General features: G+C 39.1%; 2 protein-coding genes and 1 pseudogene across 3 annotated transcripts in view; 2 read left to right on the top strand and 1 right to left on the bottom strand.

Moving 5' to 3' along the window:
- The window catches only part of LOC121984791 (WD repeat-containing protein 44-like), a 5,744-nt gene extending 3,622 nt beyond the window's left edge, over positions 1 to 2,122 (top strand). Inside the window, exons 6-8 of one of the 2 annotated variants that reach the window (XM_042537921.1) lie at positions 1 to 37; positions 1,042 to 1,560; positions 1,641 to 2,122. The exon at positions 1 to 37 is cut by the window's left edge and continues 57 nt beyond it. In XM_042537921.1, coding sequence (XP_042393855.1) covers positions 1 to 37; positions 1,042 to 1,560; positions 1,641 to 1,855 — 771 coding nt within the window. In that variant the 3' untranslated portion in view covers positions 1,856 to 2,122. Of the gene's footprint in view, positions 38 to 1,041 lie in introns of both variants that reach the window. The other variant, XM_042537922.1, reaches the window with a different exon arrangement.
- An 11,228-nt stretch (positions 2,123 to 13,350) lies between these two features.
- LOC121984789 (zinc finger protein GIS2-like) lies at positions 13,351 to 17,615 on the top strand. The gene is made up of 4 exons (XM_042537920.1): positions 13,351 to 13,505; positions 14,497 to 14,699; positions 15,546 to 15,635; positions 16,831 to 17,615. The coding sequence occupies exons 2-4, from the start codon at positions 14,596 to 14,598 to the stop codon at positions 17,387 to 17,389; spliced, it is 753 nt and encodes a 250-aa protein (XP_042393854.1). The 5' UTR covers positions 13,351 to 13,505; positions 14,497 to 14,595; the 3' UTR covers positions 17,390 to 17,615.
- A 271-nt stretch (positions 17,616 to 17,886) lies between these two features.
- Positions 17,887 to 51,688, bottom strand: LOC121984788 (annotated as a pseudogene).
- Positions 51,689 to 69,236: the final 17,548 nt, after the last annotated feature.

Genomic DNA, 69,236 nt, shown 5'->3' with positions numbered 1-69,236 from the left:
GTAGTTGATGGCAATGACCTAATCCACAAGTTTAGAGGTAGAAATCTTCCCTTTTGTAAAAGTCAACAACTTTGATATTATGGAGTAGTAAAAAGAGCCCAACAAGTACTGGAATAAAAGCTTCTGAGCATGCTTCAAATGCGAAATCAATTTTCCTTTTAGATTTTAGATTGGCTCGAAACTATAGCATGATAGGTTTCCCTGGTTACCTATTGGCTTCATGTTATATATTTTGCATTAATCTCAATTAATTTAGTAACTAACTAATTTGGCTTTAAGTTTCCTGGTACAACTTGAAAAATATAAAAGAAAATGCCTTTAGCAACCTGAAATAAGACCAAATCTAGTTCCTCAGCTGCCTATCGGTCAGAGAATATTTTTCATAGTATAAGCACCTGGCTGGGCTCTACTTTTAAAATGAATTTCATGAAAGCTCATTGCTACTATCTTTCTCGGAAGGCACACATCACTTTCTTCTTCAGTCTCTCATCTAGATAGAGGCTCAATTCCTCACCATGGCATGACAGTTTCTTCTTTTTTATGGGCAGCAATCAATAGAGAGTCAGGAAAATGCCATAAAAGGATCTTTTGCTCAGTCTGCTAACTGAGAGAAACTCTGTTATGATCCTGATAAGAATATTCATTGTTAGGAGGTCTCAACTGCCTATTTGAAGATCTAATTTGAAAACCGCCAGGGTAACAAACTCAAGGCCAAGCTGAAGGCGGCCAATTCATGTGATTTTATATTGAAATGCCTGAGGCAGTTCAGTATCATTCCGTGTCAATTTCCTTTGTTGTTGAGAATTGAAGGCTACTAATGGGATTATGATTTATAAGATCAGTCAAGATGATCTGTGAACCAATTTTCCATCTTTCACAGCCCTATTTAATAAAAAGTTAGTATAATTCTCATACCAATGAACACCCTCAGTATGTTATAGAATTCTGGAACTCATTTTCACCAATCATCCTCGCAAGTTGTGACATTCCTATGTCATGAACTCACTATCGTATTGGAAAATGACTTTTGCTCTGTCTCAGGTTTTCGCAATAGAAGCAGTCAAATCTCAGCATACTGGACTGCTGGTGGCAAGTATGTGATCTGTGCCAGCGAGGACTCTCAAGTTTATGTATGGCGATATGATGAAGATTCTCAACCTAACCGGACTAGAACCACTGCAACTGTCACACAATCTTATGAGCATTTCCACTGTCAAGGAGTTACCATGGCTATTCCATGGCCAAGCTCAGGAATGGGAGGGATGGCAAGGGCCCCCTCAAACAAACAGAATTCTCTCAGCGGAGAATCTCAGGCAAATTCACCACTAAAAGGTGAAACTGATGGGGTCCATCTTTCACCTTCTCCTCAATCCCAGAACACCAGTCGTCTAAGCCCAAGATCAAATCACTTTTGTGATAGGGGTTCAGCAACTTGGCCCGAAGAGCTCGTGGCTTACAAACAGAGCCTTCGAGACAATGGCGATCCATTCAGCAGTGGGTACATGCCAGTGCAAAGTTCGTCAACCTGGGGGTTGGCGATCATCACTGCAAGCAGATGCGGTGAAATCAGAACTTTTCAGAATTTTGGCTTTCAGTACCAAATATAACTTCTTACTTTTTTCAAATGATGCAAGATGTAGAATTGCTGGCCGGCCTTGCTGCCACAACCTCCACTTCCCAGGTTGAGGCTGTAGTTCCTATACAGTTAGATGGATACGCGGTGAGACTTGTAATATCTATGCATGTCTATTCGCAAGAGAACCAAACCCACATGCTCGGTGGATATTGGTATTGCAAGAATGTTGTTCAAATGTACATTAAAGCGGAAGAAGCTGAACACGGCGGCGATACTTAGAGCTGCTTTGGGTTTGGTTATCTGCTCTCTCTCTCTCTTTCTCTCTTGGCCAAAACAATCATGTTTTGGGATAGTGTGTTCTAGCAGTCCCCTTCTCCCTCATTATTTCATTCTGCTATATGTTGATGTAACCAGAGAAATTAAATTCAAATGTTGCAAGAAAGTTACACGTAGTTTATGGGCCTGTTTACAGTTGACACGGTTAATTAGTTTATTAACTGACTGATGAAATTTAATTGTAATCATTTATTGGATCTGGACCGTTGATTTGCTGATTATCAATTTATTTATCAATAATTATGATTTAAAATTACCCAAGTCAAATAATTATAAAAACTATTAAAATAATTTCGATCGAGAACACGCCCAGATCAATTTTAGTTGGGGGTTGTGTCAAGATTAGGGAAGTCCATAATTAAACGGTGTTCACTCAAAATAGGATATTGATTAAGATAAATTTTCTTATAAATATTAAAAATATCAAAATTATTCTAAATACCTTAAAAATAAAAATTATTAAAAATAATAAAAATACTCTGAAAATAGTTTAAAGGGTGGAATTTGGAATCAAAATTTGATGATTACAGTTTCACTATAAACAAACATATGTCTTTGAATTCTATATGTGTAGCCACCGATATAATCTCATTCCGTGCCCCAAGTTAAAAGTCACGGCCTTTCAAAATTTAAAAAGTCATTTCATAAGTTGGACCTGCATCATGGATGCTTATGCTTTATATAAAATGGTATGAAATTTTCATCAGCTAATCAAAACTTTCTAATCAATTAAGTTCTATGCAGACAGCTATAAATATTTACAACTAACACCGCTTGATTGTCACGATCTGTAATATGTGGTTATTGTCCATATTGAATATGTTTACATTTGCTTTTCTAACAGGATTACTGCAAGGAGGCTATTTTGGATGTTAGATTAGATGATTCTCCAAGTACGACTGCAGTTGCTGCTCTTTCTGTGTTGGCTAGTGATGTGAGTTTCTGTTTTAACATTCACTTCCTTTGTCCAAAAAAAAAAAAAAAGGGAAAAATAGAAACAAGTGAACACACTTAGTTATTATCTATGTATGTTCATTATTGTCATCATATATTTGGTTTTTGTTTTTGGCGTATTACATGTTGTTGGACCTTGATGTCCTAAGGATTTAACCAAAAAAAAAGCATTTCAGTTAGTTCTTTAGTAACTGGTGGTTAGATTGCAAACCTGTAACTTTTCTGTCTCGTAAAGTTGGCCATCAATCAAAGATACAAAGTACAGATCACTCTTTATAGAACAAGTTCATGGGAGAGAACCTCAAATCAAGTGTGGATATATTGTTAGTTTATGCTAATTCATTCATTTGAGATATATGTGCATTTACGTCACTACTTCTAACATTAATCTTATGTTAAAAATAATGTGCGGTGATGCGGTGATAAAGGAGGTCCACCAACTACGGATTAAAAGAAGATAGCAGTCGACGTGATGATCAACGTCAAGGGCATCAACGCCAGAGGACCAACAGGCTCACTAAATGGTAGCCGAGCGGAGCCCCATATTAAGGGCTGATCGGGCATGAGTCGCCCGACCAGCAATGGGATGAGCCAAGCGAAGGCTCGTGTAGATGACGAGATCGCTATTTCGGTCGGGTGTGAACATACTATTTAGACTTGTCGTCGCAGGAAAGAGTAGTCGAACAAAGGAATACTCGGTCGAGCAGAAGAGTACTTGGCCGAGTGGCTATCCCGCTCGGCCGATCGGCGGGAACGCTGACGTGTATTTGAATATACTTTTGGGAGATGACGTCGCCGACACGTGGCATGGTCTACAGGTGGATCGTACGACGAACAAATCAGGAGGACGTGCCCACAACCAATTGGAGAACGTGTCCATGATCATGTGTCTAGAACCAATTGGGGAATACGTCCACAACCAATGGGAAAACGTGCCCATGTCTCGAAAAACACACACGTCGCCCACTGGGGCATTATATAAAGGGGGGGGGGGTCCGTACATCGTCGTAGGTATGCATAATTCACTTTTTGTGCTTGCATTCTTGTTGTTCCATCTTCTTCTTCGTGCCGATGATTAACTTGAGCGTTGGAGGGCCAATGCCGAAGACCCCTTCCATGGCCCAGTACTGACGTTTCTCGTGCTTACAGATCGGAGCGTGGTCTACATCCAGTCAACGTAGCAGCCACATCCCTAGCTTTCCGTCTCCATGATTTTCGGACAGGATTATGTTGGCGCCGTCTGTGGGAACGTAGCCTGAATTCGAAACACGAAGATGGAGGATGCTGGATGACTCGCCACAATTACTTTAACAAAGGAGGAGCTGGATGCGCTGATACAAGCCCTAGCGACAAAAATAGTGGAGTAGCAACAACAACAGGCATTGGCCGATCGCCATGTGTAGGAGCCCACGGTCTCAGCAGCAAGTCATCCAATCAAATATGGAGACCGAACGGATCATGTATCCATTCGGGGACATGTAAGAAGCCAACCGACACATACGAAGACGCGTCGCATGCGTCGATCCCCTTCCGTCGAGCCCTATACCACACTCCAGCAGAGGAGCTAGGCCGAGTGAATAAGAGGATCCTCCTCGGACGAAGTGCTAGTTCGGGATGCACGTAAAGGGAAAGCACCGAGAAATGATGATTCGCGTGAGCGGATCAATCAATAGTTTTCTCAGGGAATCTTGGATGTCCCTTTGCCAAAGCAATACACCCCGTTGACGATCGTCGAGTATAATGGAATGACCGATCCGGATGACCACTAGCCTAATTTGATAACGCGACCACGCTTCATCAGTATATCGATGGTGTGAAGTGTCGGGTCTTCCTCACTACACTTTCCAGGTTAGTGTAGCGCTAGTTCAGATGAATGTTGATCAGTTCAATTCATAGTTTCAAAGACTTTTGAGCAGCATTCTTACACCACTTCGCCAGCAGTTGTCGCTATCAGAAGACGAGAGTCAACATATTTTCCTTGAAACAAGGGACTAAAGAGACACTGAGGGCATACATCTAGACCTGACCACGGTTCGGAACCGACGGTTCGACGGTTCGGAACCGCCGGTTCGACGGTTCCAGGCAGGTCGACCCTTAACCTTAACCGCCCAAGACGGTTACGGTTCACGGTTCAGAACCGCCGGTTCACGGTTCGGTTCACGGTTCGTCACGGTTCGTCACGGTTCAAGATTAATATGTTAATAAAAATTAAAAATTAAACATTAAACATTAAAAATTAGAAATTAAAATTTATTAAAAAAAGGGCTTGCACTTATTTAAGTTGCCTACGTATCCCTTTAGGGGAATCAAAGCCCACGTAGTTCTTTTACATTTTTATCCTTTTACATTTTCATTCACTTCCATTTCCTGTTCCTGTCGTATTTGTTCCTTCAGTATCAAAATCTTCAACTTCGTCATTTGAAAGTTGCATTCCTTGGATTCTTTTCTCCGCTCTGGTCCAATCGTCCAGTAATGCTTGGGCTTCCAATGAGTCAGGAGACAAAGTTGATCGTCGTTCATCTAATATGTTGCCGCCGGCACTGAACGTCTGCTCCACAGCAACAGTTGACACTGGACAAGCTAAAATTTCTTTTGCGATCACGGAGAGAACGGGAAAGCTTTGAGCCTTCTGTGACCACCACTTTAAGATATCGAAGTTTTCGCTATCTGCTTCATTAAAATCAAAAGAAGTCGTAAAATAATTCTCAAGTTCCTGTGTGGAACTTGAGGATCCTCGTGGACATTTTGTCCATTCTTTTAATAAGAGTTGTGCTTTTGTAAGTTTTAAATTACTACTAGTAGTTTGTTGAATTTCAGAAATATTAATTTGTGTTCTATATTTTGCATAATATTGATTATAAATATCATATAAATAAATTCTAACATTATATATAATATTAACTGGATCAGGGGAAGAAGATCTTTAATTGGAATTAAAGCGTCATAATATAAAGTTAACATTTCTTGTAAAACTTCTAATTTAAATCTAGGATCTAAAGCAAATGCAATTAAATAAATTTCAGGATTAAATAAAAATATTTTTCCCATTTAGTTTTCATAGCTAAGATGCAAGGAGATAAAGATTCATTATTAATATGTTCATTTAAAACTAATACTATATTAGAAAATTTTTCTAAAACTAATTGAGCAGTGGGATAATAAACACCGGAAAGTTGTTCGGTTGCATCATTAAATACTTTTAAAATTTCACAAATACTACTACAAATATTCCATTGTTGTGAAAATAAATATATATTAGTATTAGTGTTTTGTGCAAAAAATGAACATAATAATTCTTTATATTGAAATGAATCTTGTAATAATTGGTATGTTGAATTCCAACGTGTTGGTACATCACGTGGAAATTTTTTAGGTCTCATTCCATTAATTTTACAAAACCTACCCCATTGTTTCATTATAGATGGATGAGACCATAAATAAGAAATTGCAATTCTAATTAGTTTAATATAACTTTCTAAAATTTTTAAACCATCTTGAACACATAAATTTAAAACATGGCATACACAACGAATATGAAAAAATAAACCTCCAATAATAGGTTGACAAACAAATTTTAGATCATCTATACAAGTGGTATTAGAACTAGCATTATCTAATGATATTGAAAGTATTTTATGAGTTAAACCATATTCTTCTAAAATTAAACATAATAATTGTGCGATATTATGAGCATTATGTGATTCATCAAAAACTCTATAAGCTAATAATCTTTTTTGGAGATTCCAAGAGTTATCGATCCAATGGCAAGTCACACCCATATACGAATGTGTTTGCCAATGATCACTCCAAATATCGGAACATAAAGAAACTTTATTATCTAATTTACTAAATTCATCAATTAAATTCTTTTTCCTTGTTTTACTAATTTTTAATTGTACGAGTAAGTGTAGTCCTAGGAACACGTTTAGCACATGGATTAAGAGATTCTTTACAAAATCTTCAAATGTGCATTTAGATCCAAAACTAAAAGAAAGATGTTCTACTGAAACAAATTTAGCTAATGATTCTCTTAATTTATTATCCGAATATAAAATAAACCGGAATCGGTACTACCGCTAGTTGAAGAAAATCTTGATAATTGTGTTTGAGAACGGTCGAGTCCATATTCCGTCGGGTGCTTCGTTTCTACATGTCGTTTCAACGACCCATAGCCGCCGCCGGCTTGGAATTTGTAGGAAGCATTGCAGTGCTTACATTTTGCACGCATTTCTCCCGACGGAAGAGTGACCTTCTCAAAATGTTTAGTAAAAATAGAAGACTTTAGAGGAGGAAGTTTCCGAACCTTAGAAGTAATTGCATCGGTACTTCCTTGTGTTTCGGGTGTCGGATTCGGAAGATGCTCGATCTCATCATCGGTGGATTGAATGTTGGGGTCCTCCTCCCGCGGATTCATTATTTGCTTTCCTTCCGAGCTCGAGATGATGCACCTCGCGGCCTCCTTCCATTGTAATTGAAAACGAAGCGTGTAGAGATTAGAGAATACGAAATGAGATTAAGAGTAGAGAAGATGTGTGAAAATGATGAAATAAGCTCTCTATTTATAGAGTTTTGATAATTGGACACTAAATCATAGCCATTGATCAAAAACGGTCAAATGATCCTAACCGTTGAAAAAATACCTAAAAACCCTCCCAACGGCTACGAACCGGCGGTTCCAACGGCTATGAAGGTTAACCGCGGTTCAAGCCGTTAAAAAAAAAATTACGGCTGAACCGCCGGTTCAACCCGCCGGTTCGCCGGTTTTACATCCAATGAACCGACCCGGCGAACCGGGTCAACGGGCAACCGGCCCGTTGACCCGGTTACGGGCCCGGGCCGGGTCCGGGCCAGACCCGACCCGGGGTCGGGTCTACATACATCAAGTACTTCAACCAGGTGACTTGGATATTCCATCAGTCTCCTCGGAAATATTGGTGAACGCCTTCACCCAAAGGCTCACCGAAGGAGAGTTCTTCGGCTCACTCATCCAGAGGCCACTGAAGGACTTCGACCACCTGCTCTGGAGGGTCATGGAGTACATAAATGTGGAAGAGGCCAAGCAGCAAGAAGAAAGGAGGCGCCAGCCGAACCCGCAGGAGCCCTGAACGACGATTACCTAGTAGCCATCAGCCACTCAAGGGGTCTCGAGCGGGAGGTGCACAGCAACACCAGGAGCCCAAAACGTAGGCCATACAGCATGTGATAGTCAGTCGCCGAAAGGCGGCGAAGGGAAAGGTATGGACGCTAATGTTTTTCTCATTCCATCAGTCGGTAACAGACAACACGTGCGATTGCTATGATCTGACACCAATTTTGAGCCGACCGACTCCTCGAGGATATCGTCATCAATCATCATCAACCGATCGACATAAGAGTCGTCGATCAGCGGAGCGGTGAGATGGTGATCGAGGGGCATCTGAGAGGCGTCATTATCAGCCTCAAACGAGAAATAATGCAAGTCCCGCCTGAGCTTCTGCTGAGGGGACTAGGACCTCAGCTCGGGAGGAGGAGAACCAAAATAATGCCGCTCAGGGAGAGATTGGAATGATCGTTGGTGGGATGACTTGCGGTGACTCAAACCGACTGAGGAAATCGCATGCCCGACACCTAGGAATACATGTTGTCGGATGCAGCAAGGAAAACGCCGAGGGCCTGAGATCAATTTTGACCTTGGAGACCTAAAGAGAGTGAAGATCCCTCACGACGATGCCCTGATCATCCGAGCGGTAATAGATAATTATACTATTCACTGAATATTTGTTAATACAGGAAGCTCAGTGAATATTATATTCAAGAAGGCGTTCGACTAGCTACAGATTGACCGAAGCGAATTGCAGTCAATGATGACCTCACTCTACGGATCCACAGGCAATGAAGTATTTTCGATTGGCCAGATTCAGCTGGCCATTTCGCTCGGAGAGGAGCCGCTCAAGAGTACAAGAACCACAAACTTCATTATGGTAGACGTGTCACTCGCCTACAATGTTATATTAGGCCAACCTACCCTTAACGCGTCACTCGCCTACAATGTTATATTAAGTTTGCATGGGCTTTGCTCGGTCGAGCGCACACAGGAAACCTTATGTTTGATCGGCCTTCTCCCGACTGATTGTATGTTAAGAGTTTTATAAGGCTTAGTACCCTTAAGCTTGCCCTGGCTTTGCCCGGTCAAGCGTACACAGGAAATCTTATGTTCGATCGGGTTTATAACCTGTCAGTCCCATCTGAGCATCCCACTCAAGGCATGCTTCCAGGACTTTGATGCGGGGCGATCAACAGAACCAGGTAACAAACATCACCCTATCCTAACCTTGACCGCCACTTCACCTTAACTTCAATATCCATATCATCTCCTGAACCCGCTCACCATAACCCATATCACTAGCCTCCCCTTCAAATCTAGTCGAAAGAAGTGTAGCCGATTGATTGGACTCTAGTTCTAGTCTTGTTTACTCCTCCTTTGGGACTATAAATGCTGCTTCTTTTCCAAGACCATCAGAAGTGTAGTCGATTCATTCATCATTTACTCTATCAACCTCGGAAAAAGGGGCGGCTTAATTTTTTACAAGAGTTAACTTTCCAATTCTCCCTTTAAAAGAGGATGATCCAACACCCGCAGCTGTATATCTTCATCCCCTTTATTCAACTAAAATCTGTTGCATGAACGTCAAATTCTGAGGTTGATGAGCTACAATAACTTCATCAACGGTTGGATCATATGGCCCCGACTGCTTGCTCAGAAGGACATAGCCCTCGCAGAGGCGCTGCAGGAGAAGGACTTTCAATGTTCTCTTTAAAGGAAAATTGAAGAACGTTGGCTGGTCGTTAAGTCTTGGGTCCACGCTGAGATAGCGTTGAAAATAAAATCCTATTCGGATCTAGAGAGTCAAACCCAAGCCATGATCTTTTTAAAAGGAAAATATGAATCTTCCCTGTCCCTTGCAATCGAAGAAGCAAATGCTAAGGATTAGTAGATCGCGCAACAACAACGAAATCTAAAGTTAAGCCAAGATGAAGTGACACAAGCTCGGATCACGATTTCGAAAGAAAAGGAGAAAATGAAGCATACAGAACATTTTTACCCTGGGTGCCGAGCTCATGGCGAGAATTAAAAAAGTTCACCTATCCTCGAAATTCTTATATTTCTACTAATCATGAATGAAGGGAAATTTTGAATGGTGATCAACTGTACTTCAACGAGTTAATCTTATCATGTGTCAATGAAATTCAAATTTAAGCACCTCCTAATTTTATTCCCGCTCACTTATTAGAAAAGATGAAGACAAAGAAAAGATGAAGATGGAGAAAGCTCATCCGATATAAGAAGCGAGAGCATCAATGAAGGTGGAGCATCAAACTACGAGTTTGACATGATAAATGAGGTACGGCTCTTACTTCCTGATCAATTGTATAACGCAATACAAATATTATCTAGATCTTTATACAAATTACGAACCAAATATATTAATTTGAAAAAGGATAACATTGAATTGAAAGTAAACTTAGCTAATGCATGCCCGTTAGAACATTTTCACAGAATTCAAATTGAACATGTCAAATTAAAAGAAAAAGTAGAATGTTTAGAAAAGAATTATGCATATGGAAAGTCGAACTTTACTTATAGTTTAAACTTTAGAAATTATAAAAGACTTAATTGGTATTTAAAAATTCATAGGTGTCAAATTGTAAAAATTGATAAAAATTCGATTCTAAAAAAATACTTGATAAATTCAGTAGGTAGAAACTTATTCTGGCTTCCAAAATCTACCTTAACATGTTAGATTTTTTAAATTAGAAATTTGAATTGTTTTAATTGATGGACAATTTTTTGATAAAAATTAATTATTTCATACACCTTCTATTCAAATTTTCTATTATTTTTTTTTAAAAAATAAAAATATTATCTACAAAGAGAAATTTTTTTAAATTTTTTTAAAAGTTGTATTATTTTTTATAAATATTTTAACAAAAATATAATTTTTAAAATTAAAATTATTTAAAAAATTTATTTATTTATTATTTTTTAATGTGATCAAAAGGGGAGAATAATGAGATATTAAGTTTAGGGGAGGTTTTATTTCAAATTGCTATATTTAAATCTATTTTCTGCAATTAAAATAAATATGTTTATTGTAATTGTTTTCTATTATTTGTTTTATCCTAACTTAATTTGAATTGATGCATATCAAAAAGGGAGAGATTGTAAGTACTCAGGTTAGTTTGATGTGGTCAACCAAGTTAAACTAGGTCCTGTGATTTTGATGTCTTATGTCAGAGTGTGCAGGGACTTAGGAATATAAGAAGTTGAACGGAAGATGCAGTGGGAGAGAAAGATGATACGAGAATCGAGTTGATGGACTTGGTGCATTCGATGAGCAAGAAGTTATGGAAGAGTATACTGGTGGAAGAGAAGGACGCGAGCAGCGCTTCTGAGGGAAGAGAGGCTAAGGAGAAAACCTGCTCGAGGAGAAGATTGGAGTTGAGTTCGGATGAACTTAACTCTTAATGGCGAGAGCTTCACCCAAAGAAGTGCGAGGAAGAGTTAACTGATTGGAGGTTAACTGGACACCATAAAGGAGTCTGGAGGCGCCCTGAAAGAGCTTGGAGGCGCCTTGAAGGAGCTTGGAGGCACCCTCGTGCCTCTTGATGTAGGTGCCCTCGCACCTCCCTTAGAGACACCCTTATAGAGTTTGGAGGCACCCTCACACCTCCCTTGGAGGCGCCCTTATGCCTCCCATAGAGGTGCCCTCATGTAGCTTGCAGGCGCCTCTAATGAACATTAGTCATAGGAGTGTCAAGAATGAACCTGACCTGATGACCCAACTAAAAAAAAATTAGGTTCGGGTTAAAAATTTTATGTTTGGATCGGGTTCGAATTGGAGGGTTTCGAGTTAAAAATTTTTTGGTCGGGTTCGAGTTGAATTCGAGTTGGCCCAAATTTAGGGGTTGTGGATTTTTTGGGATTAAATCAAATTTTATTTTAAAAATTAAGATATTTTTATATATATTAATATTAATGTTAGTATGATAATGATGGAGTATTGAGATAAAAGTAAAGGATTATAAGGAAAATAACAAAAAAAACTTTAAATTGAGTTTTGTTTTTTAGATTCTTCGGGTTATATGGATCAAGTTTGGATTGGTCGGGTTCAGGTTCGAGTTTAGGGGTTCGGGTTGAAATTGGGTTCGGGTCGGGCTCGGGTTGAGATTTAAAAAATAAAATTTGACCCGACTCGAATCCGACCCGACCCACCCGAATTGACACCCTTAATTAGTCGTTAGGCTACCGTTGAGAAGAGGATAAATTCTATCCTCTTAGGAGGCGCCCTGTATCCCTTTGGAGGCGCCTCTAAGCAACAGTAACTATTTTCAGAGGCTATAAATAGACCCCTAGAGTTAGGAATTATTCATTAATCATTCTAAGCTTTTAAAGACTGTAAGAGGATACTCTGCCTTCACGAAGGAGATTTTTAATAGAGTTTTTAATTATCTTGAATTAACAACCATCGAGACCGTAACCAAATAAAATTCTTTTATCGTTTATATTTTTTGTGTATCTAATTAATATTGTGCCTTGCTTTATTTAAAAGTGAGAGATTATTCTATTTTTTTTTTTTTAGGATTATTTATCTCCTTTTACTCTATCTAAGTGGAACTACAGATAGTTTACCTATATATATAGTATTTAATTTTTTTTAGTTGCACTATGTACCTGATCTATGTCGATTAATTTGGGGTGACTGATCCTTATGAAACTTTTTAATTGATCATTAGAGTAAATCGAAAAATGCTTATAATAAGTAATCTATCTGTCCAGTATTCTTAGATCAATCGCCCATTAAAAAAAATTTATTGATGAATTTGCTGAAGTTAGAACTTGATCCGTAGATGTCTAAGAAACTGACAAAATGTTTGTTGTTGCATTATTACCTTGAGGGTATTATGTAATTTTTAATTAACACTACGTAACTAATTGACAATAACTAATTCTAAGATGACTAACTCTATCTTATGATAATTTTCTATCGACCATTAGGATAAATCAAAAAAATTTATCCGTTAATTTATTGAAATCGAGACTCTATTCTTAAATGTCTTGAAAACTAAGAGGCGCATGTACCATTGGCCGGGACATTATATATTTAAATAAAAAAATGATGAATAATGAAATATTGAACCTAAGGTGATTGATCTGATCATATGAAAGTTTATCATCGAGGCTAAGATAAATCAAGAAGTGTTCACGATGAATATCTTAAAAATATAACATCTCATGATTATACATTCTATTTTAATTTTTTTTTTTACAAATATATATTATAATTAAGGATTAAATCATGAATATCTGAATCATAATTCAACGTACTCATGCATCGTAGTTACGAGAGCATTATATATTTAGATAATATTACGTAAGGTGGAATAAAAGTCTGGCCGATTTAGGTTCAATCCGCGAGTGAACTTGACCCATTGGGCATGTTAAGAATTAAAATCCACAACTACTGTAACGAAAAAGAAACGAAGAGATTTCCTCTCCTTCTCTGGCTCTCTCTGATAAGGGTGGAAAAGCGAGCCCGTGGGGTGTCGCGGAGTCGGGGGTGGAGAAAACCCTAGATCGTGAAGGTCGAGGTGACAAGAGGTTGGTTTCTTCGCAATTCCTTCCTTTTCGATGGGGAGCTGGGAGGAAGTTCGTTTTCAGGCGATTTGGTTCGTTTTTGTGGTTAGCCGTGCATGGATTGGTGCTTGGTTCTAGAATGCTGTACAGAGAAATTTCCCTTTTGTTAGATCTGTCAAGGAGTAATGTAGGCTGGAAGGGTTGTTTTTTTTTGGGTGATTTTGTTCGTTGTTATGGTTAGTGGTAGAAGGGTCGGTGCTTGGTTCTAATATTCTGCGCAGATTTCTCTTATTTCCCTTCATTCGATCCCTCCAGAAGTAGTTTTACTGAGTTCTGGTTGATTTTCTTACTGGTCCATCTCGATCCCCATCGACTTCAGATCTTTGAAATCTATGGAACCTCGCTTATTTGTAGCCATGTTAGATTCCAGGTATATTGAAGGTCTAGGTTTTCTCTCGTTGTTATAAAAACGCCGGGGATGAACAGCTGATAATGGTTATATTTATTTTATTTTTTATTGGATTGAATATTATTTTAGAGGAAATATCGTGCTTGAAAAAGAGTGAGAGAGACATGTGATTTAATATTAAAAAAGATATGTGTTTTAATATAATCATTTACATTCTTCAAAAAAAAAAATTCCTTTGGTCAACTTCTTGGTAGTTTTTGGATTTCTTATTAGAGTGTCCTTGACCATACTGGTTTTCACCATTTCCAAATGTTGGATATAAAAGATACGGTTGTAGTAGGGGATGATCAGAAGTGTAGATAATCTTCATTAGATGCGATTGTTATGAAGTTTTGAAACTGGAAAAAAGTTGAAAACTTGAAATGGTGTTTAAAGTTGGCGGGATCATGGGGAGGGTTGCGGTTGTGCCTCCGAGAATGTGTTCTGCTTGTTAGGGAAGATTTCTGTTGGTGTTCAAAATTGGTTTCATTTATCTATTCCACAAGTTTGGTGGTTCTTTTCAGACTTATGGAGGAGGCTTTGGATGCCTCGTTTTGTTGTGGACAGGGAGGATTGTTTCAGTGGTGGTGTTGGCGGTGGTTAAGGTGGTAGTGGTGGTGGTGATTGTGCATATCAACAAGAGCCATTTAATTTGAAGGTCTGAAGATGAGCAAAGGCAGCCGTAGCCCACCTAGAGATCGCAGAATCCGCACAGAACGTACCTCATATCGTGATGCTCCATATAGGAGGGATTTCCCTCGTGCTTCAAGGTTTCTTATTGCTTAGAATCTTTCATTTTTGATCCTTGTATAATGTACTCTGGAACTTAGAGCATTTGATAATCATAATTAACCTTTCATTGTTTTTGTTTTTTCATATTGTGTTGTCAGTACTTCATATACATCATTCAGTTTTACATCTGATCTGCTTTATCTTATGCTTTTCTTGATAGTTATAATACTAAAGTGATAGTAAGTTGGTTATTATTATACTTAATATGTGCCTGCATTGGAGATGTACACTCACACACCAACATTCTGAGTGGATACACCATAACCCATTGATATGTGGAAAAACTTGTTAGAAATAGCAGTGTCCAACACTTGGATCCACACCTGTGTTGGTTTTTATACTCATACCTGTATCCAAGTAACATAGGTGTGTAAAATGGGAAGGAAAAAGGGCAGAAGTCCATGAGTCTCTGACTATAGAAACCACTAAAACAATTCATTCATTAGAGCTGAATTTACAGTTATGACTATTTTCATTTGTGATCATTTTGGGATTGGTGCTGGTTTTTGTGTGAGTGAGTTAATGCACACCTGAAGCATAAGGATGTTTTGGTGTATATATTAGGTGCCTGCCTTGGTATTGTGCTGATGACTTTTGCATGTTGATATGCCAATAACTGTTTTTTTTTCCTCTGAAAATGTGTTTGTATCATCAAAGTGTAGATGATTTTGAAATATCTATGTAGTGATTGGAAAATAGTGTAATCTTAGAAGTCTGCAATGAAATGTAGGTGAAAATGGTATTTTTAGAACTTCTTTTAATTAATTATTGCTCAAGATGTATTTGATATTTGTCGATTTCTCCTTTTCTGTGCTTTATTACAGGTATGATTTGTGCAAGAACTGCAAACGACCTGGGCATTACGCAAGAGAATGTCCAAATGCAGCTGTCTGTAATAGTTGTGGCCTCCCAGGGTAATATTCAAATGTTCATCCCTGCATTTTTTTCTTGCTTGATCTCATCTTGTCACCATTTACTACTTGAATTGCCTGCTTCACCTTTATAGGTTCTTCTATACTACACTATACTATGATATAAAGAGCAAGACAAAGGATTGAAACAGTTTATATTGAAGAACCTTATGCGGTAATTTGAACTAAGATAATTGTGCTAAGCTAATGTTTATGGGGAAAAAATATGCTAAGTTATGTTGTGATAATGGAATATCATGATGGCAAAAGACGTTTCGCTCGCCCCTAGCGCCTTCGTCAGTCCTTCCAGGCCAACACGGAAGAGGTGGGATTATGGAATCTCATGGTACTATATATAGTTGTTCAAGTCATCATCCCATCATCACTGAGGCCCATCGTCACTGAGGCATGTTTGTCCCAACTAGTTTGGTGGGTGTTGTGATCCGATTGACAAAGGCGGAGAGTGATCACCTGTGCAGAGAGCCCAGAAAAGGTGTGGCTTCAAGTAAGCTTCTACCTTGCTCCTTGTAAGATGCAGGAGGCAGAAATGTATTGGAAAAATATACACCAAAGCAGTGAAATCTAACTGAGCCAATATAAGATGCTTGAAATGGAATAAGTATAAAATCTAAACAAGAAGATGCGTTTGGTGGAATTTACTGAGATCTTCGTAAGAACAATGTAGTTAAGTAAGCCAGAATGGGTGAGTTCCTCATCTTGGAGTCAAATTCCATCATTGGGACAAAAGTATAAAGTGAACAAGATCTCAATGTTGTCCAGATATAATAATCTTATATCACCTCTTTTTTTTTGTCCCCCAAATTTAATCATTTATTGTATCTAGCTAATCATTGTCCTATATATAATTAACTTCATATTTCAGATATATTTTGGCATGCAAAATAGAACAGGATTGATTTACTATGATCATGTTGTGAGAATATATCATATCAAAACCAATATGTGTTCCACTGTGAATCTTGTTTATGTTTTGGAGTTATGCTTAATACCTTTTAGATATTAGAATTATTTATTTTATTTTTATCATTTCTAGTAACTTTATTTTAGCATTCGTAGCTCTATTATTGTAACTGTTAGCTTTTAAATGATCCATCACTTCAATCCAAGGAATAATATGATCGGACGTTTTGTTTGTATTCTGGAAAGTTTAAAATACCGTGAATTTGCATCTCTTCAGACATATTGCATCAGAATGCACAACAAAGTCATTGTGCTGGAATTGCAAAGAACCTGGACATTTGGCAAGCAATTGTCCCAACGAGGGCATCTGCCACACCTGCGGCAAGGCCGGCCACCTTGCTAGGGACTGTTCCATGTCACAGCTGCCTCCTGGTGACCTGAGACTCTGTAACAATTGCTACAAACAGGGGCATCTCGCCGCAGACTGCACGAACGAGAAAGCATGCAACAATTGCAGGAAGACAGGGCACCTCGCTCGTGATTGCACAAACGAGCCAGTCTGCAATCTCTGCAATGTCGCAGGGCATGTAGCTAGGCAATGCCCAAAGTCAGGAACGCTTGGTACCTTTGGAGGTGGCTTTGGCGCCGGTGGCTTTGGTGGTGGGTTTCGTGGTGGGTACCAAGATGTCATCTGTCGGAACTGCAATCAGGTTGGGCATATGAGTCGGGACTGCATGGGTGCTCTGATGATCTGCCATAACTGTGGCGGAAGGGGGCATATGGCCTACGAGTGCCCATCAAGTAGGTTCATGGACCGTGGGTTCCGAAGGTACTGAATGCCATCTGCTTTTCCATCTGCCAACCGATCTTTTTAATGCTATATTTTCAGTATTGTATTCTCTACATATTTGATACTTAGTCCATTTAAAGACCATTTAAGAAACTTGAACTTCCAGGCCGTAGAGAGGGCTCGTATTTCTTGTCTTTGGTGATAATTATTGGATGCACTGTATCAGATATCTTTTTCATATTTGATGTGCCGTTCGCAGACGTTTAGACCTATAGCATATTCATGCAGACGGTTTTGATATTCCGTCCAATCTCCGTGCCTGAATCATGCCCGATTCAGGGGCCATCCAAAAGTGAGTCAGTCGTGGATTCTTCCTTCATGCAAAGTCGGTAAATTGCAGGTATATTTCATTATTTTTTAAAAAAAGAAATTAGGTACATTTATGTAAAATTTTGAATCTCACACTAACGCATTTGCAAAAGTAAAATTTGAAATGAGAAATTCTAAAATTATTAAAGACAGCAATTTTGCCTGAGCAATGTGTATTGAAAATTTTGGTTTGCCCTCAGAATTTATTTAGTTTTTTAAAAGTTTAACCGGATGATATAGTCCACCCAGTTCTGCAAAGATCACACAGGACACAAAAGAATCTCACTTCTACGATTAGTTGCAATATGAAGCGAGAGATCTGCCGGTTAGGAGTTTGCAACTTGCAAGTAACACACAGGTCAATACATTGCAAGAGAATCATAAGCCTAATCGAACTTCCGATTGTCCTTAAAACCATTGGTTTGTCCTTTTTCGTTGTAGTTTTTCGACGACGTCTTTAACTGTTGTCGCAACCAATCAGGCAGAGAAATACCAGACAAATTAATAACATCTAAGCAGTGCAAATGCAAAGATGGTAATGATTAACCGAAAATTTTAAAAGTTTGGGAAGTACCTTTGCTAGGAGTGCCTTGTGATATCTGTATCCCTGCAATCATAGAAAGAAAGAAGGTGGTTGTGGCATCAACCTTGGTTACCTTTTATTTGAGGATACTAACTCATTTGAACAAGATTCACTGACCTTGTCTGTGCCGTAAATATAGTCACAGTAGGTAAATACAGAAGCAAAATTGCTTTGGCTCTGCCGTCCTACATGGTGATGATAATCATGATATTCGGCTCCTCCGTAGAAGGGAACTAATTTGGTGGAGTCCAAGGGAAGTCATATCTGTTCATAGAGGCATTCAGCAAAAATAAAATGTAGTATCTGCCTTCAATATAGCTCATAAAAGTGAAAAACAAATGGAATCAAACGAGAAGGTCAAATATTACTTATCAGCGGCTTCATAAAATCGATCAATTTTAAGCGACACAGAGTAAAAAAAAATAAAAAAACAGGGCTATTATGTGAGAGAAAAGTGAAGGATCAATATCAAAAGATGAATTGGTTGGTTAGAAACAAATTGATAATTTAATGCATAAATAAATATCCATGAATGATGTAAGAATGCGAATATAAAACTTCTTATAATATGCTCTAATAGCTTCTTAATTCTTGATTGTATATGACCGAAATTGGAAGGTTTACCTAGATTAGAACAGACTTGTAACCTTCTGTCATTTTGAGCTTATTTTCATTAAAAAGATTATTTTCAAAAACTGTTTTTAATCATTGATTCCGTTCGGAAGTTGAGTAGATGTGCAGATGATGAGGGGGCAAGAATGTTGACGGAGGGAAAACTTCGAGCTGAGAGCTACGGACCTAGAGCTAGGAGCTGTGGACCTACGCACACCACAAGCAGAGCCAACAGGAACGTTAGAGTGAGAACCAGGGAGAGGGTCCTTGGCACAGACACTCTGATGCTCAAGTTAGAACGATATCCGAGCGAAAATGGAGAAGAAAATGAATAGTAGAACAGTAATATGAATACGTGTGCGTACGCGCGTACCTGACCAACAGAGAGGACCCCTTTTTATATTGTCTCTTATAACCTCCGCAATAATGAGGCGTCATAGAATATCAGGTGACATAATATGTAGGGTAGTGGAAGATGTATGACATCCTTCTTCTAGGCAGAGGAAAGTTTCGTTGTGCATATATGTCCAAGTAGGGGAATATTTCCTAGTGAGTAGCCGTTATTCTCTGATAGGTGGTTGCAATTCCCTGACAAAGTTATATCCTAGAGGGAGTCTGATCAACTATAGTGTGGGTCGGGTTTATGTTGGAAGTCATTCCCATGCAAAGTGAGAAACTGAGCCCCGGAGATTCAACCGGCTCTAGTGCCGGTTGGGCTTATGTTGGGAGTCATGCCCATGAGAAGTGGGGAACTGAGCCCTAAAAATCTGACCGGTTCTAGGGTTAGTCGGGTTTATATTGGGAGTCATGCCCATGAGAAGTAGGGAACTGAACCCTAAATGTCCGACTGGCTTTAGGGCCAATCAGATTTATGTTGGGAGTTTGCCCATGAGAAGTGGGGAACTAAGCCCCAGAGGTTCGACCGATTATGCTACTAGTTGGGTTTATGTTGGGAACCATGCCTATGAGAGGTGGGGAATTGAGCCCCGGAGGTCCGGTCGACTCTGGTGCCGACCAAATTTATGTTGAGAGTCATACCCATTAAAAATGGGAAGCTGAGCCCTGGAGATCTAATCGGTTCTAGGACCGATTGAGCTTATGTTGGGATAGGAGTCACGCCCATGAGAAGTGGGAAACTGAGTCCCGGAGGTCCAACCGACTATAGGGCCGACCGGATTTATGTTGGGAGATATGCCCATGAGAAGTGAGGAATTGAGCCCTAGAGATCCGATCGACTTTAGGACCGATCGGGTTTATGTTGGGAGCCCTGCTTATGAGGAGTGGGGAGCTGAGTCCCATTGAAAGTAGTCCTTTCGAATACATACACCTTGACTTTGACTATCATATTATCTTGACTTTGATTGCCACATTATCTTAACTGTCGACCCTGTTAGGATCCTTCGTACGACTAGAGAGGGGGGTGTGAATAGCCGACCCCAATCTTTCTCGTTTCTTCCTACGATTAGGTTAGTGCAGCGGAAATACAACGTAGAAAGAAAATAAGAGAAGAAAGACAAACCATATAACGAGGTTCGGAGATGAACTCCTACTCCTCGGCGTGTCCGTAAGGTGGACGAAGCCTATCAATCCGTCGGTGGATGAGCCCCCGGAAAACCGGCTAACAAGAACTCCTTATGGGTGGAGAAACCTCGCCACAATCTTTTGCAAAAGCAATACAGGAGATACAAAGAAGAGCAAGAACAATATGAATGTAAAACAAACAAGCTTGCCTTCTCGTCTGGAGTCCGTTGATGAAGCAGCAGCTTCACGGATGCCAGCAGCTAGAAAACCAGAACGAAGCTCACGCGAAGCTTCAGCAAAGCTCAAATCGCAGTGTCGTGAGGAAGAGAGTTGTTATCTTCTTCGTCTCCTGTAGAGGTCTTATACCTGCACCTACGAAGAAGACACAGAAGACACAGAATCTAGCCGTTGTGTCGCAACGGCTAGTGTGTGGACCGATCAGGCATCACCCTGATCGGTCTGGGGTCCGATCGGTCGTGGGGACCGATCAGCTCTATGCTGATCGGTCCCGGATCGATCAGATAGAGTTTCCTAGCGTGCCAGGCTGACCTGATCGGTCCGTGGACCGATCAGCTCTGCTGATCGGTCATGGGGACCGATCTCGATCGGTCCTCGGACGATCCCACCTCTCACGAGAGGTGGGCGTATCTCTGCTCAACTCTTCCGATCGGTCTCCGCACCCATCGGATGTCTTAGAACCCTTCATTTGTTATCCGATCGGTCACCGGATCGATCGATACACATATATCATTGGATCGATCTGCAGACCGATCCCGAGCTTGGTTTTTGCCCAAACCAAGTCCCAAGTCTCCTAAACCAACATCCGGTCAACCTTGACTGTTGGTACATCATGCTTAGCATCCGGTCCCTCCCTGACTCTCCACCCAGTGTCCGGTCAATCCCTTTGACCCACTTGGACTTTTTCTACACCGGATGTCCGATCATCCCGATCCATCTGGATTTTCCTTCTGGCTTCACTCACGGGACTTTCACCGCTTCACTCACCAGATTTCCACCTGCCTAACATCCCGTTAGGACTTTCCCCCAGCTTCACTCACTGGACTTTCCAACCGCCTAACATCCCAGTTAGGACTTTCTCCTCCGGCTTCACTCACCAAGACTTTCCAACCGCCTAACATCCCGTTAGGACTTTCCCCCAGGCTCACTCACTGGGACTTTTCCAGTGCCAAGTCTCCATACTTGGACTTTTTCCGTGCCAAGTCTCCATACTTGGACTTTTCGCGTGCCAAGCTCCCTGCTTGGACTTTTCCAGTGCCAAGTCTCCATACTTGGACTTTTCCAGTGTCAAGCTCCCTGCTTGGACTTTTCAGGTCAACCAGATCAACCAGATCAACCTTGACCTATGGTTGCACCAACAATCTCCCAAGTTTGTATTCTTGTCAACACATCAGAATACAACTTTTCTACTCTCGTCAAACATTGTCAAACATCAAAATACAACTCGAGTCAGGTCACCCTTTACCAACTCGAGTCAGGTCAACCAAGTCAACCTTGACCTAAGGTTGCACCAACAATCTCCCCCTTTTTGATGTTTGACAAAATCCAAAATCAAGTTAGGTTAACCCGATAACCTAACTTAGGTTTTCCAACCATCTTCCAATGTCCAATGTTCTTTCCTTGAGCATTCTCGGTTAACCCGATAACCTAACTTGGGTATAATTCTCCCCCTTTTTGACACACATCAAAAAGAATTCCAATGTTCTTCCTTGAACATTCCTTGACATTCTTCCCCTAGCTTAGGTTAACCCGATAACCTAACTTGGGTTCTCCAATAATTCTCCAATGAACGCTCTCCCCTTTTTGACACACATCAAAAAGAAAAAGGAGGGTATCAAGGTCAAGAGTTTCTTCCTAATGAAAGTCCCATACCTTTCATTGAAACTCTTAATTTCCCCCTTGATACTAAACTCAACAATCAACTTAGTGATAATCCCATATCACTAATCCTCAAAAGTATTTTGGAGTAAAAACTCCCCCTAAAAGTCAACTCCCCCTTGACAATTAGGTAAAACTCCCCCTTGACCATTGCACCAACAATGTCTTGGAGAGTTTCAAAACTTTAGAAATCCACAAAACCCAACTTCTAGCTGAAATTTCAGACCACAGTCGAAATTCAGCAAATTCAGCACACCTGATCGGTCACCGGACCGATCAGGACCCCTCTGGATCGGTCCCCAGACCGATCCAGCCTTCCCTGGATCGGTCCAGTGACCGATCCAGCCTTGGATCAGGCGGTTTCTGATTTCTTCTCTCCCGAAATTCAGAAACTCACAACAAATTCCAGAAAATTCAAAAAATTGTGAAATTTTGAGGATACATTCCTCATACCATATACTATCGTGGAAAAATAGTTTTCTATGAAAATAACTTCCATTTTTCAATCTTGATACAAAGTTCAAAAACTTTGAAATAGTTCAAGTTTAACTCAACTTTGTATCACAATGTTCAATGATGAATGCAATCACTAAGATGGCTTCATCAAGGTTTTCCAAATCAATTTCAAAATGATTTTAAACCTTTTAATTTAGGACCATAATCTTAGGGCTAAATGTACATGACTTGTACACACGCTTTCCCTATGATCCTCCATTTCTTGAATTAGGCTCATCTAGGTACAAGAACTATGCACCTTGATCCTAATTCATGATCCTAATATCTCACACACATCTAAAGTGTATCAAACACATCCATGACAATTTTGATGTGAGATATGGGTTTAGGTATCTTAGACTAAGGTCTCATGCATTTTCTAAACACAAATTTGATCTCAATATCAAAATGTATTTTTCATCCTTAAATCAATTCAATTGATTATTAATGCAAGAGATGATGACATAGCATAAAATGGTATCATAAATGAAGACATGTGCCAATGTCATGATGTCATGGCATAAAGTTTGAAACTTAAATAAACATGACATAAAAACTAGCCTAAGCATTATCATGACATTTCAAATGATAATAAAACTAAACATGATGTCATGACATGTGAGGGCAAACAATCATGGCAAGATTTAGCATACATAAATATACCTAGATTACCTATCTAAGTATCCTTAACCACTTGGCTAACTTCAAACTTAATCCTAGATTGTCCTAAAATGCCAAAATCCTAATTTTGACACTTCTTGAACTCTAGATTAATTCATGCCACTTAAAGATCAAATTTATCCTCAAAACTTGGCATGTTTCATTTTTCCTCGAGAGTTCTCTAGATTTTCCCAAATTGTGCCGATTAAAATCATTCTTTTCCATAATGGCACATTTTACTCTTCCAAGGAGTAAATGATAATTCCATTTCATTTTCAAAGGTTCACAAAACCTTGAAAATGCTCCTTGAGTGTCAATTCCTCAAAGTTGGGTTAACTACCCTTCTTATTGGAGTTGACACTCTCTAACCCATTTATGGGGTAGAGAAGATGCTCCTAGGAACCCAATACCTATTAGAGCTCATTGGGTTCACTAAATATTCACTAGGGATAACTTCCCTAGCAACCCTCCTAATGACCCTCTTAGGCTTTAAAGCCTTGGTCATTTGGGTCTCATCAAGGTCAACTATAGGGGTGACTTCCCTTGTGACCTTGGTAATGGTCTTCCTAGCCCTAGGTTTTGTTCCATAATCGAATGGAACACTATGATAAGTGGGCTTGACCACTTGGGACTTAGGCTTGTGACCCAAACCTTTCTTGTCCTTGGACTTGGGTTTTTGACTCTTAAACCCTAGAGATGACTTCTCCATATTTTTAAGAGCATTTTCTAAATTATCAAGTCTTGACCTCAAGACTTGATTTTCCCTCTCTAATACCTCAAGTGTTAATTTGTCATTTTTCTTTGAGGTATTCCTAGGCATATGTCTAGATGATTTGGGATTTCTACCTAGATTTTCCTTAGCCTTAGATGAGTTAATTCTAGGGTTGGCTTTCCTAGTGTTATCCTTATCTAGGCTCACATGTTTGGCACCTAAGCATGTGTATCGATTTCTATAATTAACATGCTTATCATTCTTGACAATAGCAATAAGGCTACTAGCATGCATCTTACTAGAATTGCAAGAATGTGCCTTAGAGATTACCTTAGGGTTTGCCCTAGCTCCCCCTATACATATGCTCGATCTCTTGTCCTTGTGAGATTGCCTCCCTCTCGGACATTGGCTCCGATAATGCCCCCTTCGCTTGCATTGGAAGCACACCACGTGCTCCTTGCCCTTGCGTGTTGGGACTCCGGCTTCCTTGACCTTTGGTGCCGGTGGAGTCTTTCTTACCCTCTTCGGACACTTACTCTTGTAATGTCCATGTTCCCTACACTCAAAGCACATAATGTGTAATTTAATTGAACTTAAATTGCTTGAGTTACCTAGGGTTGAGGGTGGAGATGAGCTTTCTTCTTCATCCCTTCCGGAGGTAGAATCTTCTTCTTGCTCCGATCTTGAACAAGAGGAACTCTCCTCCTCTTCTTCCTTGGATGTTGAGTAGCCCTCAACTCCCAATTCGCTCCCTCCATGATGTGAGCTACTTGGCTCACTAGGCTCCTCTTCATGGCTTGAAGTGGAGCTCTCCTCATGGTACTTGGCCAAGTTATCCCATAATTCCTTGGCATTGTTGTAACCTATCTTACACAAGATGTTAGTAGGCAATGAAAATTCAATTATTCTCGTTACCTCTTCGTTGATTTCGGATTTGTGAATTTGTTCTCTTGTCCACTCCTTCTTCTCAAGTGGTTTTCCTTCCTTATCCACCGGAGGAATAAAACTTTCTTGTACACAAAACCAATTCATTATGTTAGTCATAAGAAAGTACTTCATCCTTACCTTCCAATACGCGAAGTCACCGCATTCGTAGAAGGGTGGAATGGTGATGTCTTCTCCATAGAGATCCATTCTCTAGCTTTGCTCCCACGGGTGTTGATCCGATGAAGAGCGACCTCGCTCTGATACCACTTGTTAGGATCCTTCGTACGGCTAGAGAGGGGGGTGTGAATAGCCGACCCCAATCTTTCTCGTTTCTTCCTACGATTAGGTTAGTGCAGCGGAAATACAACGTAGAAAGAAAACAAGAGAAGAAAGACAAACCATATAACGAGGTTCGGAGATGAACTCCTACTCCTCGGCGTGTCCGTAAGGTGGACGAAGCCTATCAATCCGTCGGTGGATGAGTCCCCGGAAAACCGGCTAACAAGAACTCCTTATGGGTGGAGAAACCTCGCCACAATCTTTTGCAAAAGCAATACAGGAGATACAAAGAAGAGCAAGAACAATATGAATGTAAAACAAACAAGCTTGCCTTCTCGTCTGGAGTCCGTTGATGAAGCAGCAGCTTCACGGATGCCAGCAGCTAGAAAACCAGCACGAAGCTCACGCGAAGCTTCAGCAAAGAGGAGCTCAGCAAAGCTCAAATCGCAGTGTCGTGAGGAAGAGAGTTGTTATCTTCTTCGTCTCCTGTAGAGGTCTTATACCTGCACCTACGAAGAAGACACAGAAGACACAGAATCTAGCCGTTGTGTCGCAACGGCTAGTGTGTGGACCGATCAGGCATCACCCTGATCGGTCTGGGGCTGGTCTGATCGGTCGTGGGGACCGATCAGGCTCTATGCTGATCGGTCCCCAGACCGATCAGAATAGAGCACAGAGAGTTGCCCAACTCTCTGTGCGTACCCTGATCGGTCCCGTGGACCGATCAGGCTTCCTGCTGATCGGTCATGGGGACCGATCAGGCCCCAATCTGATTGGTCCCCGGACCGATCCCACCTCTCTGTACGAGAGGTGGCTGTGTCTCTGCTCAACTCTTCTAATCGGTCTCCAGACCGATCAGATGTCTTACAGAACCCTTCTGTTTGTTATCTGATCGGTCACCAGATCGATCAGATACACAAACGTATCGCTGGATCGATCTGCAGACCGATCCAGAGCTTGGTTTTTGCTCAAACCAAGTCCCAAGTCTCCTAAACCAACATCCGGTCAACTTTGACCTGTTGGTACATCATGCTTAGCATCCGGTCAGTCCCTTGACCTGCTAAGACTCTCCACCAAGTGTCCGGTCAATCCCTTTGACCCACTTGGACTTTTCTCTACACCAGATGTCCGATCATCCCTGATCCATCTGGATTTTCCCTTGCCTGGCTTCACTCACCAGGACTTTCACCTGGCTTCACTCACCAGGATTTCCACACTGCCTAACATCCCAGTTAGGACTTTCTCACTGCCTGGCTTCACTCACCAGGACTTTCCAACTGCCTAACATCCCAGTTAGGACTTTCTCACTGCCTGGCTTCACTCACCAAGACTTTCCAACTGCCTAACATCCCAGTTAGGACTTTCTCACTGCCTGGCTTCACTCACCAGGACTTTTCCAGTGCCAAGTCTCCATACTTGGACTTTTCCCGTGCCAAGTCTCCATACTTGGACTTTTCGCGTGCCAAGCTCCCTGCTTGGACTTTTCCAGTGCCAAGTCTCCATACTTGGACTTTTCCAGTGCCAAGCTCCCTGCTTGGACTTTTCAGGTCAACCAGATCAACCAGATCAACCTTGACCTATGGTTGCACCAACAATCTCCCAAGTTTGTATTCTTGTCAACACATCAGAATACAACTTTTCTACTCTCGTCAAACATTGTCAAACATCAAAATACAACTCGAGTCAGGTCACCCTTTACCAACTCGAGTCAGGTCAACCAAGTCAACCTTGACCTAAGGTTGCACCAACAGACCCTACATTACCTTTGGAGTCACTCACAATACGCCGTATCACAAGCCTCCCCTTTAAGTCTAGTTGAAAGAGGTTCATTGCCGACTGACTAGACTCAAGTCCTTCTGTCATCTGATCATCCAGTCGACTAGCGACTCCAACCATCGTCACTCAATATTAACATTAACGTTATCTTCCTAAAAAATGTCTGTTAGGTGCTTTAAATGCAAGGTAAGGTGTCAGTGATATGCTTGAGGGTGTATCAGCGAAATGATTTGATTGTCTTATTCATCATAAATGTCGTTTTATGGGCAATCCGCCACGTGTTCCACCAATTCCCCTTTCGCCGGTGGAATAGCTTATGCATGTCTTTTTATACGAATCAACGATGATTCACCCCCTCTGATCTGACGGTTGCAACCAATTAACCCGTTTGATCGGATGGTTCAGGCTTTAAAGATGTCTCAGAGCTCTTGTTAAAAACCCTAAGCTTTTTAGGAGGCAATCCATTCGTGCCTTGTCTTCTTCAGTTTTCCTCTCAAGCGACTTCTACCGATTATGCATCCTTTCCCATGATCTTCCTAGTAAGTGTTTTTTCCTATCTTTCTGCGTCTCTCCTTTGTTTATCCATGGCCCAAGAAACCCTTATCCCTTGGTACATGTCAACTCGTTTTGATTTTGATAACTACGACCTTGAAACCGCCCGTCTAGCTTTTGAGATCCCCAAAAACCTACGCATTTTTATTCTTGACCCTCAAAACCTTCCTCACCATCCTCCGTTGGGCTATGTCGTCTTCTTCAAAGATCAACTTCAATCTGGTCTTCACTTCCCTATCCCCTACTTTCTATTCGAAATAAGCCAATACTTCCGCATCCTGCTCCAACAACTTGCTCCCAACGCCTTCCGATCTATGTGTGGAATGACGATCCTATTCCGTTTGTATGATATTCCCTTAGTCCCTCATATGTTCCACTATTTTTAATTTTCTAAAAAATCAGAGCCTAGGGGTTTCTTATTTCAATCTTGTCCTAAGACAGTTTTCTTCAAGAAAATGCATTTGTCTAATAAGGGATAAAAATCTCGTTTCTTTTTTTTTTATCCAAGTGTCTAATTCTGTGTCTTAGTCGATCGGTTGGCAAGCGTACCTTTTCCCCTCTCCTGAGTTAGGAGACCACCACCACAAACCTGAATTCGTTTTTGCTTCAAGGAAGTTGGCCGACCTGCAATTCAACATCTCCCAGCTGTTGCACAAGGGCCTCCTCTACATGTTTTGACTGAGTCCAGTCCGAGTGACGATTCCCTTCTCTTTTGCCAAGAATCAATAACTTAGTTTTTATGATATTTCTAATTGAGGTCCTTTCTATTTTGTGCATCCAGGACCATGTTCAAAGCTTTGGCTTCCGAGTCTCTATGATTGGAAGAGGCCAAACTAGATCAGCGAGGCCAATCCCTTTTGGCTGAGCGAGAAGATCAACCGGCCAACCTCGTTGGAGAGGCTTCCAACAACCAAGCGAGTGGTACTGGTACGACTTCGAGTGTGGGAGAAAGATTACCTTCTGGCCCTCTCATAGGGCTAAAGGAAGTTCCTCCCCTTGAATTTGAAACACGACTGAGCGTTAAGTGTAAAAGATGTTGTTTCGACACTGCTAAGCAACCATCTTCTGAGAGGATGCCCTCAACCATCATGCATTCCCCATGACCCACATGAGATAGGGAAGGCACTCAACCCTTGTATCCAGAGCAGATTCCTTCGATTCTACCCTCTCATAGCCCGATCCAAGGGGAAACAGTTTCCCTGTCGGGTGGATCTCCCATTGCCCCAACTTTTTTGGCGCCATGCTCTCGTCCGACCGAGCTTCTTACGGGGGCTTCCTTCCAGCCTAGTTCATCCTATTAGTCGAAGAGCCGATTTTAATTCTTTGCTATCTTCAACGTGTTAGTGCGGTTAGCACTAACGATCTAATTTAAGTTTTGATGAATGACAAAGTAAGTTAAGTTAGGTTCATTATGATCTAACACTTTGACCAAGTGTGAAGGAGAAGCCCAGACAGGTCGACGGGAAGATTAGATGTTTGGCACAAAGCCCAGCTAGGTCGACAGACAGACCGGATAGCTGGCACGAAGTCCAGACGGGTTGAAGGGCTGACCGGACTCTGGCACGAAGTCCAGAAGAGTCGAAGGGCTGACCGGACGTCTGACACAAAGTCCAGACGGGTCGACAGGATGACCGGACGTCTGGCAGGTAAGTGAAGGTAAATCACTAGAGGGGAGTGACTGTGAGGACACATTTCCGGGAAGGGAACATTAGGCATCGATCCAACTTAGATCCATTTCGGAAATCTAAGTTGAGATCGTGATTAGATTCCGGTCTCGAGGAGACAGAATCTAATTAATACCCTATTTGTTCATTATAACTGTGTTAATACTTTGTTTTGTAGAGTAATATAGTTTGCATTTTGCCTCGGACTAACTCTTTCTTGCAGGAGAAGGACTTTCTAGAGAAAAGTGGTCCGGGCGCCCAGAATGCAAAGTTTATTCCAAATGACGTCGCAATGTGGAGCGCTCTGGTTGGCTGGGCTACGTCACAGTCCAGGCGCCCGGAAGGGATTTGGGCGTCCGGAGCCTCATATATAAGGAGGATGAGCCCTGGAGCAAAGAACATCTCAGAACAAGATCTTCTAACGCTTGCTCTTCTGTGCTGTGCTCTAGCGACACTGCGAGGCTTCTCCGACAAGTGCTGTTTTTCTTTTCCTTATTATTGTCGACATTGTTTATTTATTAGCATTCCTATAATTTAAATTGTGTAATCATCTTTTCGAATTGCTAGTGAATTGCTCAACGAAAGTACTCAACGAGTGCGAGCCTTGGAGTAGGAGTCGGCAAAGGCTCCGAACCAAGTAAAACGACTCTTGTTAGCATTGATCATTTTATTCTTCCGCTTTGCACTGCACTCGAGTTTTTACGATATTTTTTAATCGCTATTCACCCCCCTCCCTCCTCTAGCGAATTCATCGATCCAACAAGTGGAGGTTTTGAATTGGTGCAACCACCAATCAAGCAAGGGAGGTTCTTTTTAAAGAAAAATAGATATCATTTGTATTTAAAATAAATCCTTATGCCTTTCATTTTTTTCCTCCAAAATTATTTTTGAAAAAGTCATTTTCATCTTTTCATCATTCATCAATATTAGAAAAATAGTGTATTTTTCAAAATTTGTAATAATATTTTTTAATATTTTATTTTTTTTTAAATAAAAAAAATAAAAAAAAATTCGCATATTTTCTTATCTCCCACATTGCTTACCCCAAGACAAAGTCTTGGAAATTGTCTCTGATCTATTTTTTTTTGCATATACCAATGTCTATTCAAGAAGGACAGAGCATCCACGAACCACCACTATAGGATCAAGAAGATTTCAACTACTGGAGGCGAAGAATGAAATGTTTCTTAGGAAGTCTAAACATTGATTATTGGCTGATATTGAGAAAACCTTCTCAGAACTCAGAACTAAACAAAAATATAAGTAAAATTATTTGTAATGTTTTATCTAACAATGTTTTACACAGACTAGAAAAGTACAAGAATGCACATGAGCTTTGGATCCAGTTGATCAAACTTCACGAGGAGTCGATGGAACTAGAAGATTAAGTCAAAATCAAATCTGGACTCGAATCAAATCCAATCGAAAAGCCTACTGAATTAGGGGTTGCGCTCAAGGTTAGTAATTTTTACCAAAATATCCCTGCTAGTAGTAGATTAAAAAATATGCATGTTAATATTTTTGAAAATATACGTGAAAATAGTGTATTTGATAATACATGCAAAAATACCCCTAGGATATTATCTGATAAAACGAATCTAATTAATTTAGAAAATTCAGAAAATTTGAAAATAATTAATAACCCTAAAAATTCAAATGATAGCCAAATCAATTTGAATGACTTTACCTCTAAGAAAAATTCAACTAATAATATTAAAAATATTATTGTACACAAAAATTTAAATAAATTAACAAATTCAGAAAAGTTAAATATTAAAAATTTAAATTTAAACTTAAATAAATCTGAAATTCAAATGATAATGATGACAAGATCAATATTGATCTAGATAAAATTAATAAATTTCTTAATAAATTATTTAATAATCTAGACAATATCAATCCAGAAAATCCTATCCAAACCCAAGATAATCTAATTAACAAAAAAATAAATTTTAAAGACATGACTAATCTAATAAATTCAACTAATCCTATCAACTTAAAAGTTAAAGAAAATATAAGGATAAAATCAAACACTTTGACAAAATCAAAACTAAATTTAACAAACTTAAATGTTAAAGATAACATGTTAAACAAAGATAGTCTAGAAAATTCAAAATTAACAATTAATAAAAGGTTAAAAGATAAATCTTTAAAGAGATATAATTCAAATAATTTAATTAATTCAAAATTAAAAATTAATAAAAACTTAAACATTAAATATACTCTTTTAAAGAAGGACAATTTGGCAAATTCAATTAATTCAAAATTAAAAACTTAAATTTAAAGTTACAAATTAAACATTAAATCTTAACTAAAACTAAAACTTAAATTGAATCAATAATTCAGGGGAGGCTCCAAAATAGCTGACACCTCCAAAACAAACCTACCCGATAGGGTAACTAAAACCAACCTACCCGGCAGGGTAATTAGGACTAGTTCAAAGAGATAATAGTTTAACTTGACCTACAGTACTGGTGAAGTTTTGGATGATAGTAAGTTAGGGAAGCTTAGTCTATGCATGTCTAGGAAGATATGACTTTGACCTGGTGCATTTGACTAAGTGAAACTAACTGAAACTACCCCTTACGGATCCTAACTAGTTAGACTAAGATTTTGTACTAAGTTCAGTGGATATGACTATTTGAAAAACCTCGAAGGTATGGTTACTCTAATGAAGTCCAAGTGACTCACCATAGCTCAGAAGTTTATCCAAAGAATGTCTATTTGTTGAGCCCAAAGCTAAACCTGAATCTAACACACAAAGTTAAACCAAACCCTAAAATTGAACTTAACTTCATCTCACAAAAACTATAGGATTACCTGATTGAAAATTTAGATCGGATGATATGACTAAGGACTTCAAATCGAATCAAACCAAATCAAATTGAACTAAATTGAATCGAAACAAATCGAATCGAATCTTACTAAATCTAATTATATTAAATCTAACTAAAATTAAATTAAATATAATTAAATTAAGTCTAACTAAAATTAAATCTAATTAAAATTAAAGTAAATTAAAAATTGAAAATTAAATTAAAATTAAAAATTAAATTAAATTAAATTAATATTTAAAAATCATTTTAAACATCCTTTCAAAAATTATTTTATTTTTTTTTAAAATCATATTAAAAATTATTTTAAAAATTTTATTAAAAAATCTGTTTAAAAAATCCTTTTAAAATTTCTTTTAAAAATTATTTAAAAAATCATTTCAAAATCCTTTTAAAAATTTATTTAAAAATCATTTTAAAAATTTATTTAAAAATCAGTTTAAAATATTCTTTTAAAAATCATTTAAAAAATCCTTTTAAAAATTATTAAAAAATCATTTGAAAAATCCTTTTAAAAAATTATTTTATAAAATTATTTAAAAACTTTTTAATTTTTTTAAAAAATTATTTAAAAATCTTTTTAAAAAGTCTTTTAAAAATTATTTAACAATGTTTTAAAAATACTTTTAAAGAATTATTTAAAAAATATTTTAAAAATCATTTTTAAATTCTTTTATAAAATTCTTTTAAAAACCTTTTAAAAAATCATTAAAAAATTATTTAAAAATTCTTTTAAAAATTATTTAACAATGTTTTAAAAATACTTTTAAAAATTATTTTAAAAAATTATTTAAAAAATATTTTAAAAATCATTTTTAAAAAATTCTTTTAAAAAAATTATTTAGAAATCCTTTTATTTTTTTGTTAAAAAAATTATTTTAAAACTTTTTAAAAATCCTTTTAAAAATTATTTTAAAAGATTATTTAAAAAATATTTTAAAAATTCTTTTAAAAAAATTTATTTAAAAAATAATTTGAAAATCATTTGAAAAATCCTTTTAAAAATTTATTTAAAAAATAATTTTAAAATGATTTTAAAAATCCTTTTAAAAAATTACTTAAAAATTATTTTAAAAATACTTTTTAAATTATTTTAAAAATCATTTTAAATCCTTTTAAAAAATTATTTTAAATTTGTTTTAAATAATTATTTTAAAAATTAGTTAAAAAAAATATTTTAACTTAAAAAGTATTTCATGTAAACTTAAAGTTAAACTAAGTCTAAATCCTAATGAAATTATTAAGATTTGGTTAACTTAAAATTCTAAGCTGAATTAAATAATTAATAAGTAAATAAGTGAAGTAAAAACTTTAAAAATTAACTCTACTCTAAATTATTTTAAATCAAACTTGACTTTACGTTAGAACGTTAACTACTTAAATTAAATCATAATTTATCTTAATTAAAGGTTGACTTAAATTGAATTTTACTTAACTTGGTTTAATAACTTTAACTCTGAATTAATACTAAGTTTAAACTTAGTTAATCCTACTTAAGTTAAATCCAGAATGAAGTGAAAAGTTAAATTATTAATTCATTTAAATTATTCAAATAAGTTTTAATTTGTTAAATTAAGTAAAAGCTAATCAATAAACTATTGATAATGATTAATTGAATTAGTAGGAAGGGATTCGGGCACTCGAAAGGGATCCAGGCGCTCGGAATGCAAAGTTTAAAACGACGTCGCAACGTGGAGCGCTCTGGTTGGCTGGGCTACGTCACAGTCTAGGTGCCCGGAAGGGATTCGGGCACCCGAAGCCTCCTATATAAGGAGGATGAGCCCTGGAGCAAAGAACATCTCATAACAAGATCTTCCAATGCTTGCTCTTCTGTGTTGTGCTCCTGTGACGCTGTGAGGCTTCTCCAACAAGTGTTGTTTTTCTTTTCCTTATTATTGTCGGTATTGTTTATTTATTAGTATTCCTGTAATTTAAACTGTGTAATCATCTTTTCGAATTGCTAGTGAATTGCCCAACGAAAGCACTCAACGAGTGCGGGCCTTGGAATAGGAGTCGACAAAGGATCTGAACCAAGTAAAATGATTCTTGTTAGCATTGATCATTTTATTCTTCCGCTGTGCACTCGACTCGAGGTTTTACGATATTTTTAATCGCTATTCGCCCCCTCTAGTGAATTCATCGATCCAACACAACGTGCCATCTGCCCAAGGGGTGGCTTCATCTTCAGATCCTCCGCTAGCCTATGGGCATGTATAATTGAAAGATTTGCTAACAGAAGCCTGAGAGGATGTGGTGACCCGAGTGGAATGTCGTTTGACAATGGGGTTGGCGGATGGGTTTGCTCAGAACCTAACTGCGATAAGTTTCAATTGACTTATCCTTTTAACTGGAATACTGTTAATAATTCTTTCTTTTAGTTTTGGGTGCTTGGGATGAACATATCCCAAACCTTGGTGAGTGTGGGGCGTACAAATGAGGTGTTGAGGAGTTGGATAGAAGAATTATAAATATCTTCTACCCTCACTAAAATCCCATTCTTGGATGCACAATAAAGGGCTCGGACACAAGCTGGCCCCTTGAGTGAGCTAGAACAGAAAGTGCAGGAGGTCTAGGAGCTAGCTAGCGCTGAGACAGTAAAAGCGCAAAAAATGGAAGCTTCCTTGAAGACCAATGAAGCCAAGCTCCGATCGAAAAAGGCAAGAAGGGCTCGGATGATGGCAGATTTGGATGAAAAAACTGCTGAAGCCCAGGGCCTCTCCCACAAGTTAAAGGAGGTAGAAATTGTTGGTGCAGTTAGCACAAATGATCAAACTTGAGTTTTGATGAATGACAAATAGGTTAAAGTTAGATGTGTTGTGTAATCTAACCTTCCTACCAAGTGTGCAGGACTTGATTGGTCTGAGACCAGGCTGAAATCCAATTAGGTCTGAGGACTTGATAGTTGGTGTAAAAGTCTAGATAGATAAAGAAGTGACCCAATATCTGGTTTAAAGTCCAGCTAGGTACGCGACATCTGATAGCTAACCGAAGTTCAGTTGGGTTTGCGGACCTGACAACTGGCAGGAAGACCTGGTGGACCATAAGTGAGTCAAACGATTCTACATAGTAAGTAAGGTAAATCACTAGAGGAGAGTGTTTCACTAAGGATGAGTCCTATTTGGGGACTTTAGGCGTAGATCTAATTTAGGTCTATTTTAGAAACCTAAATTAAAACTTTGACTAGATCCTAGTCTCGGATAGACAAGATATAATTAATATTACTTATTTTTATTGTGCTAATTTCATTTTGCTGGGTATACTTTCTTTTGTTGGACTAACACATTTTGCAGGGTGATAGGAGCACATAATTGTTGGTGCAATCGACCTAGGTTTGATCGGTACGATCATGGTTTTGATGTGTGTGTCAAAGAGTTTAAGTTATGTTCACCCTTGTATTTGATATGTGTATTTGAGTTGTGCAGGTTTGCAGGATACACATGCGACTCAAGTTGATGGCTTCGGGTCCGGTGAAGGATGGAGCATCCGAGGGACCGTGGACAAGGCAGTGAGGACAAGGGCCGAGGGAAGCGACTTCGAGGCATACGCGAAGGATGGCATTGGGGACGAGCCGCGGACTTGAATGCATTCGAGGGACGAGAGCCAAAGGAAGTAAGCTTGAAGGCAAGAAGTTAAAGCTGCAAAGGAAGTATCAAATGAGTCGTAAGGGTGAGGGTACAAGTGCATGAGAAATTATACTCGGAGTAAAACTGATTTTTTAGGATTTTACCGTAGCAGTACTGTAGTGTTACTGTAGCAGTACTGTAGCAATCGACTGCATGTTTTAGCAGTCGACTGGGCGCGAACAGAATGGTTCTGTTCGTTCGGTTAGTATGGATCAGTCGACTGCATGTTTTAGCAGTCGACTGGTAATTGACCGTTGGTGCTGCAAAGTAGTCGTTGGCTACCTCTAACGGTAACACCAGTCAACTGATGGTTTTGTAGTCGACTGGTGCCGAGATGAGTTGATATGATGATCAACTCTCTCCTCTTATTTAAGGGAAGCTTTGGGGCTTGAAGGAGGTTACTCATGCTTGTTGAATAACTCCTTGTCATTGCCCAAAGCTTCCAAGCCTACTCTCTTCCTCCTAAACCTAAGTTCATCATTGTAAAGAGGAAGAGATCCTTTGTGAGAGGTTTGCTCCACCGAGAAGGAGAAAGCTCTAGCCAGAGATTGTCGAGGATTGATCCACCGAAGGATCAAGGGGTCGTCCACTTCAAGGACACGCCGTGGAGTAAGAGCAAGCAATCTCCGAACCACGTTACATCAAGCTTGTTAGCGATTTGGTATTCTTTCTTTATTGGTTTTCATTAGTTAGTTGTATTTCCGCGTGTGCACTAATCTTTTGTAGAGAAGAAAAGAAGTTGGGGGTGACCTAGCTATCCAACCCCCCTTCTAGCCGGCCACCGATCCCTTACAAGTGGTATCAGAGCGAGGACGCCCTTCAACAGACTAATCGCCGAGAAGAGCATTTCATCAAAATGGTCGGTTCAAATATTCATCCACCCAAATTCGAAGGGGACTTCTCATGGTGGAAGAAGAAAATGGAGGTATTTTTCAATACCGATTTTGACATTATGCTAATCATGAGAAGTGGTTTTGAAGAACCCAAGGATGAACGCAATGAGACAATCGACATAACAAGATGGACCAAAAGGCAAAAAGAAGAGCATCTAGCAAATTCCAAGGCAATGCATCACCTACTACATGTTCTTCCACAACAAGAAGTAACAAGAATTGGAAACTATACAAGTGCCAAAGACTTGTGGGAAAAGCTAGTGGAGCTTCATGAAGGGACATCGGAAGCAAAATTGGCAAAAAAAGACCTCCTTCGAACTCAACTCAACAATATCAAGCTTGAGAAAGGAGAAAAGGTATCAATTTTACATTCTAGAATTAAGGAAATTATTAATGGGCTAACAAGTGTAGGTGAGACACTTTCAAATCGAGACATGATGATGAAAGCCCTAAATGCTTTCCCAAGAACCACAACTTGGAGCTCCATTGTAGATTCATACTACATATCAAAGGATCTAGAGAAATCCTCTCTAGATGAACTCTTCTCAACAATGGAGCTTTACGAAACAAGAGTTGAAGGATTAGATGGAGAAACTCATAGATCAAGAGGAGTAGCCCTTGTGGCAAACAAGGGAAAGGGAAAGAAGAAGAAATCTTCATCACCGCCATCTTCCGACTCCGAAGAATCAAGTGCATCAATGGATAGCGATCAAGAGGCATATATGGTAAGGAAGATGAGAAATGCATTTAAATCTTTTTCTTCTAACAAATCTCGTGCTAGGAAAAGTTCTAGAAGCAAAAGTAGGACAAGGAAGATCATTTGCTATAATTGTCAAGGAGAATGACACATAAGAGATGATTGTCCTCTCTTGAAGAAGAAGGAAGGGAAGAAGAAGGAGGAGAAGAAGACAAAAGAAAAAGGGAAGAAGACTCAAAACCTAAAAGCAACATGGGATGATCCATCATCATCATCGGAGGAAGAGGAGCACCATGTAGTCAATTTTGCTCTAATGGGAATTGATGATGTTGCCTCCACCTCATCCGAAAATGAAGAGGGAAAGAGATCAAGTGAAGATGAAGAAGGGAGCTCAAGTGAAGGGGGAGGTCAAATATCGGATTCAGACGTCTCGGTAAGTGAGGTATACAATCTTCCTCCTCATGTTTTAATTAAGATCATTAAAAGTACAAATGATGATTTGTTCAAGGCAAAAAGGAAAAATAAAACCTTGAAAAATGACATTTGCATGCTTAAAGAAAAATTAGAATCCATGTCTATTAGGGATGATGATATGCATGCTTCTTCTACAAGTTCATATGATTCATGTTTAGAAGAGGAAAATAGGAAATTAAGGGAAAAGGTAGAATATCTTACCAATGCCCTTAGAAAATTTGAAATTGGCTCTAAAACTCTAAACATAATTATTGGGAGCCAAAGGGCAAGCTTTAAGAAAAATGGATTAGGATACAAGAAACCCAACAATGAAAAGACCTACCATTGTCTACTTGCTAGGGGCTAATAAAAAACCAAGACTATAGATAGAAAATGGATCCCCAAGGAATATTTGATTAACCCAATTAGAAAGAATTTCTATTGGGTGCCAAAATCAATTCTCAAGGGTTAGAGGATTTTAGGTTAGTCAACCATTAAAATCATAGTTCAAATTCTTGAAAAATGGTTGACTTGAGACCTTAAGGGGGAGCACTTAGCCTTGATAGAAATTCATGATCAAGGGGGCTAAGTAGGAGTTATCTTCATCTCACAATGATTTGCATTATTTTCTAACCTTAAATGTGAGATGATAGGATGATACAAATAATTCACTTATGCTTATGGCATCTTGATGAGTTATGAGATGTATCAATTTTTAGTGATCATAGGCCAACTATGGGGAAAGAAAATGTTTAATTAATGGACATCTTGCCCATAGATCATAGTTGGACATTTCAAATGTTTTGAAAAACAATTCTATGTTTTATTTATAGTGGATAGTTATTTTGAAACATATGAATTCAAAACTAGGGTTTAAGTTGATACAAACTTGAGTATTTTTCAAGGTGTTTGAATTTTTATTAAAAATTCAAAAATATGATGAATTTTCATGGAAACATATTTTTCCTTGTTAAATAACATTATAAGAAATATGTGTTCAAAATTTCATGATTTTTTGAATTTTCTAGAATTTTATATGCATTTCTGAAGTTGGCTATAAAATGTTGAAATTCGGGTTAGTTTGTGCCAGTCGACTGCGACAGATAGCAGTCGACTGGTAGCTGTTTTCCAACACCTTCAAGAGCTGGTTTTGGGTATTTTTAAGTCCACATTGATATCATAGTATGTGTACTTGTTTGGTACAATTTTTGATGGTGTCAAAGGGGGAGAAATGTGAAGGTTTACGTTAGAAACCTAACTATGTGCAAAACTTGAAAATCTAACTGTGTGCAAAACTTGAAAATTATGGTTGAGAGCATATGTTAAGGGGGAGCTTGGGTATATGCTTCATGTTTACATATTGCTTCTAATTTTCATGTTGATATTTATGCCTAACTTAAACATATTGTCACACATCAAAAAAGGGGAGATTGTTGGTGCAATCGACCTAGGTTTGATCGATACGATCATGGTTTTGATGTGTGTGTCAAAGAGTTTAAGTTAGGTTCACCCTTGTAATTGATATGTGTATTTGAGTTGTGCAGGTTTGCAGGATACACATGCGACTCAAGTTGATGGCTTCGGGTCCGGTGAAGGATGGAGCATCCGAGGGACCGTGGACAAGGCAGTGAGGACAAGGGCCGAGGGAAGCGACTTCGAGGCATACGCGAAGGATGGCATTGGGGACGAGCCGCGGACTTGAATGCATCCGAGGGACGAGAGCCAAAGGAAGTAAGCTTGAAGGCAAGAAGTTAAAGCTGCAAAGGAAGTGTCAAATGAGTCGTAAGGGTGAGGGTACAAGTGCATGATAAATTATACTCGGAGCAAAACTGAATTTTTAGGGTTTTACTGTAGCAGTACTGTAGCGTTACTGCAGCAGTACTGTAGTGTTACAGTTGCAGTCGACTGGGCGCGAACAGAATGGTTCTGTTCGTTCGGTCAGTATGGATCAGTCGACTGCATGTTTTAGCAGTCGATTGGTAATTGACCGTTGGTGCTGCAAAGTAGCCGTTGGCTACCTCTAATGGTAACACCAGTCGACTGATAGTTTTGCAGTCGACTGGTGCCGAGATGAGTTGATATGATGATCAACTCTCTCCTCTTATTTAAGGGAAGCTTTGGGGCTTAAAGGAGGTTACTCATGCTTGTTGAATAACTCCTTGTCATTGCCCAAAGCTTCCAAGCCTACTCTCTTCCTCCTAAACCTAAGTTCATCATTGTAAAGAGGAAGAGATCCTTTGTGAGAGGTTTGCTCCATCGAGAAGGAGAAAGCTCTAGCCGGAGATTGCCGGGGATTGATCCACCGAAGGATCAAGGGCTCGTCCACCTCAAGGACATGCCGTGAAGTAGGAGCAAGCAATCTTCGAACCACGTTACATCGAGCTTGTTAGCGATTTGGTATTCTTTTTTTATTGGTTTTCATTAGTTAGTTGTATTTCCGCGTGTGCACTAATCTTTTGTAGAGAAGAAAAGAAGTTGGGGATGAGTCCTATTTGGGGACTTTAGGCATAGGTCTAATTTAGGTCTATTTTGGAAACCTAAATTGAAACTTTGACTAGATCCTAGTCTCGGATAGACAAGATATAATTAATATTGCTTATTTTTATTGTGCTAATTTCATCTTGCTGGGTATACTTTCGTTTGTTGGACTAACACATTTTGCAGGGTGATAGGAGCACATAATGTCTTGGGTCAACAGTACCCGAGGGGCCTTCCATACGAAGGAAGACACCTTTAGCTGAGCGAAGGAGGGTGCCATGCACACTTATAACTCGCAGCTGAGGCAAAAGTATGGGATAGCTGACTAGATGGTCAATGTACGCGTGAGCCATGCACGCATAAAACTCGCAACTAAGGCGAGAGTCTAGGACAACCAACTTGATGGTCATTGGGAGTATGAGCCTTGCACGTTTATAACTCATAGCTGAGGTGAGAGTCTGGAACAACCGACTGGATAGTTGTTAGGCGCATGAGACATGCACGCTTATAACTCATAGATAAGACGAGTGTCTGGGCATCCGACCGGATGGTCATTGGGCTTGTGAGCCATGCACACTTATAACTAGCAACTGAAGTGAGAGTCTGGGATAGCTGATTGGATGATCGTTGGATGCGTGAGCCATGTACGCTTATAACTCACAACTGAGGTGAGAGTCTGGGACATCCGACTAAATAGTCATTGGGTGCATGAGTTATGTATACTTATAACTCATAGCTGAAGCGAGAGTCTGGGACAACTAACCAGATAGTCGTTGGGAGTGTGAGTCATGCATGCCTATAACTCGCAACCAAGGTGAGAGTCTGGGACAACAAATCGGATAGTCGTTGTGCGCGTAAGCCATGCACACTTATAATTCGCAGCTAAGACGGGAGTATGTGACAGTCGACCGGATGGTCGTTGTACGCGTAAGTCATGTGCACTTATAACTCATACCGAGGTGAGAGTTTGGGACATTTTCATTAGATAGAAGTGTTGGTCTAGGTCGCACTAATAATCATGTTTTGATGCATGACAAATAGGTTAAAGTTAGATATGTTGTTTGTCTAACCTCTTTACCAAGTGTATAGGATATGATGGGTCTAGAGGACCGAAACACCCAGTGGAAGTCTAGTAGGTCGATAGCTGGTAGGAAGTCCAGATTGGTTGAGATTTGGTAGGAGGAAGTCTAGCTAGGTTGATAGCTGGTACGAAGTCCAGATCGATTGAGATCTAGCAAGAGGAAGTCCAGATTGGTTGAAATCTAGCAAGAACTTCTGGTGGGTTAAGGGACCTGAAGTCTGCTATTGTTAAGTGGAGGCAAGCAATTGGAGGAGAGATCCAGTGAGAACGCAATCTCAGTTGAGGGAACAGTAGACGTCAGTCCAGCTTAGGTCCATTTGGGAAACCTAAGCTGAGACCTTGACTAGATCATAGTCTCAAAGAGACAGGATCCAAGTCATAATTTGATTATATTTTTAATGTGCTAACATTGTTTTGCCTGGATTAACTTTTTGTTACAAGAAAACGAAAGGCAAAAAGTGGTCCAGGCGCCCGGAGTTGCTCCGGGCACCCAGGTACACTTCATGGGCGAGTGCCTGGCCAGGCACCCAACAGTTCGGGTGCCTGGAGTTAGTCCAGGCACCCAGACTAGAAAACCCATCCAGAACCTGAGTTGGAGCGCGATAACTGGTCAAACCCACGTCGACGGTCCAAGCGCCCGGAGGGGGTCCGGGCGCCCTTCGGAGATGAAGTTTTAATGAGAGCTCGCCACATCAACATGGTCCAGGAGCCCAGGAGGGGATCTAGGTGCTCGGATAGGGCTATAAAAGTAGCCTTCGACTAGTAGCTTGGACACATCATTTGCTATGACTTTCATTCTTATGCGTTGCTCCGGAAAAGCTCCTACGATACTGTAATGCTCCTCCGACAACCGATGATCAATTTCTCCTTACATTCTTTGTTGTCAGTAACCTTTTTTAGTTCACTTGTACTTCAATTTTGTATTATTCGAATTGTTAGTGGATTGTTCAATGAAAGCACTCGACGAGTGGGACCTTGGAGTAGGAGTCGTCGAAGGCTTCGAATCAAGTAAAAAATTACTTGTATCAGCACATGATTGTCTTTTTCTTTCTAGTTTCTTTCTCTTTATCTTTTTATCCGCTGCATCTTCAGTGATTTCCGAAAAAGCGACGAACGCTATTCACTCCCTAGCATCTTTACAATCCAACAGGAAGTTGGTACAAGTATAGAATGCTTTCAAGTGCGGTAAGGTTAGAGGTAATTCGCTATCCACAGGTGATCAAACTCCTTACCATTGGCATCTTGAATATAGTAAGCGCCAAATACGAGTTTCTTGATGACTTTGTAAACTCAATCCCATTGGGGTGCCCGCTTAGTCACATCTCTGATTGACTTTGTCCTTTTCCAGTCTAAATCATCTTCTTGGAAGAAGCTAGGGATTACCCGCCAATCATAGCTTTGTCACTTTCATTGTTTGTAAACTGTTAGTCGAGCGATAGTTTTCTCCCTAGTATCATTGATAAGGTCCAGCTCGAGGAGGCGTCGATCAACATTATTCTGGTCATACAGTAATCACCGAGTGGATTCTTTGCTAACTTTAATGGGGACAACTGCTTCACTGCTATAGATTAGGTGGAAAGGAGTCAAGTCAATCATGTGCTGTCCCAGGGAGTTGTGTGGTAAGACCATAGGATGCTCGGGAGATCCTCGACCCAATCACCTCCCACATGATCAAGTTTAACTCTGAGCCCCCTGATAATCTCTCTATTTGTGACTTTAGTTTGACCATTACTCTAAAGATATGCTATGGAATTGAATGCTTGGGTAATACCAAATCTTCGACACCATTCTTGAATTTTTTGCCCCTAAAATTAATGACTATTATCCGAAACTAGCTTGTGAGGGATCCCGAATTGGCATAAGATGTTAGTCCACAAGAATTTGATTATGGTCCACTTAGTCATTCTAGTTAGGGCCTTAGCTTTCACCAATTTGGAGAAGTAATCTACTGCAGCGATTAAGAACCATTTTTGAGCCGGGGCGATGGGGAAAAGACCCATAATGTCCATCCCCCATTGGTCGAAGGGGCACAAAACTATTGACGTCTTTAGTGGTTCAGTCGGCTGATGGGGTATATTTTGATGCTTCTAGCAAGAGACACAGGTAGCTACCAGCCGAGCTACATCTGTCTACAGAGTAGAAAAAAATAATCGACCAGTAGCACCTTACGAGCTAACGCCCTTCCTCCGATGTAGTTTCCATAGCAACCTTGATGAATTTCTTTCAGAATGTAATTGATTATGTCTGGTCTAATACATTTGAGTAAAGGTTGGGAGAATCCCATTTGTACAGCTAGTCTCCGATCAAGGTGAAGCGGCTAGCTCTCCTTTTGACCTTCTGAGACATCTCAGAGCTGATAAAAAAACTCCTTGTTGTAGGTACAAGATGATTGAAGCCTTCCAATCGATCAGCTCCTCCACATTAGCTTGCAAATCGATTTGGACTTTTAATAGATTTTATACCACCGAGCGGTCTAGGACCCAAGTGATAGCGAACTGACCATTTTAGCCAACTCATTTGCCTTTCGGTTATTAAATCAGGGTATCTTGACGAGCGTGACCTCCACAAAGCTCTCCTTTAGTTTTTTTGTAGGCCTCTTTGTACATTTGTAACCTTTCATTGTTGATCTCAAAATTATCCGCCAATTGTTGAGCCACAAGTTGAGAGTTCGAGTGGATAGTTATCCAAGTGGCTCCTATGTGTTTAGCTTCTTGTAATTTGGCTAGCAAAGCTTCATACTCGATCTCATTATTAGAGGCCCAAAAGTTTAGCCAGACGGATAATTTTAAGATGTCTTCTTGCGGAGATATGAGAAGAATACCTACACCACTACCTTGGTGAGTGGAAGATCCATTAACATAAATCTTCCATGTTCCCACGGGTTCTAGATAATAAATTTTGGTTAGGAAATCGATTAGAACCTGAGCCTTAATAACCGTTCGGGGCTGGTACTATATATCATACTCGCTCAGCTCAGTCATCCACTTAATGAGAATGCTTCTGGGTTGATGAGAACCCTTCCTAGGGAGTTGTTGATGAGAACTATTACCGGGTGTTCAAGGAATTATGCCCTAAATGGCGAGTGATCAAGACTAATATGCAAACAAACTTCTCGAGCACAATGTAACAGGACTCAATACCTTTTAATAGATGACTAAAAAAGTATACCGATTGTTGTACATTGTTATGTTCTTTGACTAGGATAGTCCCTACAACCTCCTTTGTGGCCAACAAATACAACCAGAGTGACTCTTTAGATATGAGTTTTAAAAAAAGAAGGCATGACTTTCAAGTATTGCTTCAATTCTTTAAAAGCCTTGTTGTACTCCTCGTCCCATTGGAATTTTGCCACTCGACGAAGTACTTTGAAGAATGGGAGGGTTCAGTCTGCTGACCGAAATATGAATCTAGAAAGTGTCGTGATCTGACCCATCAACTGCTGGGCCTCCTTGAGGTTCCAAGGGGCTTGAATGTCCCTGAGTGCTTGTACCTTCTCAGGGTTGGCATCAATTCCCTGCTCGGTGACGATATATCCGAGGAATTCCCCCCTTCTAGCTCTAAACACGCACTTCAAGGGGTTCAACTTTAGCCCATATTGTCGCAAGGTGACGTAAGTTTCTTGGATGTCCACAATGAGGTCTTTTGCCTGAGCGGATTTGATGAGAATTTCGTCCACATATACTTCAAGATTTCTCCCAATCTACTTTCGGAAGATCTTATCCATCTTCCTTTGATATCTTACTCCTATATTTTTAGTCCGAATGACATAATTGTCTACTAGAAAGTACCATTTGAGGTGATGAAACTGACCTTCTCTTGGCCTTCTTTGACGAGAGGTATTTGGTGATATCCCTGATAAGCATCTAGCTTGTAGATCAGCTCACTCCCCAAAGCAGAGTCCACCATTTGGTTGATCCGAGGGAGTTGATAATAATCTTTGGGGCTTACCTTGTTAAGGTCATGAAAATCGATATAAATCCACCACTTGTTATCGGGTTTGGGTACCATGACTGCATTGGCAAGCCACAAGGGAAATTGCACCTCCCGGACGTGTCCTACTTCCAGCAACTTGTCGACTTCCAATCGAAAAATTTTATTCCGGTCGATTGAGAAATCTTTTTTCTTCTGCTTGACTGGCTGGGAATCGGGAACAAGGTGGAGCTTATGCTCCACCATAGTCGGGGCCACCCCCGTCAGTTCCCAAGGATACCAGGTGAAGATGTCCCGATTCTGAGTTAAACAATCCATTAGGCTCTTCTTGGTCTTTGGTGGGAGGTCCATAGCTATCTTTGTAATGCTTTCTAGCCGGTCGAGATGGATCTGTACTTCCTCCTATTGGACTGGCTCGTCAACTAGAGGTAACGACTCTTCCTAGATGGCATGCACTCCTCCCTCTTGAATTTTTTGGGCCTTGAGCATCTCTATTTTTACTACATCAACATAACATTTCCACGCAATCATCTGCCCCCTACCTTACCAACTTGATCTTCCATTGGAAATTTTACTTTCTGGTGGAAGGTGGAGACAGCCGTGCAGAATTCGTGCAGGGTGGGCCTTCCCAGAAAGACATTATAGGTGGACAGAGCATCCACCACTATAAATGTGCCCCTTTGGGGTTTTCACCAGGGGCTTGGTACCTAAAGAGATGACCAGTTTGATCTGGCCGATCTGCTGTACCTTGTTCCCTACGAACCTGTATAGGGTCGTGGTCATCGGCTGGAGCTCACTTGCATCAAGCTACATCTTGTTGAAGGCTCTCTTGCACTTTGACAGAGCTTCCGGTGTCAACAAAGATTCTGATCACTTGGCTACTAACGATTACAACTTTGATGATGAGCGCATCATCATGAGGGAGCTCCACTCTCTCAAGGTCTTGAGGCCCAAAGCTGATTTGGGGTTCGACCGCTTGTTTTTGGCTTCAGCCGGCTGCATGAATCTCCAGTTGGCGGCCATGAGCTTTCCTAACTCTAGTCGAATCACTGTCAGTGGGGCCTCCAAATATCATACCGATATCTCTTACAATGACATTTCCCAAATTCTCTTCTTCCTAGGTTTGTTGCGGCTCCTTGTCTCGGTCATCCGATCGGACGCTTTGGTTTTCCATTACTCAAGGTGTGTTGGCCGAGCGACCGGGGGTGCTAGGGTTAGGGGTTAATTGCTCCAGGAACTTAGGTGTGATTTCAGTAGGTGGTAGGCCCTGCTCGGCCGTTCAGTGTGTTTCACGAGCGAGTTGATAACAATCTCTTATGTCATGGGTCTTAGACTGATGGTAAGTGCAATATCGAGGTACCCATTGGAGGGGCTCATGAAAAAAGGTCCGAACGGCCTTGACGTGTTGTATCACTCTCACTTCCCGGACCAACGGAAGATTCAGTTGAGGGTCTCTAGGGTGTACTAGAGGAGGTGGTGGTTTTTGATTGGCTTGGCCGGTCGGAGCTAGGGCAGTCACCTCCTTCTTCCGAGCAGCATAAGCTTCCTTTACATTAATGTATTTGACCACCTTTCTCAACAAATTGTTGAAGTCCTTTCCATGCTTTCTGATGAGGGTTCAGAAGAATTTTCCTTCTAAAAGGTCTTGAGAGAATATACTTATTAATATTTTAGAAGTGGCGGACGAAACATCTAGCACCACTTGGTTGAATCGCTTGATGTATGCTCATAGAGATTCCTTGGTCCCTTGCTTGAGCATGAATAGACTCAGGTTAATCTTTTGATACCTCGTACTGCTAGCAAAGTGATGTAGGAAAGTTTTTCTGAATTCCTTAAAATAGGTAATAGATTCGACCAACAGTCGATCGAATCATCTCTGTGTCAAACCTGATAGAGTCGTCAAAAACACTTAGCATTTTATTATATTGCTATACTGGTGCAATAGAGTGGCGTTTTCGAATCTTCGGAGGTGATCTTCAGGATCAGTGTTACCTCCATACTCCAACCGACAAAGGTCGAAAATGCTTAAGTAGCTTTTAATCTAGTACATCTTGAGAGTAAGATACACTGGGTTGTTCGGGTGATTCCCGAGCAGTGGGAACCTCAGCTTGCCTTGGGTCCCTCTGGGGTGAATTCTCTACCGAGAAGACTTGTGATAGCTCAATTTTGGCTCAACCCTTAGCAGACGTTCAGAAAAATGCTTGGGGGAACTCAAACTATCATTTTTGCTTGGATCTTTTCTCAAATACAAGAAGCTCTTCTAACAAGGTCATGGGTGCTCGGTGCGGATGAGAATCAACAATTTGTTTAGGCTTGCGCCTTGGTATTCACAAATAGCTCGTATTCTTTCAGGGTCATGGCAACGTTGATTTTATTGGCTGTGTCCATCTTTACGTTCCAGAATATGTGAATGTGTTTCCCACAAATGGTGCCAAATTTGATCCTATTCGGAAGCTCAGTAGATGGACGACCGATGAAGTGACAGGCATGTTGATGGAGAAAAAACTTTGAGTTGGGAGTTGCAGACCTAGATTTAGGAGTTGTGAACCTACGCACACCATAAGGAGAGCCAACGAGAATGTTAGAGCAAAAACCAAGGAGAAGTCCCTAATGCAAGCACTCCGACACTCAAGTTAGAATGATTGTCAAGCAAAATGGAGAAGAAAATGAATAGTAGAACTGGATGCGTGTATATGCGCACATACTTGACTACGGAGAGGACCCTCTTTTTATACTGTCTCTCATAATCTCCACAGTAATGAGGCGTCAAAACATGTCAAGTGTTAGAATATATCGGGTGGTGGAGGACGTATGATAGTCTTCTCCTAGGCAAAGGAAGGTTCCGTTGTGCGTATATGTCCGAGCAGGGAAATATTCCAAGGTGAGTAGTCGTTTATTCTTTGACAAGTGGTTACGATTTCCTAATAAGGCTATCTCCTAGAGGGAGTCCGACCAACTATAGTGTCAGTCAGGTTTATGTTGGGAGTCATGCTTATGATAAGTGGAGAACTAAACCCTTGAGATCCGATCGATACTAGTGCCGGTCGGGTTTATGTCGAGAGTCATGCCCATGAGAAGTGAGAAATTGAGTCCCGAAAATCCGACCAACTCTATGGTCGGTCAGACTTATGTTGGGAGTCATGCCCATGAGAAGTGGGGAACTCAGTCATGGAGGTTCGACCAGCTAAAGTGTCAATCAGGTTTATGCTGGGAGTCATGCTCATGAGAGGTGGGGAACTAAGCCTAGGAAGTTCAACCGGCTCTGGTCCTGATCGAATTTATGTCGGGAGTCATGCCTATGAGAAGTGGAGAACTGAGTCACGGAGATTCGACCGACTCTAGGGTTGGTCGTGCTTATGTTGGGAGACAAGCTCATGAGAAGTGGGGAATTAAGTCCCAGAGGTCCGACTAACTATAGGATCAGTTGGATTTATATTGAAAGTTATATCCATGAAAAATTGAACCTCAAAAATCTGACCGATATTAGAATCGATCGGATTCATATTAAAAATCATGCCTATAGAAGAATGAGACTCATTAAAAATAATCTACTGTCAATCTTACATCGCCTTATCAATCTTACGGCACCATTCTTTATTTCCACAATAAATAAATAAATAAATAAATAAATAAATAAATAAATAAATATATATATATATATATATATATATATATATATATATATATATATATATATATATATATAATCTTAAGTTTAGTGATCACATCATCTTCATTGTCAATCCTACATCGCCGTATTAATCTTACAACAACATTCTTTTTTATATATATATATATATATATATATATATAATCTTAATTTTAGTGATCACATCATCTTCACTGTCAATATATCCTACATCGCCGTATCAATCTTACAACAACATTCTTTATTTCCACAACGTTGATTGTCGCGAAAAATTTATCCATCATAGTCACTCTATAAATCTCAAATAATAATTTCTATTAATAAATGGACAGGTGGGGTGAAGCTTGAAGCAGTAGGGACTTCATAATTTCATATTTATTTTATAGATCCCAATTAATTCTATTCACTTCCCTTCCGCACACCAAATCCTAATCACAAAATTTAAAAAAAAAATAATAATTCAGTGGTCGAAGCTTCTGTTATACCATATCCTTGAAAATGATTCATCATATTATCTTACTTTACTTTTTATAAAATATTATTTCTAAAATTTAAATTCATGATCTTTTAATGACATAGTAATAATTTTATTATTATACTAAGTCCCCGTCCAATAGGAAATAAAAATTACTCCGAAAATCCGACCGACTATCTGTTGGATTTATATTGAAAATTATATTCATAAAAAATATGGAACCGAGTCTCAGAGATTCGACCGATTCTAAAATCAATCAGATTTATATTTAAAATCATACCTATAAAAAATAAGAAACTGAGCCTCATTAAAAATAATCTATCCAAATATATACACCTTAACTTTAATGGCCGTATTATTTTATTTCAATGATCACATCTTCTTCCCTATCAATCCTACGTCGCCGTATCAATCATCTTACAACACCATTCTTTATTTCGAAACTGTTCATTGTCAATCATAGTCAGCTCTATAAATCTTGAAGAATAATTTCTATTGATAAATGGACAGGTGTGGTGAAGCTTGAATCGGTTGGGACTTCATAATTTCATATTTATTCGATGGATCTCAATCAATTCTATACACTTCCCTTCCCCACACCAAATCCCAATCACAAAATTTTAAAAAATAAAACTCTTATCATATCGGATCCTGAAGATTCAAATCTATGCTCTTTTAGTTATATAATAATAATTTTACTGTTACGTCAAGATCCTCTCCCATGAAAAGTAAAATTTTGAAATCGCAAAAGTTCAAAGCAGGGTGAAAATGGATGGATGCCTATTCAGATGGGAAGCAAACTGGAGTCAAACAAGACATTTGATAGACAGAGGAAAAAACACAAACAAGGTAGCTAGTACGTACACGCAGACGTAACTAGAATACTGATGATAATAATTCTGACGTGCTTGAAAAAGAAACTGAGGACGGAAATTAATTATTAATGAAGAAAGGGACTGGGATCTAACTAGAAGAGTAGTCAAAGAAGTCACCTTCTCACATATGTTGCTCGTTGTGCTGTGAAATCTTATATTATAGTCACACGGATGCAACGGATTTAAGAAAGGTAAGAAAATGTTGCAGATAATAATTATAAACGTAAGACGAAATTAAGATGTGGGACGAGGACCATACCCGCTGTGGGTCTCGATCGCTTCGAGCTGGCGGAGGACCATCCAGAGCCAGAAGATGATCGTGTGACAAGGGACGAGAGCGGGCCCTACGAAGGAGGGGACCCCAAGGAGGAGCACCTCAGCCCAATGAGCATAGGGTGCCGCAAAGCCGATCGGAGCTGTGAATTCATGGTGGATGCAGTGGATCTTCTCGTACCCCCATTCAGTATGCAGTAGTCGGTGAATCCAATAGTTGAAGTAGTCCTCCACCAAGAAGTAAACTAAGAGCTGCAAAGCCGCCTCCCAAAATGAGGGAAGGGGCAGTCCCGTCCCTATTCCCACAAACTACAAAATGCAATCGATCGTGAAACAGATCGAATCATGCAAAACAAATTATATAGAAGAAAAGCGACAAAACTTGTTAAAGAACTGATAAAGAGGTTTTTGTTTTTCTTTTTTTTTTCCTGCGCCACAAAATAGAGCTAATTGATCGAGAAGGGACCTTGATGATGGGGTAGGACGCGAGTTGGAGCGGGCCGATGACGAGGGTGAACACCCGCATGACGCCCTTATAGCACTGGAAGAAGGATGTCGGCGGATGGCGAACCTTGGGCTGGATCTTGAACGGCGAGACGGAGGCGGGGAGGCCGAGCTCGATGAGGGCGAGTGGGAGCGGGGCGAGGGTGAAGATGGCGAAGAGGAAGATAATGTTGTGGCAGTAGAGGAGGTAGTCGGGCATCCGGGCAGAGTAGCGGAACCAGACGGCCTCGGAGAAGCTCAGGCTCCGCCCCAGCGCCGCTTCCACCTCCACAAGCGTCGCATACGGAAGCATTTCCGGCGCTGCAGGAAGCGTCCGACAGAGAGCGAGGATCCCGATACCTGATGAAGATACTCCTCCGGATCGCCGGAAAAGTTATCGGATCCGGTGATCCGCCTCCGGCTCCGGTGTCACCGAAACGGCGGTCGTGGAACTGCGGAAGAGAAAGGTGGAGAAGACAGGCGATGAGTTTTCTGCTCTTGAATGGAAAGAAGGCCGCGGGTGCCGTTCAGAAATCAAATAAATTTATGAAAAAAAACATATGCATTAATTAGAAATCAAATAAATTTAAGTTTTTTATGAAAAGGATTATCCTAAATAGTTCATTCAAGGACAATCTATTAATGCAATTTAAAGCTTTTTTTTTTTTGTTTTTTTCCTTTAAAAGTGAGGTAGGATGGGTTTCAATCATTCCACTTAGAGATCTAAGATATGTCCTCTATTATTTATTTTAACTTCTTAAAGGTGTTAAAATGTACTACGGAATAATTGATAAAAATTTTCATGTTGTGCCTGATATGATTCTTCCTTAATCTTTATTTCATCTTTACACCTCCTAAAAATTAAAATAAATAATAGATAGCATATTTGAACTTCAGAAATACATAAAAACTGAAATGGATATAATCTGAGAGTTCTAGGTCCATTAGTGGATTTTGATTGAAACTCATTAATGGACCTAGAGAGCTCCGATTGCACAATTTCAGTTTATATGAATTTCTGATATTACAAAGAGTTCAAATATATTATCCATTATTTATTTTGACTTCTCAGATGTATTAAAATATAATAAGGAAGAATCGATAAAAATTTTCATATTGGGCTTGATATGATTCCATATCAGGCCTACGTTGGGCCTGATATGATTCCATATCAGGCCTACGTTAGGCCTGATATGATACATATCAGACCCAACAACATAATGAAACGTGATATCTTAGCTTACTTATAGTCAGCTATTCTGTAAAAGTATGATCTTTGCAATATCAACTTGAATGAATTCTCCTGTACTCCCATGCATTTACAATTACAGATGAATTGTTGATACTGTCAAAAGTAAAGCTTAGTATTCATGACAATGATATGGCACTAGTCGACCATTGGCCACTTGTCCAATTTGATAGGTCGGTTATGACAAATTGAATTTGGAACTTGTTGGTGTAATTTTCCTAGGTCAATGTTGACTAGTTTGACTAAGTTTGAGTTGGCTCAAGTTTGAGTCTTGATGTTTGAGTTTCGATGTTTGATAATATATGGAGATTGCAGGTGCAATTGTCTATTTGGAAAGATTGTGTTGAACCCCGAGGTTGTTTTGATGTGATCAACTAAGTTGGTCAGGTCCTGCTTTGTGTTTGATCCCTGTCTCTGAGTGTGCAGGAGTTTAGGAGCGCAGGAAGTCGAACGGAAGATGCAGCTAGCAAGAAGGACGGCACGGGAAGGGAGCCGACGGGCTCGGTGCGTCCGAAGGACGAGAGAGCTGCGGAAGAGTACACTAGTGGGCGAGAAAAACGTGCGCGGCGTTCGAGGGACGTTAAGCCGGGACGGAAGCCTGCTCGAGGAGAAGGCCAGAAATTGGGTTCGGGTGAGCCCTATTTCAATTGGTCGGAATCACCCAAAAGAACGGAGCTTCGGAAGTCAAAACGAAGGAAACGGCGAGCTGGAACTCAAGCTCAAGGCGCCTTAAACAAAGCATGGAGGCACCTTCATGGGCTCGTTGAAGGCGCCTTCATGACTCATTGAAGGCGCCTTGAGCTGGTCAAATTGACCGTTTACGTTTCGGATAAAGTTTTATTCGCCTACTCGACGGAGGCGCCTTGGACCTCTGTTGGAGGTGACTTGGACCTCCGAGATAGAATTCCAGAGTCTATTTAAAGGCCCCTGGAACTAGGAATTAGGCATCAACTCAATATTCAACTCTGTAATAAATTCCTAGCAGCTTGTGAGCTTTCTAAGTGTGTAAAAAGGCTTCTCCGCCTACAGTAAAGGAGACTTTCTTAGTGCGTGCTTTTCATCGTCCTGGATTAACAACCTTCTTGGTTGTAACCAGGTTAACTCCCGAGTCTCCGGTTTATTTCTATTTCCTTTTTATTTTATTCTTATTACAGTTGCTTTTATTTTGAGTTGAAAATTTCGAGGAGGGTATACTTTATTTTTTCAGGCAATTCACCCTCCTCTTGCAGGCCTCCGCTGCACCAACAATTGGTATCAGAGCAAGACCGCCTCAGAAGGACTAACCGCCGACTGAAGCACAACGATCAAAATGATGGCCGGAGCGAATATTCATCCCCCGAAGTTCGACGGAGACTTCACGACTTGGAAACGCCGGATGGAGGTATTTTTCAAGACTGAATTTGATATTTGTTTAATCATTAAATATGACTATGTAGTTCCAAAAGACAAAGAAGAATTCAACTGGACAAAGAAGGAGTAGGCAGAATTCGTGGCCAACGGAAAGGCGGAATTCCACTTACTCAGCGTGTTGTCGCCCCAGGAGGTAAGTCGGATCGGGAGATACGATTCCGCTAAAGACCTCTGGGACAAATTCCTAGAGCTTCATGAAGGTACCTCGGAAGCTAAGCTAGCGATGCGCGACATCCTCCGGACCCAGTTAACGAACCTTCGGATGAACAACGGCGAGAAGCTAGCGCAACTCCAAGCAAGGATTAAGGAGCTAATAACTTAACTAAGCAATCTTGGAGAAGAAGTGTCGAACCAGGACTCGATCTGGTACATACTCAGCGCCTTCCCCAGAACTCCAGAGTGGGCCTCCTTAGTAGATGCGTACTACATCTCTAAGAACTTCAAGGTAAGTACTTTAGAAAATTTGTTTTCTACTTTTGAACTTCACGAATCTCGAGTTGCAGAGCCCAATGGAGTAGAGAAGACTAGTCAGAACATCGGCCTAAAGGCAAGAATAAGCGGTTCTGACTCCGAAGCCTCGATCGACGAATCCGAAGTTGCATTAATGGTAAGACGTTTCAATAAGTTTTTTAATTCTAATAAATTTATATCACAGACAAAGAGGCATCATCAAAGACAAAGAACGGTTCGTTGTTACAACTGCAACGAAGAAAGGCACATCAAAGATGACTGCCCAAAATTAAAGAAAAAGGAGAAAGAGAAGGTAAAGACAAAGTACAAGAAACCAGAATCCTCCAAGCACAAGAACCTGAAGGCCACTTGGTCAGATTCATCTTCTTCCGAATCAGACACCGAAGCCTTCTCAGGGTTAGCGCTAATGGCTAACCACCAGCTGGAAGAAGAGTCAAGCTCAGAGATGAGCATAGATGAAGGGGGAGGAACTTCAGATGAAGAAAGCGACGATGAAGGGGGAGCATCATTGAGTCAGGTAAGTCAGGTACGTAATCTAACCCCTACTCAATTGTTTCAATTTATTAAGTCTCTTTCTAAAGATTTATTCAAATTAGAAAAAGAAAATGCTGAATTGAAATTGAACCTAGCAAAAGCATGCCCACTAGAAATGTATGATAATCTAAAATTAGAAAATGAAAAATTAAAAGTTGAAATTGAGAAATTAAAGAATAATGATGCATGCTTAAATAAATTTCTAAAATCAAAATTAAGAATTTATGGAAAATTGAATTGGTATATAAGAAAACATTAGGGCCAACTTAGAAGAATACCTAAAGGATATGTACCCCGTAAGTTTTTGACCAACCCTGTAGGAAGGAACCTTTATTGGGTTCCAAAATCTTTGCTAGTTTAAAATTTTCTTTTAGTTAAAAGCTTACAGTGAGAAAATTAAACATTGAGTTTCTTTATGGAAGCTTTGTCTAAGGAAGTGGTTGTTGCTCCAATAACCAAGAAGGCCTAGTGCCTCGCCACGACCTGGAAGACGAAATATCGAAATAAAAATATTTAATTAACTTTCTAATAAAAGCATTAAAATTAGAATTACATAATGCTTTGAAAAGTTTTTAAACATTTCCTTAGAAATTCTTTAAATTTTTTTTTAATTATCTAGAAAAATATTTTTATCCCGTTTTTGCTGTGATCAAAGGGGGAGAGAAAGATACAAGTTTAGGGGGAGGGAATTTTTTTATTTTTTTCAAAACTCTGAGTTTTTTTTAAAATATTTTTTGAAAAATTCTGTTTAAACTCTTAATTAATAGTTGTAATTTTTATTGATTGCAAATTTATGATTAACATGTTAGTTTAGTAATTTTCTTTAAAATTACTGTTTTGTCTATTTTTACCCTAACTTGAACTTAGGTTGATGCACATCAAAAAGGGGGAGATTGTTGAACCCCGTGGTTGTTTTGATGTGATTAACCAAGTTGGTTAGGTCCTGCTTTGTGTTTGATCCCTGTGTCTGAGTGTGCAGGAGCTTAGGAGCGCAGGAAGTCGAGCGGAAGATGCAGCTAGCGAGAAGGACGACACGGGAAGGGAGCCGACGGGCTCGGTGCGTCTGAAGGACGAGAGAGCTGCGCAAGAGTACACCGGTGGACGAGAAGAACGTGCACGACATTCGAGGGACGTTAAGCTGGGATGGAAGCCTGCTCGAGGAGAAGGCCGGAAATTGGGTTGGGTTAGCCCTATTTCGGTTGGCCGGAATCACCCAAAAGAACGGAGCTTCAGAAGTCAAAGTGAAGGAAACAGCGAGCTGGAACTCAAGCTCAAGGCGCCTTGAACAAAGCATGGAGGCGCCTTCATGGGCTCATTGAAGGCGCCTTCATGACTCATTGAAGGAGCCTTGAGCTGGTCAAATTGACCGTTTACGTTTCGGATAAAGTTTTATCCGCCTACTCGATGGAGGCACCTTGGACCTCTGTTGGAGGTGTCTTGGACATCCGAGATAGAATTTTCATAGGCTATTTAAAGGCCCCTGGAACTAGGAATTAGGCATCAACTCAGTATTCAACTTTGTAATCAATTCCTAGCAGCTTGTGAGCTTTCTAAGTGTGTAAAAAGGCTTCTCCGCCTACAGTAAAGGAGACTTTCTTAGTGCGTGCTTTTCATCGCCTTGGATTAACAACCTTCTTGGTTGTAACCAGGTTAACTTTCGAGTCTCTGGTTTATTTCTGTTTCCTTTTTATTTTTATTCTTATTATAGGTGCTTTTATTTTGAGTTGAAAATTCTGAGGAGGGTATACTTTATTTTTTCAGGCAATTCACCCCCCTCTTGCCGGCCTCCGCTGCACCAACAGATTGGTCTAGGTTTGACCAGTTTGATGTGAAGAAAAGTCAAGTAGGTCAAGATTGACTGGATATTTGATAGGGAACTTCTAATTAAAAGTTAGGCAAGGGCAAGTCCAATGGAATGGTTGGCAGAAGAAGAAAATCCTAGTGGATCAGTGTTGACTAAACACTTTGTGTGGAAAGTCTTGGTGAGTGAAGCCAGGTGAAAATCCTAGTGAGTAAAGCTAGGCAGATAAGAAGTCCTAGTGAGTGAAGCTAGGCAGATAAGAAGTCCTAGTGAGTGAAGCTAGGCAGATGAAAAGTCCTGGTGAGTAAAGCCAGATAGTTGGAAAATCATAGTGAGTGAAATCAGGTGAAAAGTCCTAGTGAATGAAGCTAGGCAGAAGGAAAATCTTGATGAGTGAAGCCAAGTGAAAGCCCTAGTGAGTGAAGCTAGCAGTGAGGAAGTCCTGGTGAGTGAAACTAGGCATGTAGAAATCCAGGTGGATCAAGATTGATCGGACACTTAGTGATTGAAAGTTCAAATAGGTCAAAGAATTGACTGGATATTTGGCACAAGGAAAAAAGTCCAAGTGAGTCAAAGGATTGACCGGACACTTGGTGAAGAAGTCCCAGCAAGTCATGGTTAACCAGATGTTAGGCAATGAGAAGTCCCAACAGGTTACGGTTGTCCAGATGTTGGGAAAGTGAACCCTAGACTTGGATGGAAGAAGTTAGTGTTGGTAATCAATTAGAGTAATTGATTACCAAGACCTTAATTGATTAGGTTTATCGATTAAGAAGTTTGACGCAAGGAAACAGAAGCATGCCTAATCGATTAGGTTAGTCGATTAGGTATGCATAATTGATTAGTGTAATTGATTAAGTCCTGCTTAAGCAATCAGGATGATCGCTTAAGCTGGATTTCACAAATGTACAGAGAGTTTGGTAAGCGATTAAGCAGGGAGGCTTAATCGCTTACAAACTATTCTTGAACGAATAGAAGGCTCCCTAATCTATTAGGGTAATCAATTATGCTTGAAAAACTAACCGTTATTAACCCGATAAAAGACTTTGGCGTGCACTATTTTCCTCTAGCGCTTACGACTCTCCTCTTCCACTCTCTTCACCAAGCTCAGATCTACACACCAGTTCTTTGAGACTTAGAGAGAAGTGTTGTTGCACTTTCAAGTTGATTAAGAGGTGTTTACAAGCAAGAAGTAAGAAGCTAGGGTTTCATTTGTTGTAAATCTTGTACGATTTTATATTGTATTAGCTTCTTTTTGTTATTCTTCTTGTATTTCTATATTGAGAGCTTGCACGAGGTTTTTCCACCTTTGGAGTGTTTCTAAGAAAGAGTGTTTTATAGTGGATGCATGAGAGAGAGCTGGATACTTGGATTAGTCACCTCGTTTGAGGTGGATACCAAGTAAATCCTATTTGTTAGCATTGGAGGAGCTTGCTTTGAGTATTTTCATTGTAAAAGATTATCATCAATGAAGTGAGAGAGCTATTCAACCCCCCCCCCCTCTAGCTTTGAAGTGGCCCAACAAGTGGTATCAGAGCAAGACCGCTCTTCACCGGACTCATCGCCGGAAGAATAACAAGCTAAAGGTTGAAGAAGTTGAAGCACTAAAGTCAACGAGTCAAAGATTTCAAAAGCTCAACTTCAAATAGATTTCAGAGATGGACTCGGATATGACACAAAGATGCCTTCACCATTCACCACGAGCTTCGATTTTTGGAAATCAAGAATCAAAAACTTCTTAATGATGGAGATAGAGCAATGGTTTGGTCTAATGGAAGACTTTCAAGCTTCAACAAATGATAAAGGAAAACTCATCAAGAAGAGCAAATGGAGCGAGGAACAAGTCAAGAGAAGCGAGACCCATGACAAAGTGACCAAATTGTTGGTCAATTTATTGTCAAGCAATATCTTGAGTAAGATAAGAGAATTTAAAGATGCCAAAGAGCTTTAGAGTAATTTAGCAAAGATTTATAAAGATCCCTCCACTGTACCAAATCAAGAAATATTCAAAGAGGGCAACTCATTGGATCAAGAGGAAGAGGAGTTGGAAGTTGAGAGATGCTCAACATCCGAAGAAGAGGAAAGTGAAGAAGGTCCATCCTCTAGAGAGCATGAAGACAGGCAAAGGAGTGTACTGTAAGACCGTTAGATTCGATAGAGGGGGGGGGGTGAATATCGATTCGAAAATATCGAGTATAAACGCAGCGGAAAAGTAAAATAGACACAATGGTTTTACTTCGTTCGGAGCCTGTGACGACTCCTACTCGAAGGCCCGTGGTCCTTGACCACTTTCGTTGGGCAATCACTAGCAATTCGAAATGATGATTACAAAAGAACCGTACAGGGAATGCTAATGAAAACTGAAAACAAATACCGACAAAAAGGGAAAAGAACGGAGCGTAGTGTCGGAGCTTTGTTGGCGTCGCACTGAACGTCGAGCAGCAAGACCAGCAATAGAAGAGTTCTCAGCTTGATTAATTGATTCTGAAGCTCCTGCCTGGGGCTTCTTTTATATGCTGTTCCGGGCGCCTGGATTCCTTCCGGGCGCCTGGAATGTGACGTAACTGCTCAAACCGAGATGCTCCACGTGGCAACGACTTGGCTGGATAGAATTCGCCTTCCGGGCGCTCGGACCTCCGGGCGCCCGGATCTCCTCCGGGCGCCCGGACCACCTTGTTCCAGAAAACTCTCTTTTCCTGCAAAACAAAGTTAGTCCGAGGCAAATATACATCATGTAAAACAGATTGTTAGCACAGTTAAAGTTCAACAGATGGATAAAAAGAGTATGACTTAGATTCCGTCTTTCCAAGACCGGAATCTAGTCACGATCTCGACTTAGACATCCGAAATGGATCTAAGCCGGATCGACGCCTAATGTCCCCTTCCTGGGAACGCGTCCTCACCGTCACTTACCTGCCAGACGTCCGGTCAGCCCTTCGCCCCGTCTGGACTTCTCGCCAGCTATCCGGTCAGCCCGTCGACCTAGCTGGACTTCTCGCCAAGCGTCCGGTCAGCCCGTCGACCCGCTTGGACTTCTCGCCAGCTATCCGGTCAGCCCGTCGACCTAGCTGGACTTCGTGCCAGACATCCGGTCAGCCCGTCGACCTGTCTGGACTTCTCCTGCACACTCGATCAAAGTGTCAGACAACAACAAAACTAACTTAACCTATTTGTCATTCATCAAAACCTGGGTTAAATCGTTAGTGCTAACCGCACCAACAATCTCCCCCTTTTTGATGGAATGACAACCTGATTAAGTTAGTGAAAACATATGCAAGAAACAACATACATTTATGTGGTTTTAAAGTTAGTCTTTATTTTCAAATTGGTTTAGCTAACTTAACCACCTAACCCTCCCCCTTTGGCATTCATCAAAAATAAGCAAGGGTAAACAATCATAGTAATCAAATTTTGAAACATATCTAAGTTTGGTTCAAAATTGAAAGATAAAAGTACAATTTTTAACACCAAGTTAAAAAAATAGTCAAGTTGACTTGGGGGAGACAAGTTGAATTTTGAAAAGTATAAGTTTAAAGGTAATCAAGTTTAAGTTAAAAAAAAAAAAAAATTCAAATCAGGTTTTTTTTTTAATTTTACTTTTCATGTTTAAGTAACATTTACTTTTCAACAAGGTAAATATCAACTTCGATTTTTAAAAACAAAGCAAAAATTTTAAACAAGTAAGAATAATTTTTCAAGAAGTAAGATATTTGCCAGAATAAATTTTTAAGGATAATTTGATAAAAGCTAAGTTTGGAAAGTTGAATTTTCAAGCATATATGGAAGTAAAATATTTGCCAGAATAAATTTTTAAGGATAATTTGATAAAAGCTAAGTTTGGAAAGTTGAATTTTCAAGCATATATGGAAGTAAAATATTTGCCAGAATAAATTTTTAAGGATAATTTGATAAAAGCTAAGTTTGGAAAGTTGAATATTCAAGCATATATGTCACTCAACTTTTAAAATCAGGTTTTAAAAAAAATTAGGTGGGATTAAACTTAGTTAATTTTAACTTTTTGAAAACTGGTGTTTTAAAATAAGTTAGTTTTAAAACACACATTTTTTTTTTTAAATATAAAAAGTTAATTTCTCCCCCTGAACTTGTTACTTATATTTAACCTGCTGTCTAACCAATTAGGTACTAACTAACTATCAGAAGATAGTAGCGTTCACTTGGTTAGTCAGATTAAGTTGATTATAACCAGTCAGTGTTTGACTTGACTGATGAACTTAATCTGATTACTGTCTGATTTGTATTTAACGTCCAGACTTATGCTGATGCACTGAGATAAGCATCTTAAGTCCAGACAGTTTGCCTATGCATCTCACCCCTTTCTATGTTTGTCAAACACAAGCAAGGTAAGCCTAAGGTGTTGGTGAGATGCTCAAAAACTAGTCCTATGGGTACATGCTTTCTAAGGATTTAAAACTAGTCTAAGGCCAAAACTGTTTTTGAAAGTCTAAAAATGGAAGGTTTTGAAAACAAACAAATTTGACTTATAATTTGAAAGATTGATTTTTTAAAACAATTTTGAAATTTAAAATTCCTAGTCTATTGAGCACATTCCTAATTTTCGGCGTAAGTTGCTAAACTCACTTTCAGGGAGTGGTTTTGTGAAAATGTCAGCTAAATTTGATTTGGACTCATTGTATTTGAGTTCAATATCACCTTTAGTAACATGATCCCTGATAAAGTGGTGCCTAACTTCAATATGTTTGGTTCTTGAATAATGCACAGGGTTCTTGGTTAAGTTAATTGAACTTATATTGTCAATTAATACTTTTACATTTGTAATGTTTAAGTTGAAATCTTTTAGAGTATGCATCATCCATAGTAATTGTGCAACATATTCACCTATAGCTATGTATTCTGACTCAGTTGTAGATAGAGTAACACAATGTTGCTTTCTACTAAACCAGCTAACAAGTGATGAACCTAATAATTGGCATCCTCCACTTGTGCTCTTGCGGTCTAATTTACATCCAGCATAATCTGAGTCAGAATACCCTATTAGTTCAAAATTATTGGTTCTAGGATACCAAATTCCTACATTTATCGTTCCTTTAAGATATCTAAAAATTCTTTTAACTTGTGTCAAGTGTGATTCCTTAGCACAAGTTTGGTATCTAGCACACATACTAACTGCAAATAAAATATCAGGTCGGCTTGCAGTTAAGTACAGTATTGCACCCTATAATATTTTAGGTCAACTGATTTTCCATTTGGGTCATTATCTAAGATTGTGTTCACTGCCATAGGTGTTTTTATTTCTTTTGTATTTTCCATTCCGAATTTTTTAAGTAATTCTTTAGTGTATTTGTGTTGATAAATGTAATTTCCCTCATTTGTTTGTTTGATTTGTAATCCTAAGAAATAAGTTAATTTTCCTACTAGGCTCATTTCAAATTCTTTTTCCATTAGATTAATAAATTCCTCTAAAAAATCTGAATTTGTTGAACCAAATATTATATCATCTACATAAATTTGTGCAATAAATATGTTTGAATTCAATGATTTAACAAACAAGGTTGGGTCAATTTGACCTTGTTTGAATCCTTTAGATGTTAAGTAGGATGTTAGCCTTTCATACCATGCCCTGGGTGCTTGTTTAAGTCCATATAATGCTTTCTTTAACTTAAATACATAATCAGGGTGTTCTAGACTTTCAAACCCAGGAGGTTGACCTACATAAACTTCTTCTTTTATTAGTCCATTAAAAAAGGCAGACTTAACATCCATTTGGTATAGTTTGAACCCTTTATGGGCTTCATAACTTAGTAACATTCTAATGGATTCTAATCTGGCTACTGGGGTATATGTTTCATCATAGTCAAGTCCTTCAACTTGACTAAATCCTTTGGCAACTAGCCTAGCCTTATTTCTAGTAATTTCCCCAGTTTCACTTAGTTTGTTTCTGAATACCCATTTTGTTTCTATTATTTTCTTATTCTTAGGTGGTGGAACTAGGTCCCAGACCTCATTACGCTCAAATTGGGCTAGTTCTTCTTGCATAGCTATAATCTAATCTGGGTCTAGTAGGGATTCATCCACAGTTTTGGGTTCAATTTTTGAAATTAATGAAATTTGACTTAGGTTTCTAAAGGATGATCTGGTTTGAACTCTTAAGTCTGGGTCACCGATTATTTGATCAATTGGATGATTTGGGTTAACCCTTATTGTTCTAGGAGGTTGATTCTCTTGATGTTGTTCCTCTTCTTCATGACTTAGAGTTTGGTTGGTTTCTGGAACAAACTCAGGTGTTTGTATGTCTTGTTTAGTTTCTTCAAACTTTACATTAGTAGTTTCTTCAATTTTTAAGGTAACCTTATTGTAAATTCTGTAGCCTCTACTATTTAGGGAATATCCTACAAAAATTCCATTTTCAATTTTAGAGGTGAATTTTCCTAAGTGTTCTCTTGTATTTAAGATGAAAACTGGGCACCCAAATACCTTAAAATATTTTATATTTGGTTGTTTATTATAAAACAATTCGAAGAACGTTTTGTTATAAGTTTTATTTATTGTTGTTCTGTTCTGTACATAGCAGGCTGTACTAATGGCTTCTGCCCAAAAGTATTTAGGTAGGTTATACTCATTTAACATTGTTCTAGAAGCTTCAAGTAAGGTTCTATTTTTTCTTTCTACAATTCCATTTTGTTGGGGGGTTTTAGGGCATGAGAACTCATGATGGTAACCGTTTTCTAGACAAAAACTGTTAAAGTGGTGATTTTTAAATTCTCCCCCGTTGTCACTCCTAATTCTTTTAATTTTAATATTTTTTTCATTTTCAATCTGTTTGCAAAAATTTGAAAAAATTTCAAAAGTTTCATCTTTATGTTTTAAGAATTTGACCCAAGTAAACCTAGAATAATCGTCTATAATTACTAAGCAATATAAGTTTCCATTTATAGATTTGACTCCATGGGAGTCAAAAAGGTCTAAATGTAGATGTTCTAAGATTGAGTTAGTTTGTGGTTGATTTGTTTGTTTGTGGGTTGATTTAGTTTGTTTGCCTTGTTGACAAGCATTACATATGGTTGAATCTAAGTTAGGTAACTTTGGTAAGCCTTTTACAAGTCCATTTAGTTTACTTATATTTCTAAAGTTGGTGTGAGACATCCTCCTATGCCATAACCAAGTTTCTTCTTTTTGTGTTAAATAACACTTAATGGAAGAAATGGTTAAGTTGATGGCATAGATGTTGTCTTTTCTAAAACCTTTTAGGCTTATGGTAGGATTATCTAGATGTTTGATTAAACACTCTGTAGATAGAAATTTGACCTTATACCGAGTATCACATAATTAACTTATACTTAGAAGATTATATTTAAAATTTTCAACAAGTAAAACATTTGTAATTATAAAGTCTAATTTTAATTCAATATTACCTATACCAATTACCTTGAGTTTGCCGTTATTTCCAAAGGCAACTGTTCCTAGGCTTTTGTAAGTGAGTTGAGTGAATTTGGTGTGATCTCCAGTCATATGTTTGGAGCAACCACTGTCCAAAATCCACTTGGTTTCCTACAGTAAGTAGGATTTAAAATTAGTCTTTTGAGCATGCATTAGTTAAGTTTAAAATTAAAATTTGAAATTAATTTTTAAGTTTAAAATTAAAATTTGAAATTAATTTTTAAGTTTAAAATTAAAATTTGAAATTGATTTTTAAGTTTAAAATTAAAATTTGAAATTGATTTTTAAGTTTAAAATTAAAATTTTGAAATTGATTTTTAAGTTTAAAATTAAAATTTTGAAATTAATTTTTAAGTTTAAAATTAAAATTTGAAATTAATTTTTAAGTTTAAAATTAAAATTTGAAATTAATTTTTAAGTTTAAAAATTAAAATTTGAAATTAATTTTTAAGTTTAAAATTAAAATTTGAAATTAACTTTTAAGTTTAAAATTAAAATTTGAAATTAATTTTTAAGTTTGAAATTAAAATTTGAAATTGATTTTTAAGTTTAAAATTAAAATTTGAAATTGATTTTTAAGTTTAAAATTAAAATTTGAAATTAATTTTTAATTTTAAAATTAAAATTTGAAATTAATTTTTAAGTTTAAAATTAAAATTTGAAATTAATTTTTAAGTTTAAAATTAAAATTTGAAATTGATTTTTAAGTTTAAAATTAAAATTTGAAATTAATTTTTAAAATTAAAATTTGAAATTAATTTTTAATTTTAAAATTAAAATTTGAAATTAATTTTTAAGTTTAAAATTAAAATTTTAAATTAATTTTTAAGTTTAAAATTTGAAATTGATTTTTAAGTTTAAAATTAAAATTTGAAATTGATTTTTAAGTTTAAAATTAAAATTTGAAATTGATTTTTAAGTTTAAAATTAAAATTTGAAATTAATTTTTAAGTTTAAAATTAAAATTTGAAATTAATTTTTAAGTTTAAAATTTAAGCCTTATTCATCTCACCCGATCTATATTATCAATCAGGGAATCCTATGATTTTGTGAGATGAAATTGGTTTGATTACAGAGTTTTGGTTTAACTTGTGTTAGATTCAGACTTAGCTTTGGTTTCCACAAATAGGCATTTTTCGGATAAACTTCTAAACTTGGTGAGTCACATGGACATCATTAGAAATAACAAACCTTTCGAGGTTTTCCGAATAGTCCTATTCACGGAACTTAGTACTAAATCTTGGTCTAACTGGTTAGGATTCGTTTAAGGGTAGCTTCGGTCAGTTCCACTTGGCCAAATGCACCAGATCGAAGCCATATCTTTCTAGACATGCGATGCCCAAGCTTCACTAACGTACTATCATCCAAAAACTTCACCAGTACCATGAGTCAAGTTAAACTTGGTCTCTTTTTAACTAATCCTAATTACCCTGCCGGGTTAGTTTGTTTTGGGTTACCCTGTCGGGTTTATTCTGGAGCCTCCCCCTGAATTATTGGCCATTAATTTAGATTTTGGTTTTAGGTTTGTGTCGATTCTTTTTATAGTTATGGTTAACTTGGTGATAATTTTGTTGATTTTTAAAATGTTTAGATTTTGAATTTGATTTAGGTTTGTATTTTGGATTTTGGTTTGGTTTATTCGATTTTATATAATGTATTTTTTCTTTAGGTATATAATATTGATTAAGTCCTACTTGCGTGGTCAGACATGCTTTCAGAACCCAAGCTAGATTGGTTGATTTATATTGGGTTATTAGTGATTTGAAGGTTTTATTTGAATTCGACTTATATCCTAGTCCGGTTTTATTATAACATGTTTTTTGATTATTTAGGATTAAGTCTAGATTTTTTGATCTTGTTGTGAAATTTTCTAACATTTCTTTTAAATTGTTAATCTCATTTTTTAATGATAAATTCTCCTCCTCAAGTGTTAGATCTTGAGTTGGATTCGAATTTTTTAATTGTTCCTTGAGGTTTTGATTTTCCTCAAGAAGTGATTTGTTTTCATTTTCTACTTTAGTTAATTTACTATTTAAACAAGAAATGATTCTAAAAAACTTTTTGTTTAAATTAAAATATACCTCATTCGAGCCTTCGGAAACGAGTACGGACTCGTGGCTTGTTTCGGGTTCAGACCCGTCTTCATCTTCCGACTCATTTTCTATTTCGGCTTCGCGGGCCATCAGTGCAAGGTGGCTCTGATGTTTCTTCTCTTCTTCCTCCGATTCGTCCGAGGAGTCGTCCCACGTTGCTTTGAGTGCCTTCTTTTTGGTTGGCTTTGGTTTGTCGAACTTCAGTTTTGGGCATTCGTTCTTGTAGTGTCCCTTTTTATTGCATCCGTAGCAAGTCACGTTCTTTTGTTCTGAGGGAGAACTGATCTTTTGAAGGTCCTTTTTGCTGAAGCTCCTTTTTCTCCTGGTGAACATTTTTCTTACCAAGTTCACCAGGTGTTCTTCGTCTTCAGAATCTTGATCGGAGTTTTCTTCAAGTTCAGGCTTGCTTTTCTTTTCTTTGGAGGAACCTGCAAATAGAGCTATACCTTTCTCGGCTCCAGCATTAGTTTGTTCGTGTAATTCTAATTCACAGAAAAGCTCGTCTAATTTTAATTCAGAAAGATTCTTAGAAATTTTGTAGGCATCCACTATTGATGCCCACAAACTATTACGTGGAAAGGCGTTTAATGCGTACCTTATTAAGTCTCTGTTCTCCATCTGGTGGCCTATCGCATGCAGGATGTCCTTGATCTTCGCGTGGAGTTGATTCACTGTTTCTCCTTCCTGCATTTTTATATTAAAAATTTTATTTAAAAGAAGGTCTCGTTTTGTTACCTTAGCGTCGCTCGTTCCCTCGTGCAGCTCGATCAACTTGTCCCACAGCTCTTTAGCGTTTTTATGTGGACCGACTCTGTTCAGTTCTTCTCTTGTCAATCCGTACTGTAGAGTGTTGATCGCTTTATTTTCTGTTGATGCTTTTTTTTTCAGATCTGCTGTCCAGTCTTCAGGATCCACTAGATTCCCGGAGTTGTCCACTGGAGTTTTGTAGGGTCTCGTAATGCTCATCCACTGGTCGAAGTCTGTTTTGAGGTAGACCTCCATGCGCTTCTTCCAGTACGGGAAGTCGTCCCCGTTGAAGAGTGGAGGTCGCACTGTGCTGAATCCTTCTTGTTGGTACATTCTGTGCACAGGTAAATAACAAAAAAAAATATCCCAAGACTTGGTCTTGGATTAGTAGTGCGGGAAGAGAAAAATAGAAAAAAAATCTAGATTCGTGTTGCACTAATTTAAGTTAACGATACACCAGTTTTAGAATTAATTGAAAGAAAAAAAATTCACCCCCTGTCTGATTGGTGGTTGCACCAAATCAGAGCGGTACCTGCTCTGATACCACTTGTAAGACCGTTAGATTCGATAGAGGGGGGCTGAATATCGATTCGAAAATATCGAGTATAAACGCAGCGGAAAAGTAAAATAGACACAATGGTTTTACTTCGTTCGGAGCCTGTGACGACTCCTACTCGAAGGCCCGTGGTCCTTGACCACTTTCGTTGGGAAATCACTAGCAATTCGAAATGATGATTACAAAAGAATCGTACAGGGAATGCTAATGAAAACTGAAAACAAATACCGACAAAAAGGGAAAAGAACGGAGCGTAGTGTCGGAGCTTTGTTGGCGTCGCACTGAACGTCGAGCAGCAAGACCAGCAGTAGAAGAGTTCTCAGCTTGATTAATTGATTCTGAAGCTCCTGCCTGGGGCTTCTTTTATATGCTGTTCCGGGCGCCTGGATTCCTTCCGGGCGCCTGGAATGTGACGTAACTGCTCAAACCGAGATGCTCCACGTGGCGACGACTTGGCTGGATAGAATTCGCCTTCCGGGCGCCCGGACCTCCGGGCGCCCGGATCCCCTCCGGGCGCCCGGATCCCCTCCGGGCGCCCGGACCACCTTGTTCCAGAAAACTCCCTTTTCCTGCAAAACAAAGTTAGTCCGAGGCAAATATACATCCTGTAAAACAGATTGTTAGCACAGTTAAAGTTCAACAGATGGATAAAAAGAGTATGACTTAGATTCCGTCTTTCCGAGACCGGAATCTAGTCACGATCTCGACTTAGACATCCGAAATGGATCTAAGCCGGATCGACGCCTAATGTCCCCTTCCCGGGAACGCGTCCTCACAGTCACTCCCCTCCAGTGACTTACCTCACTTACCTGCCAGACGTCCGGTCAGCCCGTTGACCCGTCTGGACTTCTCGCCAGCTATCCGGTCAGCCCGTCGACCTAGCTGGACTTCTCGCCAAGCGTCCGGTCAGCCCGTCGACCCGCTTGGACTTCTCGCCAGCTATCCGGTCAGCCCGTCGACCTAGCTGGACTTCGTGCCAGACATCCGGTCAGCCCGTCGACCTGTCTGGACTTCTCCTGCACACTCGATCAAAGTGTCAGACAACAACAAAACTAACTTAACCTATTTGTCATTCATCAAAACCTGGGTTAAATCGTTAGTGCTAACCGCACCAACATGTACTCCTTGTTTCATATGCAAGAGGATGAAGATGAAGAGGCATCCACCTTTAGGATTGAGGGGGAGCGTGGATCATCAATGCCGGATCAAGAAGAAGCCTCTTCATTCGGATCAAATGGAGAATCAAGTGTCATCCCTACAAATAAAGATATAAAAATTTCATTGGTTAAGAATAAAGATAATATCATTTGTTTTGGGTGTAGAAAAAAAGGGCACTACAAGAGTAAGTGTCCCACATTGACCAAGAAGAAGAGTCAAGTGACACCCAAAGCTAAGGCGAAGCCAAAGGAGGTTGGTCCTAGTGTACGAAAAGGCAGGGAACACATTGTGTATTTCTTGTGCAAACAAAATGGACATTATCGAAGCCAATGTTCAAAGAGGAAGAAACTGACCAAGATTAAAGGAGGAAGTACAAGTCAAGGGGAGCTCTCAAGAGCAAACCCAAGTCATCATTTATTGAACCAATTCCTCTAAATCATGATAAAATGCATGCTAGTTCTAATTTATACCATTTTAATGTAATTTATCATGAAAATAGAAAATATGATAGAGTTAAAGAAAAGTATGTAGCATGTCATGCTAAGGCTACCACACCTATAAGGTTAGGAAGGTAGATAATAATTTGGGCAAGAACTCTAAGGATTTTAGATCATGTCTAAGAAGAAGAAAACTCAAGGATTTAAGGAGAAATCAAAATTTGAGGAATT

Source organism: Zingiber officinale, chromosome 5B, assembly GCF_018446385.1.
Source record: "Zingiber officinale cultivar Zhangliang chromosome 5B, Zo_v1.1, whole genome shotgun sequence".
NCBI lineage: Eukaryota > Viridiplantae > Streptophyta > Magnoliopsida > Zingiberales > Zingiberaceae > Zingiber > Zingiber officinale.
Note: the sequence above shows the minus strand (reverse complement) of the source record. Positions and strands in the feature narration are given on the sequence as shown.

Excerpts from the sequence above, each read along its gene's own strand:
- LOC121984789 (XM_042537920.1), top strand. The coding sequence starts at position 14,596 with ATGAGCAAAGGCAGCCGTAGCCCACCTAGAGATCGCAGAATCCGCACA. Across the intron at positions 14,700-15,545 it reads GATTTCCCTCGTGCTTCAAG|GTATGATTTGTGCAAGAACT; the intron begins GTTTCTTATTGC and ends GCTTTATTACAG. Across the intron at positions 15,636-16,830 it reads AATAGTTGTGGCCTCCCAGG|ACATATTGCATCAGAATGCA; the intron begins GTAATATTCAAA and ends GCATCTCTTCAG.